Consider the following 72,089-nt stretch of genomic DNA (forward strand, 5'->3'; position numbering starts at 1 on the left):
ATTGGATCCGGGGGGCCTGCAGGGAGGAGGACTCTCGGAGGGACACAGCCCATCGCGTCACTCCGGGGGTCTCAGGGAAGCATGCGGGGAGCCCCTTCCCTGTGCCCCCGATACACTGCGATCATGTGTGATCGCAGTGTGTCAGGGGTTAATGTGCCAGGGGCGGTCCATGACTGCCCCTGACACATAGTGCCGGGTGTTAGCTGTGATAATCAGCTGACACCCGGCCGCGATCAGCCACTGATTGCATTGGACGTACTGTTCCGTCCTTGGGACTTAGGTCCCAGGTCACATGGATGGAATAGTACCTCCAATGTAGGAAAGAGGTTAAACAGACAACCTAAGATAGAATCAGAATGAACACATATTCTGCTGTAACTACTGTAAGTAAAAAGCAATAGAGCATATAAATATCATAGGGAACTTAGCAAACACTGCTTTTGTTTTTTAAAAAAAGCATAAAAGGCATTCCACCTGTAGCAAGGTGTACACAATGGTCCTAACATTGCATGCATACCAACACATATTCCAGTTAATTTCTATCTGTTTTGCTATAGAGTTTTGCTCTCATTGCACATAAGGGTGTGACCTTCCTTCTTTCAGCTGGGCATTATGTTTTTATAGCTTCCCATGGCTGGGTGTCCATAGTCAGGCCCCAGTTTTGCTCGACTTTTATTCATATTATGGTAATTTTTGAAATGTGGTATGGTTTTAGTACTATAGGTTATTTCCATATCAATTGGATACACCTTGTCACTGGTGGGATGGCTTATATGATTTTTGATCAAAAACAGTGTTTAGTAAGGAACGTATATTATTTATATGCACTATTGCTTTTTATTTATATGCACTTTATATGCACTATTGCTTTTTTACTTACAGCAGGGTATATGTTCATTTTGACTCAAGAGCAGAAGGACCATCCAGCACTAGTGCATATGTCATGGAAGGCTTATACATTCTGAAAGGCACAATCAATGCTGAGTGTTATATAGAGGACTTATAACATCATACTGTATGCTCCCATCCAGATAACGTCTATTTCAGGGAAGTCCTTGCATATTACAAAAAGACCATGCAAAACCACATACTGCATCCATCACAACAGCATGGTCTCACAGACAAAGAAGTCGGGTGATGAACTTGTCCCCCTGCAGTCCAGACCTTTCACCAATAGACAACATTTGGCACCTTATGAAACGAAAAATCCGGCAATGAGGACCCAGAACTGTTGAGCAGCTATAATTCTACAAAAGACAAGAATTAGGCCGGGGTCACACTTGCGAGTGTGATGCGAGAATCTCGCATCAATACCCGGCACTGCCACCGGCACTTGGACCGGAGCCGTAAACTCCGGTCCCGAGTGCTGGCGGCAGTGCCGGGTATTGATAAGACAGACTTGCATGATTTTCTCGCATTATACTCACAAGTCTGACCCTGGCCTTAGACAATGTCCCTCTCCTAGAACTCCAGCAACTGGTCTCCTCATTTCTACATTTACAAACTGTTGTAATGCACAATGGTAGACTTGGTTCTTAATTTTTTAAGATGTGCTACGGCCATTAAATTCTAAATGAGTTATTTTATTGAAGTGAAATGGAAAAAATGTCTAATGTTCATATTCTGAGCTGTGTTTTATGTTCTGGAAGCGATTTCCAAATCTTTGTATTCTTGTATTCTAAACATTTTTTTAATGTCGAAACTTTTTGGAATTGTTGTTGTACATTAATCTTCATTTACCTTATTTAAGTACAAATGTTATCAACATATTTATAATACGATAACTATTTCATTTGCTATGTGTACAAATATAAGATCATTTAGACTTATATATCATTATTGTAGCTACATTTCAGGTATTGCTGCCTGTTTATCTAATATACAAAGCTGAAGTGTGTGTATGTATGTGTGTATGTCCGGGATTGGCATCCGCACCGTCGCAGCTACAGCCACAAAATTTGGCACAGTCGCACGTCTGGACCCCGAGAGCGTCCTAGGCTATGTTGTGAGGCGAAATTTTAACCCCGCGCGTTCCAATTCACCAAACAATTTTGCCCCTATCTACAAAATGGGGAAAAAGTGTGTGTGTGCATCAAGCCCTGCCCCTCATTATGATGTCATAATGGTTGCCATGGCGATGCTGATGTCATTATACATTGCAAGCCCCGCTGCTCATTATGATGTCATAATGGTTGACTATGGGATGGAGGATGTGTGATGGGTATATGGGCATTGGACTATGGGATGGAGGATGTGTGATGGGTATATGGGCACTCGACTATGGGATGGCGAATATGTATGATGGGTATATGGGCATGGGACTATGGGATGCAGGATGTGTGATGGGTATATGGGAATGGGACTATGGGATGGAGGATGTGTGATGGGTATATGGGCACTCGACTATGGGATGGAGGATATGTATGATGGGTATATAGGCATGTATTGACGGTGAGACAAGATGAAAACATGAACACAGGTAGGAAAATAGGCTGAGCAAATGATGGGGCCCACACTAACTAGAAAGGACAGGAAAGGAAAGATACTGTCTGCAATCACGCCAAAATACCCTGCAAAAATGTCCAACACTTCTGATAGCAAAAAAAACCCTGAGGTCACTAGACTTCATCCACTATATCAGCACTCTGGCATATTCTGAGAACAGAGCAAAAAGAGGCCAATCTCATAAGGGACAAAAAGCAAACTGGCACATACAGTGACATAAGAGTGGAAATTCAGCACAGCCCCAGCCGGGGCTGGCTGACCACACAAAAAACTGAATAGACCAAACCAAATCAAATGTGAACATTAGCAAAGACAACTTAGCTTGAGAAGGCAGGAACTGAGCTGGAAACTAAGACCTCAGGAGGCAGGAAAAAATCACCATCATGGGAATAGGGAGTCGGCTGTCTTAAATCCAGTCTGTGACTCCAGATGTCCAATCCTCTTCCTCATTATCAGGTGGCAGGTCTGTTAATTAGATCAGCTTCATTACCTCCTGCCACAACCAGAGGGAGCCCAGAAAGAGAACTCACAACTCCTCTGACAGCACAACCAGCTCCCTCTCCAGAAACCAGAGGCAGACCAGAAAATGAGTTCACAACAGTACCCCCCCTTGAGGATGGGTCACCGAACCCTCATCCACGCCACCAGGCCGATCAGGATGGGCCCGGTGAAAAGCACGAACCAATCTATTGGCATGAATGTCAGAGGCAGAGACCCAAGAATTATCCTCCTGGCTATAACCCTTCCATTTGACCAAATACTGGAGTCTCCGTCTAGCCAAACGAGAATCCAATATTTTCTCCACCTCATATTCCACATTGCCTTCAACCAATACAGGGTCAGGAGGCGCCGCCACAGGAACTACTGGCTCAACAAACCTCTTCAACAGAGATTTGTGAAATACGTTATGGATCTTGAACGTAACTGAGTCAATCGAAAAGAAACAGGATTAAGAATCTCCAAAATCTTATAAGGTCCAATAAATCTTGGCTTGTAATTTGGAGATGCAACCTTCATAGAGATATTCTTTGACGACAACCAAACCATATCACCCACTTTAAGCCAGAGACCAATGGTCCTATGCCGGTTGGAAAACCGCTGGGCATTTTCCTGAGAGAGTGACAACTTATCCACCACTTGGTCTCAAATCTGCTGCATTCTCTCAACCACAGTGTCCACACGTGGGCAGGCTGAAGATTCCACTTGCCCTGAAGAAAATCGAGGATGAAACCCAAAGTTACAGAAAAAGGGTGACATCAAAGTGGCAGAACTAGCTCTATTGTTTAGTGCGAATTCGTCCAAGGGTTTAAAATGAGACCCAGTCATCCTGATCAGCAGATATAAAACATCTCAAATAGGACTCCAAAGTCTGGTTGGTTCTCTCAGTCTGCCCATTGGTCTGAGGATGAAACGCAGAGGAGAAAGATACCTGAATTCCCAGATTGGAACAAAAGGCTATCCAGAATCTGGAAAAAAACTGGACTCCTCTGTCTGACACAATGTTCTCAGGAATCCCATGCAACCAAACCACCTGTTGTAAAAACAAGGGCACCAACTCTGTGGAAGATGGCAACTTTGGGAGTGGTACAAGATGGACCATCTTAGAAAATCTATCACAAATCACCCAGATAACAGTCATTCTCTGAGAGACAGGAAGATCAGAAATAAAATCCATTGAGATATGGGTCCATGGCCTCTTGGGCACCGGCAGGGGCATCAACAACCCACTAGAAAGAGAACAGGGTTTAGACCGAGAACAAGTACCACAGGACTGTACAAAATTCCTGACATCACGAGATAAGGCAGGCCACCAAAAAGACCGACTCACCAAATCTCTGGTACCAAAAATACCTGGATGACCAGCCAATGCGGAGCAATGAACTTCAGACATCACTCTCTTCCTCCACTGGTCAGGAACATACAATTTTCCCATAGGACAAGGCTCAGGTTTATCCTCTTGAAATTCCTCCAGGGCGCATCTCAAATCGGGCAAAATGGCAGAAAGAACTACCCCCTCACCGAGGATGGTAGTAGGCTCGGTCACAATAAGAGAATCAGCAAAGAAACTCCTAGAAAGGGCGTCTGCCTTAACATTCTTATTGCCCGGAAGAAAAGAGACCACAAAATTAAAACGCATGAAAAACAAGGCCCACCTAGCCTGCCTAGGATTCAAGCGTTTGGCCGACTCCAGATAAATCAAATTCTTGTGGTCGGTGAGGACCACAACTTGATGTCTAGCTCCTTCCAACCAATGTCTCCACTCTTCAAATGCCCATTTCATGGCCAACAATTCCCGATTCCCCACGTCATAGTTGCGTTCAGATGGGGTGAACTTTCGAGAAAAGAAGGCACAGGGATTCATTTTAGAAGTCACAGGATCTTTTTGGGACAAAACAGCTCCTGCACCAATCTCAGAAGTATCTTCCCCCACCTGAAATGGGAGTGAAACATCAGGTTGCCGTAAAACCGGAGCAGAAGTGAATCTCCGTTTAAACTCCTGAAATGCCGAGACAGCCTCTGGAGACCAATTCAGCACATCTGCACCCTTCTTGGTCAGATCAGTCAATGGTTTGACAATACCAGAAAAATTACCTATAAATTTACGATAGAAATTAGCAAAACCCAAAAAACTTCTGGAGAGCCTTCAAAGAAGTAGGCTGAACCAAATCATGGCCTGTACCATAGCCGGGTCCATTTCAATAGTCGACGGAGACAAAATAAATCCCAAAAATGAAATCCTCTGTACATCAAAGAGGCATTTTGATCCCTTAACAAACAGGGAATTCTCCCTCAAAATCCAGAACACAGTCCAGACATGTTCCACATGAGAATCCCAATCACTGGAAAAGATCAAAATATCATCCAGATAGATGATCAAAAACGTATCCACAAAGTCCCGGAAAATATAATTCAGAAAGGATTGGAAGACAGAAGGGGCATTAGTGAGCCGAAAAGGCATCACCAGGTACTCAAAATGTCCCTCCGAAGTATTAAACGCCATCTTCCATTCATCCCCGTGCTTGATGCGAATAAGATTATACACCCCCTGAGGTCAAGCTTAGTAAACCAGCAGGCACTTTTAACTCTGGAGAATAAATCAGACATCAGGGGCAACGGGTACTGATATTTAACCGTCTTCTTGTTAAGGGAACGATAGTCAATACAAGGTCTTAATGAACCATCTTTCTTGGCCACAAAAAAAACAGCACCTAAGGGTGAAGAGGATGGTCTAATATGACCCTTCTCCAACGAATCCTTAATATAGGATCACATAGCATCATGTTCGGGTACTGATAACTTGAAAAGCAGACCCTTGGGAAATTTACACCCAGGCATCAACTCAATAGCACAGTCATAACTCCTATGAGGAGGCAAAGATGCAGACTTACTCTCACTAAATACATCAGAAAAATCAGCCAAATAATCAGGAATATCATGAGACTGAGGAGAGGTGGAGAAAACAGGAGTGTCCCTAAGAACACACTGACAACCCCAACTCACCACAGACACAGATTTCCAATCCAAAACTGGATTATGAGTTTGCAACCAGGGAAAACCCAGAACAATAGTATCATGCAAATTGTGCAGCACCAAAAATTTACAATTTTCTTGGTGGTCTGGGGCAATTCGCATTATCACCTGGGTCCAAAACTGAGGTTTATTCTCCGCCAAAGGAGTAGCATAAATACCCCTCAAAGGAATAGGCATCCGTAGAGGTATCATAGGAAAACCACAACGTTTAGCAAAGTCCAAATCCATCAGATTCAAAGCTGCTCCTGAATCTACAAAAGCCTTAGTGGAAAATGTGGATAAGAAGCAGATCTGAGTAATTGCCAAAATAAACTTAGGTTGTACACTGCCCACAGCAAATGTGTGTGCAAATCGTTTCTCTCGTTTAGGGCAGACAGAAATAGTATGAGAGGCGTCTACACAGAAAAAACACAGCTTATTACGCGTTCTAAACTCCTGACGTTGCGCCCTAGACAAAACCCTATCACATTGCATAGGTTCAGACTTTAGTTCAAAAGGTGGCAACGCCTCGTGTAGTTTTACGTTCACGTAAACGCCGATCAACTTGAATGGCTAATGACATAGAATCATCAAGACCAGAGGGAACAGGAATTCCCACCATAACATCTTTTACGGTTTCTAAAAAACCCTTCCGAAAGAGAGCTGCCAATGCACCATCATTCCATGTAGTAAGGACCGCCCACTTTCGGAATTTTTGACAGTATAACTCTGCAGAAACCTGACCCTGGTTCAGTGCCAAAAGGGTTTTCTCAGCTTGATCAATAGCATTAGGTTCATCATACAACAACCCCAAGGCTTGAAAAAATGCGTCCACATTAGTCAGAATAGGATTATCAGGTGTCAGAGAAAAAGCCCAATCCTGAGGATCGCCTCGCAGCAAGGAGATGACAATTTTAACCTGCTGCACAGAGCTCCCCGATGAGTTAGGCTTCAAGGCAAGAAATAATTTACAATTATTCTTAAAATTCAAAAATTTACACCGATCCCAAGAAAACACATCAGGAGTAGGGATCTTTGGTTCAACAGCATGTGACTGAGCGAGATAGGCGGAAATTCCCCGCACTTCAGCAGCGAGCTGCTCCACACGATCAGACAATTGCTTAATCTCCATTAGAGATAAAATCCTCCTACGGCCCCAGAGAAAAAGAGGAAAAAATACATATAAAAAAAAATTCTGACACTTTTTTTTTCTTTTTTAACAATTCTTTCCTGCTTTTGAGTACCCTAGAATCTGCGGTATGGATGGTGATTCTGTTATGAATGGGTCACCGAGGAGGAAAACAAAACCAAGCTAAGTTGGTAACTACGCGGATTGCAGACCCCTGATCCTAACCACACAACTAACAGCAGCCTTGGAGCATACCTACGATGATTCTAGATGCCTCGTCACAGCCGGGGGACTAAATAAGCCTAAAGCAAGAAAAGGGGAAATCTAAAACTGCCCCAGAGCAGACCCCAAAGGAATAGGCAGCCCCCACACATGTATTGACGGTGAGACAAGATGAAAACACGAACACAGGTAGGAAAATAGGCTGAGCAAACGATGGGGCCCACACTAACTAGAAAGGACAGGAAAGGAAAGATACTGTCTGCAATTACGCAGACAGTATCATCCACTTCAAATTTATGTTAAGAACCTATAACGCTGCCCTTCACCTTGCCAAACAGACCTACTTCACCACCCTGATCTCCTCACTAGTCAACAACCCCAAGAAACTTTTTGACACTTTTCACTCCCTCCTCAGGCCAAAAGCACAAGCCCCTATCACAGACATTTGTGCTGATGACCTGGCCTCCCACTTTACAGAAAAAATAGATAATATCCATCAAGAAATCTGCTCCCAACCACCAAGTGCTGTGACTCCCATCCCTTCCTACATCTCCCCTGGCTCACTCTCCACATTTGATCCCATAACAGAAGAAGTCTCCAGACTCCTCTCTTCTTCTCATCCGACTACATGCACTACCGACCCCATTCCCTCACATCTCCTCCAGTCTCTCTCTCCAGTCGTCACAACCCACCTAACTACAATCTTTAATCTCTCCCTCTCCTCGGGCATTTTCCCATCCTCCTTCAAACACGCCATCGTTACTCCACTACTAAAGAAACCTGCTCTCGACCCATCCTGCACAAACAACTACAGACCAGTCTCCAATCTCCCCTTCATCTCTAAACTTTTGGAACGCCTAGTTTACTCTCGCCTTACCCGTTACCTCTCCATTCACTCCCTTCTAGACCCTTCACAGTCTGGCTTCCGCCCCCTACATTCGACTGAAACTGCACTCATCAAAGTGACCAATGACCTTCTGACAGCAAAACGTAACGGTGACCACTCTCTGCTCATTCTTCTTGACCTATCTGCAGCTTTCGATACTGTTGACCACCATCTCCTACTCTCTAGGCTCCAGTCACTAGGCATTAAGGACACTGCACTCTCCTGGTTCTCTTCCTATCTCTCTGACCGCTCCTTCAGTGTTTTGCTCTCTGGCTCCACGTCATCTCCTCTTCCTCTTGCTGTCGGGGTACCTCAGGGCTCAGTCCTTGGCCCCCTTCTTTTCTCTCTCTACACGGCCCCAATTGGACAGACCATCAGCAGATTTGGCTTTCAGTACCATCTTTATGCTGATGACACACAACTATACACGTCTTCCCCCGACCTTACCCCCGCTGTACTACAGAACGCCAGTGACTGTCTGTCCGCAGTCTCCAATATCATGTCCGCTCTCTATCTGAAACTCAACTTCTCCAAAACTGAACTTCTTCTGCTCCCGCCGTCTACTAACCTCCCTAAATCTGACATTTCCCTCTCCGTGGGTGGTACCACAATAACACCCCGGCAGCAGGTGCGCTGTCTGGGTGTTATGTTTGACACCAATCTCTCCTTTACATCCCATATACAATCCCTTGCCCGCTCTTGCCGCTTACACCTAAAGAACATCTCCAGAATCCGCCCTTTTCTCACTATGGAAACAACAAAAACCCTCACTGTTGCATTGATCCACTCTCGCCTGGATTACTGCAACGCTCTATTAATTGGCCTCCCCGTCACTCGACTATCCCCTCTCCAGTCCATACTCAATGCAGCAGCCAGGATCGTCCATCTGGGTAATCGGTACTCGGACGCGTCCGCTCTTCGCCAGTCCTTACATTGGCTGCCCATTCATTATAGGATCCAATTCAAAGTACTTGTTCTCACCCACAAAGCTCTCCACAGTGCGGCACCCCCTTACATCTCTTCTCTCATGTCTGTCTATCGGCCTAGCCGATCGCTGCGCTATGCAAACGACTTTCGACTAACCTCTGCACTAATCCGTACCTCCCACTCCCGACTCCAAGACTTCTCCCGTGCTGCTCCTATCCTCTGGAATGCTCTACCCCAAGAAATCAGGACTATCCACAATTTGCATAGTTTTAGGCGCTCCCTCAAAACACACCTGTTCAGAGCGGCTTATCACATTCACTAATCAAAGTCATTCTCTGTGTAAGTGTGCGTGTGTAGCCCATTCACTATCTCCATCCATCCTTCACTCCCGCAAGATGGCTGGACCTTCATTGTAAATACACCATTGTAAATACACACCTGTACTCTGTATCTCCCTCACCTCATTGTAGATTGTACGCTCTCACGAGCAGGGTCGTCTTATTTCGTCTTATTTTGCTTTAATTATTGTATTGTTAGCGTTGTTACTTATGACTTGTGTTTTGAAACTGTTAAACTGTAAAGCGCTGCGGAATATGTTGGCGCTATATAAATAAAGATTATTATTATTATTATTATTATTATTATTATGCCAAAATACCCTGCAAAAATGTCCAACACTTCTGATAGCAAAAAAAACCCTGAAGTCACTAGACTTCACCCACTATATCAGCACTCTGGCATATTCTGAGAACAGAGCAAAAAGAGGCCAATCTCATAAGGGACAAAAAGCAAACTGGCACATACAGTGACATAAGAGTGGAAATTCAGCACAACCCCAGCCGGGGCTGGCTGACCACACAAAAAACTGAATAGACCAAACCAAATCAAATGTGAACATTAGCAAAGACAACTTAGCTTGAGAAGGCAGAAACTGAGCTGGAAACTAAGACCTCAGGAGGCAGGAAAAAATCACCATCATGGGAATAGGGAGTCGGCTGTCTTAAATCCAGTCTGTGACTCCAGATGTCCAATCCTCTTCCTCATTATCAGGTGGCAGGTCTCTGTTAATTAGATCAGCTTCATTACCTCCTGCCACCACCAGAGGGAGCCCGGAAAGAGAACTCACAACTCCTCTGTGAGCACAACCAGCTCCCTCACCAGAAACCAGAGGCAGACCAGAAAATGAGTTCACAACACAAAATAACAAGTTCTTCCACTCCCTTATGAAAATGCCAGCTTGTAATTTTTTAGTCACGTTAAATGGGTGATCAAGCAATTCCTTCAATTCAGCCACCTGTGTCCACTGACCTTCATTTAGGGTTACCTGAGGGTTCACCATATCTATAAGAAATGGTTTTAGTTCAAGCAATCGCTCAATAATTAAATAAGTGCTGCCCCACCGAGTGGCTTGATCGACAATTGCCCTTTTCTCAGCACGTCTCTTCAAGATGGAATCAATTTTAGGGGTTCTGGTGGCAATAACCAATTTCCTCACTTTTCCAATCAGATTTTCGGCATGTCCCTCTTGCAGACTTTCTCTTATTGCCAGCTGCAGCGTGTGCACAACTTTCTCACTTTCTCCAGCTCGGGGCCCAGGAATTGGATCCTGTGCAGGGCAGGCACCCTTCCCCCTCCTCTCTCTGTTGAAGACGGCACAAGACAGGACAGAGGAGGGGAGATTACCCCCTGCAGTCTGGAGCCAGTGCAGGACGGGAGCATTGCAGCATACAAGTGAGTTTTGATAGGTGTGTGCCCCTGCTTCTAGCGGCGGCAGCTGCTCCCCCTGCCCCTCGCTGGCTACCGCCATGATTCACACACAGCTTTTTTGCGGATCGTTTTTTTGCAGTAAAATGCAGTGACTCTTGGCATCCCAGCAAAGTCAATGGGTTTCAAGATATGACATTCAGACACATTGTTTTGTGAGGATCCGTTTTTGGGCTGAATGAGCATGTCAGTTTGTGTGGCGTTTTTCTAATCTGCTTTTGCTATTAAAAACATTATCTATTAGCTCAAAAACCTTTCAGGTGATGCGGTTTTTTAAAAAGCTGATCTGCTTTTGCAGCTGAAAAATGTATCCTCAAAAAAAGCAGCAAAAACACTGTTAGGAATGGCAGAACGCACTAAATAAAAATAATAATAAAGCGCGTTCGCCGCTCGGGGTCCACCGTGCAGTAGATGATATGACTGCTGCTAAGTGGTGGCAGGCAAGCAATAAGGCGGAAATGCGCACGTGGGTGAAACGTCACCCTGGAGCGCAGAGCAATCTCTGTTAAGTCACAGAGGTGCCAACAAAGACAAATACAATAAGGCTGAGCCTGTTGGAGTCACAGTACTTAGAGTAAATGCACACACGGTATCTGGTCACAGGAGCAGAGTCAAAGACAGCGGAACTGCGTCAATCTAGACCTACCGTGCATGCGACGTCGCAGCTGCAGACGCCAAGGAGGGCTGCGACTGCAGCGTGGCGTAGGACACTGCCACTAGACGACAAAGCTAGTACACAAGCGCAATGTCGGACGCTAGCAACTGTGGATGATGTAGTAGTGGCGCACTGGCGCTGATTCTAAGCTTAGTCCCTGTCCACATACATAATATCAGAGGGAAGGGGTTTCAAATGAGTCATTCACCAGAATCATACATCCATCATCATTCACACAGTAGCAACTAGAGACTATACTAGCACATGGCGGAACGGCCATGCACGCTTTTTATAGCAGCCGAGACCTTCTGGAAGCTTCCAGATCTCCGAGATGGGCAAAGGAGATCTGGAGCAGGACCTGAACACATGACTCCCGATCTCCAATGGGAAATCATCTCATGAGCATACTCAGTGGGAGGACAGAGGGACTTGCTGCAAGGCAATCTCCTCTGCAGTAGATAAACAGCAAGAGACCGCAGAATGTAAGGGTCTGGATTCCTGAAGAAACCTGACGCCTAACAAACGCTGTGTGTGAATGTAGCCTTAGATCAGGAATAGAACAGCAATTTATAGGACATTTCATAACTTTCCCAAATTCCTATGAAAAAATATTCAGCACATTCTGCATTGAACTACTGTACCCAATTTATTATATATTCTAGGAGTCGGAGTCGGTCCATTTTATACCGACGCCACCAAAATGAGCACCGACTCCGACTCCACAGCCCTGCTAAGCATAGAAGACGGAATTTTATGAAAATTTCACAAAGTGAGTATTCAGCAGCCACTGAGCGAATCTCTTCACTTCAGGTATCAGATTAATCAGCATCACAGCGCCATTATGGCCATGTCTTTAGTACATAAGTCTAAATCTTGCTGACAAGTTGTTTTTTAGCATTAAATTATTAGGTTTGTAAATGTTTAACCCCTTAACGACCGCCGATACGCCTTTTAACGGCGGTATTTAAGGGTACTAAAACCACAGCGCCGTTAATTCACGGCGCTGTGATTTAAGTGAATAGCGCCCCCCAGTGTTGGATTTTCTCCGGGGTCTCGGCTGCCAGGGGTAGCCGAGACCCCAGAGAACATGAATCGGTCGGTTTTTACCGACCCCCGCTTTTGCGATCGCCGTTATTAACCCTATAACGGCGACCGCAAAAAAAAAGCCGCGATTTTACATTTAATTTCTCTCTCCTCTGATGTGACATCAGAGGAGAGAGAAATAGGGTCCCCGATCCCCCCCGGTACCTCTCCGTGGCCCTCCGTCCCCTCCCGGTGGTCCCACGTCCCGCCGGCATCCTCCGATGGGCGCCGCCATCTTGAAAATGGCGGGTGCATGCGCAGTGCGCCCGCCGGGAATCTGCCGGCTCCGGCTGGCAGATTCCATTCATTATTTTGATCACTATGATAAACGATCATAGTGATCAAAATAAAAAAAATAGTACATAACCCCCCCGTTTATCACTCCCTTATATAGGCCAATATAATGAAATAAAGAAAATATTTTTTTTTTCAGTTTTCCATTAGGGTTAGGGTTAGGGTAGGGTTAGGGCTAGGGGTAGGGTTAGGGCTAGGGTTAGGGTTAGGGCTAGGGTTAGGGTTGGGCTAGGGTTAGGGTTGGGCTAGGGTTAGGGTTGGGCTAGGGTTGGGCTAGGGTTAGGGCTAGGGTTGTGCTAGGGCTAGGGCTGGGCTAGGGTTAGGGCTCGGGTCACGACTAGGGTTAGAATTAGGGTTAGGGCGAACTAGAATTAGGGTTAGAATTAAGATTAGGGATGGGATTAGGGTTAGGGTTGGGATTAGGGTTAGGGGTGTGTTGGGGTTAGGGTTGGAGCAAGAATTGAGGGGTTTCCTCTATTTGCCAACTTTGGAGGTCTAAAAATTGGGGTCTAAAAAATCACTTTTGTGGAAATAAAAAAGACTTTTTATTTTCACGGCTCTGCGTTTATAAACTTTTGTGAAGCGCTTGGGGGTTCAAAGTGCTCACCACACATCTAGATAAGTTCCTTAGGGGGTCTAATTTCCAAAATGGGGTCACTTGTGGGGGGTTTCCACTGTTTAGGCCCATCAGGGGCTCTGCAAGCGCAACATGATGCCCGCAGACCATTCCATCAAAGTCTGCATTCCAAAATGGCACTCCTTCCCTTCCGAGCTCTCCCATGCGCCCAAACAGTGGTTCCCCCCCACATATGGGGTATCAGCGTACTCAGGACAAATCGCATAACAACTGTGCGGGTATGATTTCTCCTGTTACCCTTGTAAAAATAAAAATTTGGTTGCGAAAAGATCATTTTTGTGGAAAAAAAAAGGATTTTTTATTTTCACGGCTCTACGTTATAAACTTCTGTGAAGCACTTGAAGGTTCAAAGTGCTCACCACACATCTAGATAAGTTCCTTAATGGGTCTAGTTTCCAAAATGGGGTCACTTGTGGGGGGTTTCCACTGTTTAGGCCCCTCAGGGGCTCTGCAAGCGCAACATGATGCCCGCAGACCATTCCATCAAAGTCTGCATTCCAAAATGGCACTCCTTCCCTTCCGAGCTCTCCCATGCGCCCAAACAGTGGTTCACCCCACATATGGGGTATCAGCGTACTCAGGACAAATCGCATAACAACTGTGCAGGTATGATTTCTCCTGTTACTCTTGTAAAAATAAAAATTTGGGGGTCGAAAAGATCATTTTTGTGGAAAAAAATGGATTTTTTATTTTCACGGCTTTACGTTATAAACTTCTGTGAAGCACTTGAAGGTTCAAAGTGCTCACCACACATCTAGATAAGTTCCTTAATGGGTCTAGTTTCCAAAATGGGGTCACTTGTGGGGGGTTTCCACTGTTTAGGCCCCTCAGGGGCTCTGCAAGCGCAACATGATGCCCGCAGACCATTCCATCAAAGTCTGCATTCCAAAATGGCACTCCTTCCCTTCCGAGCTCTCCCATGCGCCCAAACAGTGGTTCCCCCCCACATATGGGGTATCGGCGTACTCAGGACAAATCGCATAACAACTGTACGGGTATGATTTCTCCTGTTACCCTTGTAAAAAATAAAAATTTGGGGGCGAAAAGATCATTTTTGTGGAAAAAAATAGATTTCTTATTTTCACAGCTCTACGTTATAAACTTCTGTGAAGCCCTTGGGGGTTCAAAGTGCTCACCACACATCTAGATAAGTTCCTTAATGGGTCTAGTTTCCAAAATGGGGTCACTTGTTGGAGGTTTCAACTGTTTAGGCACATTAAGGGCTCTCCGAACGCAACATGGCATCCGATCTCAATTCCAGCCAATTCTGCGTTGAAAAAGTCAAACGGCGCTCCATCCCTTGCGAGCTCTGCCGTGTGCTGAAAAAGTGGTTTACCCCCACATATAGGGTATCAGAGTATTCAGGAGAAATTGTACAACAAATTTTGTGGTTGATTTTCTCTTTTAACACTTGTGGAAATAAAAAAAATTGGTTCTGAAGTAAATTTTTTGCAAAAAAAAGTTAAATGTTAATTTTTTCCTTCCACATTGCTTTAGTTCCTGTGAAGCACTTAAAGGGTTAATAAACTTCTTGAATGTGGTTTTGAGCACCTTGAGGGGTCTAGTGTTTAGAATGGTGCCACTTTTGGGTATTTTCTGTCATGTACACCCCTCAAAATGACTTTAAATATGATGTGGTCCCTAAAAAAAATGGTTTTGTAAATTTTGTTGTAAAAATGATAAATCGCTGGTCAACTTTTAACCCTTATAACTTCCTAACAAAAAAAAATTTTGCTTCCAAAATTGTGCTGATGTAAAGTAGACATGTGGGAAATGTTATTTATTAAGAAATTTGTGTGACACATCTCTCCGATTTGAGGGCATAAAAATTTAAATTTTTAAAATTGCAAAATTTTCAAAATTTTCGCCATATTTCCGTTTTTCTCATAAATAAACACAAGACTTATCGAAGAAATTTTACCACTAACATGAAGTACAATATGTCACGAAAAAACAATCTTAGAATCAGCGGGATCCATTAAAGCGTTCCAGAGTTATAACCTCATAAAGGGACAGTGGTCAGAATTGTAAAAATTGGCCTGGTCATTAAGCTGCAAACTGGCTCTGTCGCTAAGGGGTTAAAGAGAAACTGCATGCACAAAGGATAACACTATGTCTGACAAATATGTGGCATTGTATTCTGCATTTTTACCAGTTTTCCCTCTGCAAGCTTTATCTTTTAATTTTCACTTGATTCTGAACTGGTGGAAGGAGACTAGCTGTTATGTTATTCCCATACACAACACATAAGATTGAATTCTTGCTCTTCATTCCTTAGTTACCACACAGACAGCATACTGGAGTTCATTATACAGTAGTACTCCGCTGTGTGGATGTGAATCAAGATTTGATGAGGTAAAAGACTTGCTAGAAGACTCGGCAGGGTCTTTCTATGTGTGTCTATCATTGTTTTCTCATGCTGATCTTCACTCCTCCCACCCCTCACATCCCCATAGGTTATAATGGGCAGCGTGACATGACACTACTGTATAGTGAGATTGGAGTCTGCCATGTTTTAGCAAGCGTTGCTCTGCTTTTTCAGAGTGGCTGATAAGCTCAGGAGTCAGGAAGTAGAGGCAGAAGTGGCTGATAATTGTAGCAGGAAGCAAATTTTTCTGAAAAGATATGTTGCAATGTTTCTTATATTCACCTGCATTATTGACTTATGCAAAGTGTGTTGAATGTAAAGTTACCATTTGAATGTACAATTAGACAAATAATTATCTGATTTGAATTCTGTTTTATGTGTAGAAATACTTAAAATACAGTTGTACAATGACATATCGCCTGTTAGACTCAGCTGGTTGAGTCTAACAGGCCATCGTAGCTGGCAGATCTGGAGGTCATCACGTGACCTTCGGCTGCCATGACAATGCTCTGCTCCCCCGTGATGTGATCACATCTCATCACGGGGGTCATCGGAGAGGAGAGTTAAGCAGCACTCTCGCTCTGCTATCTTCTAGATGCTGCAATCGCAAAACCCCCACATCTCTCTAATGTAATAAAACTTGAAATCACATATAATCTCTATCTATTGTCTCAACACGTGTCATTGCTCTCTGTTTAGTGATTCATCAGGAGACACAAGAAATATTCTCATTAGCAAAGACACTATAGCCCACAAAAACAATTCATGCACAAGAAGCCTTATAGGTGTAACCCACACATCTGCAAGAGACATTAGCCATTCACCGGGATAGGCATACCATAAACTAAGTTGTATGTGGTTGATATTTAAATGCATATAAATAAGTGATATCTTCAAATTTCGCATATCACAAGTAACTGGTTGGCAATGGAGTTAATACTAAGGAGAGACATGTAGCCTGAATCAATCAAAGATTCCCTCTAGTATGCTACATTAATCTGTGTGTTCAGGTTAATAGCGTTACTGATAAAATGAGTGTTGTAGCCTTTCAATATTCAGTTTCATATTGCAGCCAATATCAATCAAAAATCTATGCTCCACTCCTACAAATATTGCACCATTGCCCATGTCACACAGCCCTAAGGTCATGCTTAGCATTACCTAATCATCTTAAATAGATCTGTGTTTCATTCTACCTACGATCAAAGGAAATGATTCTACTAGTTCTGAAATAGGCATGACACTATGTGCATTAGACTGTGCTCTCCACTCAGGTCTTTAGGAAAAAGACAGCTACCAAGAGTCTCCTGAAATGGCAGAGCCACCACCCTGTTCCATCAAAATCTGGTATTCCAAAGGGGCAGTTTCTCTGCCTCAGGAGGAACTGCTAATTGCTTCATTACTTCAGTGAACAAGCCAGGGAGTTGATGGGTAGATTTCAGAAACGGGGTTATCCTAAACGGGTCGTCAGTAGCGCTTTCAAACATGCACTAGCAACACCCAGACACTAACTTTTGGTTAACTGGAAAAGTAAAGAAGAAGTCCAACATATTCAAATGATTGGGACCTATGAAAATAAATGGAAGGAAATAAAAAATATACTTAATACCTATTGGCCAATTCTGAGGATTGATGAGGACATTGGAAAGATGATTACAGAAAGTCCCTCAGTTACGTATTGACGTGAGAGAAATCTTCAAGATTGTCTAGTTCATAGTCACCTTACACCGGAGGCACCTAAGACAACATGGCTGAATCGGTGTTGTGTAAAAGGAACATTTAGACGTGGCACATGCAAGGCCTCTGAATACTTATGTCGAGGACCTGAGTTTGCAAGTGCTGCCGCTGGTCGAAAATACTTATGCTATGATTTTATTAATTGCAAATCCCAAGGACTAGTTTACTAGTTTATATAATAACATGTTCTTGCCTATTTAATTATGAGGGCAAAACTGTTCAGCAATTTCAGAGACGGATTCTTGAACTTGTGGGTGATGTCAACAGGAAGGAGAATAAAACTGTTGCCAAGTATGTGTGGCTACACCACTGGGGTGATGCTAGGTGACTTCGCTTTCAAGGTATTGAAACCATTCTGCCATCACCCAGAAAAGGTAACTTCGATAACAGGGTTCCACATAAAGAGGCCCAATGGATCTTTTGACTCAAAAGTGTCAAACCACAGGGTCTCAATGATGCGATATCCTCTGTCCCATTTAGATAATTTTATATTATATTAGAAGACTTCATAGATGTTATTTCTGTATCCAATTGGCTATTCTTCCTATTCCCCCCCTTTGGTTTTGTCATATACTGTATATGTATATGGAACGTTGTGCTTTTGCTGTATAGTTTGGCTGTTGTCACAGATTCCCTGCTGGGTACTATGTCCCTCTTTGTCGTATTCACTATTATACGACTGGCAATATGATTCAGGCTGCATGACACCATAGTGTCAAGCTCCATTGCCAACTAGTTACATGTGATATGTGAAGATATCACTTCTAACAAACCAATTATATGTACAAAGGAATATAACATAGTTTAGTGAACATGTATTCCCATAAAAAAATTTAATTTTAATAATACAATTAAAAAACAACTATTCCCGTGAACAATTAATACAAAAAATAAAAAATTGAAGACAAAAAAGCCCTATAAAAGGCTACAATAAGCTATCTATACCCTTCCTTACCGTGGAGGTTGGCACCCTAATGGATACGATTGTTTGGCGCCCCCACACAGCGTCGACTGACCCTGTCTCCCCTATCTCACCCTAATTACAAAGGTGGGAAAACAATGTTCAATAGATAAGAAATGAAGGAAGGGAAAAAAGAGAAAAAACCTTTAGGGATGAGCAAAATATTTGATCACAATAATAGGATAGCCAGGGCAATATGCCCACACCTCAATTATAATATAAGCTACCCAATTGAGGCCGCTAATAATATTAAATTGTCTCATAACACACAAATAGATGAAAACATATAAATCGGACACCACCTAGTGGTTTACTTATCATTTAAAGTCGCCCCGACGCGTTTTCCAGACTACATTGCGGGGGTTATTTAAGTTCATTCCTTGAGACCGCCGCTATGCCTTTTTATATCTTGTTATCTGGGGCATCATGGAGTATATCCAGGATCAGTGGTACTAAAGTCTGTGGCCTCCTGATGAACCTTTACACCAGGGAAACGCGTCGGGTCGACTTTAAATGATAAGTAGTGTTGAGCGATACCGTTCGATACCCAAAAATATCGTATCGGATGGTATCGCCCGGTACGAAAAAAATATCGGGTATCGCCGATTCCGATACCGGAAGTCCCATTCAAGTCAATGGGACTTCCGGTATCGGAATTAAAAAAAGCCCTTTATTTCCTTGTTGGCTAATTCTACATAATTGAAAACAAATAAGAATCATGTAGAATGTATTGTGGGAGGTGGAGGAGACATTAAAAGCATAGTGGTTTATTCAAATCACATGGCATAGCATTAATTCCAATTTTTTTTTTCAGTACGTTCGGAGTTAAAAAGATATTGACTATGTTAACCTTTTTTATATTTTGTCAGATATGTATGTTTCACAACTTCCATGCTCTTCACGTTCTTTTGTACTTCTCCCACACTTTCTCCTTCATGATCCGCAGCAGTAGCATTTTTTTCATCAACTTTTTCTTCACCTTACTCATCTTCTTCTTCTTCATCTTCTTCCCATTAATTTTTTTTTCCATTCTTCATATTCTTCTTATTCAGCTATTATCAATTTTAATATGCTATTTCTTCATCTTCTTCCTATTCTTCTTTGTCTTCATTTTCTTATGGTGACAGGCATTCCTGTAGTACTTATCTATAAAAGTTATAAGATTACACCTTACGTTCTGCCTGTAACTAAAGATTTACAACAGGATTTGTCCGCGTTCAGTTTGGCCTGCAGCAGCAGGCATTTTCCAGGGGCACCACGAGGAGGAACGGACTCACCCCCATTTACTGCTTAGTCTTCTTCTGCTTATAATTTTGATTTCTTCTATGCTGATTTTTAGTCTTATGCTTAATGTTCTTCTGCTTTCTGTTCTTCTGCTTTTGCTTCTTCTGCTTCTTGTTCTTCTGTCTTTTGCTCTGTATCTTGGTGGTTGACTTCATGTTCTTTGTCCTCTTGGTCTTATTATTTAGGGTCATATTTCTGGTCTTCTTTGGTGTGGTCTTCAGGGTCGTCGTCATCAGGGTCGTCGTCATGGAGATCAATAAGGATTACCAAAGACAATTTCAAAAAGCTTGATCTTGGAAATGTAGCAGAAGGTACAAGAAGGCTGAGAAACTGGCGAGAACCAGCAGACAGTGCTGGCACCCGGATGGGTAGCAGAAGGAACAAGAGCCAATGGCATTACCGAGGACCAACTGACGGTGCTGGACCACGGTTACTAAGCAGAAGGTACCTGTGCTAAAAAGCACTACCAAGGACCAGCTGACGGTGCTGGACTTTGGATACCGAGATGGAGGCACCTAGGCCAAAGGCTCTGGCGAGAACCAGCAGACAGTGCTGGAACCCGGGTGGGTAGCAGAAGGTACCCATTGAAAGCAAAGTAGCCAGGCCGCAAGCCGGCCGCAGTTACCGAAACCCACAGTCCTACAGGGGGTCCATGTCCCATTGGCACTACGGATCCAGCCTTCAGTGCCAGTTCCCGCAGCCCACATAGGAGTCACCTAAACTGCAGGCACCGTAGAGTCGGCTAACCTGGCCGCAAGACGACAGGACAACGGATTGGTGGCATAGTGACCTTGACACTACCCGGAAACAGCAGGCGTGCTGGAACCAGGCTGGGCAACAGGGAGTCCCCGTGCCAAAGACACTGCCGAGAACCAGCTGACGGTGCTGGAACCCAGATGGGTAGCAAAAGCTACAAGAGCCAATGGCACTACCGAGGAACAGCTGACGGTGCTGGACCACGGTTACTAGGCAGGAGGTACCTGTGCTAGAAAGCACTACCAAGGACCAGCTGACGGTGCTGGACCTCGGATACCGAGATGGAGGCACCTAGGCCAAAGGCTCTGGCGAGAACCAGCAGACAGTGCTGGAACCCGGGTGGGTAGCAGAAGGTACCCATTGAAAGCAAAGTAGCCAGGCCGCAAGCCGGCCGCAGTTACCGAAACACACAGTCCTACAGGGGGTCCATGTCCCATTGGCACTACGGATCCAGCCTTCAGTGCCAGTTCCCGCAGCCCACATAGGAGTCACCTAAACTGCAGGCACCGTAGAGTCGGCTAACCCGGCCGCAAGACGACAGGACAATGGATTGGTGGCATAGTGACCTTGACACTACCCGGAAACAGCAGGCGTGCTGGAACCAGGCTGGGCAACAGGGAGTCCCCGTGCCAAAGACACTGCCGAGAACCAGCTGACGGTGCTGGAACCCAAATGGGTAGCAAAAGCTACAAGAGCCAATGGCACTACCGAGGAACAGCTGACGGTGCTGGACCACGGTTACTAGGCAGGAGGTACCTGTGCTAGAAAGCACTACCAAGGACCAGCTGACGGTGCTGGACCTCGGATACCGAGATGGAGGCACCTAGGCCAAAGGCTCTGGCGAGAACCAGCAGACAGTGCTGGAACCCGGGTGGGTAGCAGAAGGTACCCATTGAAAGCAAAGTAGCCAGGCCGCAGTTACCGAAACCCACAGTCCTACAGGGGGTCCATGTCCCATTGGCACTACGGATCCAGCCTTCAGTGCCAGTTCCCGCAGCCCACATAGGAGTCACCTAAACTGCAGGCACCGTAGAGTCGGCTAACCCGGCCGCAAGACGACAGGACAACGGATTGGTGGCATAGTGACCTTGACACTACCCGGAAACAGCAGGCGTGCTGGAACCAGGCTGGGCAACAGGGAGTCCCCGTGCCAAAGACACTGCTGAGAACCAGCTGACGGTGCTGGAACCCAGATGGGTAGCAAAAGCTACAAGAGCCAATGGCACTACCGAGGAACAGCTGACGGTGCTGGACCACGGTTACTAGGCAGGAGGTACCTGTGCTAGAAAGCACTACCAAGGACCAGCTGACGGTGCTGGACCTCGGATACCGAGATGGAGGCACCTAGGCCAAAGGCTCTGGCGAGAACCAGCAGACAGTGCTGGAACCCGGGTGGGTAGCAGAAGGTACCCATTGAAAGCAAAGTAGCCAGGCCGCAAGCCGGCCGCAGTTACCGAAACCCACAGTCCTACAGGGGGTCCATGTCCCATTGGCACTACGGATCCAGCCTTCAGTGCCAGTTCCCGCAGCCCACATAGGAGTTACCTAAACTGCAGGCACCGTAGAGTCGGCTAACCCGGCCGCAAGACGACAGGACAACGGATTGGTGGCATAGTGACCTTGACACTACCCAGAAACAGCAGGCGTGCTGAAACCAGGCTGGACAACAGGGTGTCCCCGTGCCAAAGACACTGCCGAGAACCAGCTGACGGTGCTGGAACCCAGATGGGTAGCAAAAGCTACAAGAGCCAATGGCACTACCGAGGAACAGCTGACGGTGCTGGACCACGGTTACTAGGCAGGAGGTACCTGTGCTAGAAAGCACTACCAAGGACCAGCTGACGGTGCTGGACCTCGGATACCAAGATGGAGGCACCTAGGCCAAAGGCTCTGGCGAGAACCAGCAGACAGTGCTGGAACCCGGGTGGGTAGCAGAAGGTACCCATTGAAAGCAAAGTAGCCAGGCCGCAAGCCGGCCGCAGTTACCGAAACACACAGTCCTACAGGGGGTCCATGTCCCATTGGCACTACGGATCCAGCCTTCAGTGCCAGTTCCCGCAGCCCACATAGGAGTCACCTAAACTGCAGGCAGCGTAGAGTCGGCTAACCCGGCCGCAAGACGACAGGACAACGGATTGGTGGCATAGTGACCTTGACACTACCCGGAAACAGCAGGTGTGCTGGAACCAGGCTGGGCAACAGGGAGTCCCCGTGCCAAAGACACTGCCGAGAACCAGCTGACGGTGCTGGAACCCAGATGGGTAGCAAAAGCTACAAGAGCCAATGGCACTACCGAGGAACAGCTGACGGTGCTGGACCACGGTTACTAGGCAGGAGGTACCTGTGCTAGAAAGCACTACCAAGGACCAGCTGACGGTGCTGGACCTCGGATACCGAGATGGAGGCACCTAGGCCAAAGGCTCTGGCGAGAACCAGCAGACAGTGCTGGAACCCGGGTGGGTAGCAGAAGGTACCCATTGAAAGCAAAGTAGCCAGGCCGCAAGCCGCCCGCAGTTACCGAAACCCACAGTCCTACAGGGGGTCCATGTCCCATTGGCACTACGGATCCAGCCTTCAGTGCCAGTTCCCGCAGCCCACATAGGAGTCACCTAAACTGCAGGCAGCGTAGAGTCGGCTAACCCGGCCGCAAGACGACAGGACAACGGATTGGTGGCATAGTGACCTTGACACTACCCGGAAACAGCAGGCGTGCTGGAACCAGGCTGGGCAACAGGGAGTCCCCGTGCCAAAGACACTGCCGAGCACCAACTGGCGTTGTTGGAGCCCAGGGACAATCATGGTGTAGGCCGAGGCCTACTTGGTGGTAGTTTTAGATTTTTTTGTTGGCTACAACAGACTGTCAACGTGCTCCAATTAGGCATCTGTCTCCACTCTGTTTCCTGGATTTCACGTGACCACCAACACCGCCAGTTTATGCGTACAGCAGCCGTCTGCCCAATCCACACGTGTTGCTGTGTTACTGGGATTCTGTAATGTCAGCAGATCCCCTGATGTGTGTCTGCCACTGTCTCTTGCTCTGTCCACATTCCCACCGCTTGCAGTGGGAAGGTGGACAGCGCAGGAGACAGTGGCGGACACATATTGGGGGATCTGCTGACGTTACAGAACCCCAGTAACACAGGGACACGTGTGGAATGCATGGACGGCAACTGTGAGCAGGAACTGGCGGTGTTGGAGGTCAGGGGAAATACTAGAGACAGAGTGGAGACAGAGGCCAAATCAGAGAATGTTTAAATCTCAAGTAGTTACAATTTGGAGGCAGCAGCAGTTTGCCCTCCACACAGCAGGGGATCAGCTGACGTTACCGACACCCACTTTCACATGAACGAGTGTGTTTTTCTGTGTGGACAGCACTTCCGAGCACCAACTAGCGTTGTTGGAGCCCAGGGAGAACCAGGGTGCAGGCCGAGGCCTACTTGGTGGCAGTTTTAGATTGTTTGTAGGCTACAACAGACTGTCAACATGCTCCAATTAGGCATCTGTCTCCACTCTGTTTCCAGGATTTCACGTGACTACCAACACTGCCAGTTTATGCGTACAGTAGCCGTCTGCCCAATCCACACGTGTTCCTGTGTTACTGGTGTTCTGTAATGTCAGCAGATCCCCTGATGTTTGTCTGCCAATGTCTCCTGCTCTGTCCACATTCCCACCACTTGCAGTGGGAAGGTGGACAGCGCAGGAGACAGTGCCGGACTCACATTGGGGGATCAGCTCACGTTACAGAACACCAGGAACACAGGAACAAGTGTGGAATGCGTGGACGGCAACTGTGAGCAGGAACTGGCGGTGTTGGAGGTCAGGGGAAATACTAGAGACAGAGTGGAGACAGAGGCCAAATCAGAGAATGTTTAAATCTGAAGTAGTTACAATTTGGAGGCAGCAGCAGTTTGCCCTCCACACAGCAGGGGATCAGCTGACGTTACCGAACCCCACTTTCACATGAACGAGTGTGTTTTTCTGTGTGGACAGCACTTCCGAGCACCAACTAGCGTTGTTGGAGCCCAGGGAGAACCAGGGTGCAGGCCGAGGCCTACTTGGTGGCAGTTTTAGATTGTTTGTAGGCTACAACAGACTGTAAACGTGCTCCAATTAGGCATCTGTCTCCACTCTGTTTCCAGGATTTCACGTGACTACCAACACCGCCAGTTTATGCGTACAGTAGCCGTCTGCCCAATCCACACGTGTTCCTGTGTTACTGGTGTTCTGTAACAGCAGCTTCTCCCTAGAGGTGAGACAGGCCATGTCTCTTGCTCTGTCCACATTTCCACTACAAGTAGTGGGAATGTAGACAAAGCAGGAGACATTGCCGTGCTCAACTCTGGAGATGAGCAGATGTTACAGGACCCAGGTACCACAGGAACAAGTGTGGATTGTGCAGACGGCACTTGAGAGCAGAAACAGGCGGTGTTGTAGGCCGGAGGAAATACTCAAAACAGAGTGGAGACAGAGGGGAAATCAGAGAACATATTAAATCAGAGGTAGTCAGAAGTTGTAGGCAGCAGGAGAGTTTGCCGTACACACAGCAGGGGATCAGCTGACGTTACCGAACCCCACTTACACATGAGCGAGTGTTTTGTCTGTGCGGACAACACTTCTGAGCACCAACTGGCGGTGTCGGAGCCCAGGGAAAATCAGGTAGTAGGCCGAGGCCTACTTGGTGGCAGTTTGCGATTGTTTCTAGACTACTACTAACTGTCAACGTACTCCAATTAGGCCTCTGTCTTCACTCTGTTTCGAGTATTTCCTCTGGCTTCCAACCACGTCAGTTGCTGCTCTGAAATGCCGTCTGCACAACCCACACTTGTTCCTGTGTTACTGGGGTTCTGTAACAGCAGCTTCTCCCTAGAGGTGAGTCAGGCAATGTCTCCTGCTCTGTCCACATTTCCACTACAAGTAGTGGGAATGTAGACAAAGCAGGAGACATTGCCGTGCTCAACTCTGGAGATGAGCAGATGTTACAGGACCCAGGTACCACAGGAACAAGTGTGGATTGTGCAGACGGCACTTGAGAGCAGAAACAGACGGTGTTGTAGGCCGGAGGAAATACTCAAAACAGAGTGGAGACAGAGGGCAAATCAGAGAACATATTTAATCAGAGGTAGTCAGAAATTGTAGGCAGCAGGAGAGTTTGCCGTACACACAGCAGGGGATCAGCTGACGTTACCGAACCCCACTTACACATGAGCGAGTGTTTTGTCTGTGTGGACAGCACTTCTGAGCAACAACGGGCGTTGCTGTAGCCCAGGAAATAAAGTTCAGGTCATAGAAACATGAACACAACAGGAGACCTGGATCCTGTTGCCAGCCAATTATTTAATCTGGAAGAGGACTGGCAAATTCTGGTGAGATCCAGGCCTTGTTCATTTTCACAAAAGTAAGCCGATCAACATTATCGGCGGATAGTCGCGTGCGACGGTCTGTTACCACACCACCTGCAGCACTAAAGACACGTTCCGATAATACACTGGCAGCAGGGCAAGCCAGCACCACCAATGCATACTGGCTAAGCTCTGGCCATGTATGCAGCTTAGAGACCCAATACTTGAACGGGGAAGAGCCGTCTGGGAGAACACTAACAGGGCACGACAAGTAGTCTGTCACCATCTGACGGAAACGTTGCCTCCTGCTGAGTGGAGCCGTCTGTGATGGTGTAGCCGTTTGTGGCGGTCCCACAAAACTTTTCCACATTTGGGCCATACTGGCCTTGTCTTGTCCTGCGGCACTGCCTCTGCTACCTCTTTGTGCAGAGCTTCCTCCACTGCCTCTACCCACATGGCTGCTTTGAAAAGCACTACCAGCAACACTTGTGGGGGGAATGGAGAACATGATGGACTGCACAAGTGTTTCTTGCTACTCCCGCCTTTTTTCGCTCCCGGTTCAACTGTGGTATGAGGCTTTGTAAGTTGTCCCGGTAGCGAGGATCTAGGAGGGTGTACACCCAATAATCAGCCGTGTGGAGAATGTTGGCGATGCGGCGGTCATTTAACAAGCACTGCAGCATGAAATCAACCATGTGCTGCAGACTGCCAACTGGACCGGAAACGCTGTCCCCAGCTTGAGGCAGCATCTCTGCCTGCTCAGCATCACCCCACCCTCGCTGTACACACTGACTACTAGAGCCTTGTGTACCTCCCTCCTCTGGAGAGATGTGTTCCTCCTCCTCCATTGACTCCTCGTCATCCTCCTCACTAAGTGTCCCCTGCCTGGGCCTTTGTGTGGAAGCACGTTGCGCAGACTTGCCAGAAGCAGATGGCATTTCTGACTGCTCATCCTTGACCTCTTCAAAAACCTCCTCACTTAGTGCTTGTAAGGTTTTTTGAAGCAGACAGATGAGGGGGACAGTCATGCTGATTAGTGCATCATCTGCACTGGCCATCCGTGTGGAGTCATCGAAGGCACGCAAAACTTGGCAGATGTCCCTCATAGTGGCCCACTCAGTGGTGGTGAAGTGTGTCCGGCGCACAGTGCGACTTGTTTGCGCCTGATGCAGCTGGTACTCCATTACTGCTGCCTGCTGCTCACACAACCGCTCCAACATATGTAACGTTGAATTCCACCTGGTGGGGAGGTCACATATGATGCGATGTTCTGGCAGGCGGAATCGGCGTTGCAGAGATGCAATGCGCGATCTTGCCATGCTGGAACGCCGCAAGTGAGCACACTCTAGGCGAACCTTGTGCAGCAGTGCATCAAGATCCGGATAGTCCCTCAGAAAGCTCTGCACGACCAAATTGAGCACGTGTGCCAGACATGGTGTGTGAGTGAGGTTGCCTAGGCCCAGAGCTGCCACTAGATTTCGGCCATTGTCACTCACTACCAAACCTGGCTGGAGATTCGCTGGCACAAACCACACATCGCTCTCCTGCTTGATGGCATTCCAGAGCTCCTGTGCAGTGTGGCTCCGATTCCCCAAAGAAATTAATTTAAGGACGGCCTGTTGACGTTTGGCCACACCTGTGCTCATATCTGGCCTAACAGGCTCACGCAGTGCTGATTCCGAGGAACTAGAGTAGGAGGAGGACTCAATATGTACAGACTGCATTCCTGCAATCCTTGGAGTTGGCAGAATACGTACAGAGCCACTCTCCAGATCTGTACCTGGCTCCACAACATTGACCCAATGGGCAGTGAGGGAAAGGTATCGTCCCTGTCCATGGCTACTGGTCCACGCATCGGTGGTCAGGTGGACCTTGCTACTGATGGCATTTAGTAGCGCATTTTTAATTTTTCCCTCCACATGCTTTTGCAGGGCAGGGACAGCTTGCCTGCTGAAATAAAAGCGGCTAGGCACATTGTATTGTGGAACTGCAATGACATAAAGTTCCGGAAGGTGTCAGTCTCCACCAGCCTGAATGACAGCATCTCAAGGGCCAGTAGTTTGGCAATGCCGGCATTCAGAGCCAGTGCTCGGGGATGGTTTGCCGAGTATGGCCGCTTTTTCTCCCATGCCTGTGCTACCAATTGCTGGTGAGTGGCCTGGGAGTGTGCTGATGACTGCGAACGTGGTTCAGTGGGTGGAATTTCACTGGGTCTCTGGACAACAGTGGCAGTGGTTCTTCCATGGCGTTCCAGTGAGGAAGCCGAACCAGCTGTGTGTGAGCTGGAGGAAGAGACCCCAACACGAGCTGAAGAGGTGGTAGGTGCTGCTGAAGGTTGGCCTACATCTTCAGTGTGCCTGTGTAACTCCACCTCGTGCTTGGTACGCACATGTTTCCACATATTTGTGGTATTGAGGTTGGTCACATTTTTCCCTCATTTCACTTTCTGATGACACAGCTTGCATTTGACAAAGCAAATGTCATCTGCAACTGTGTCAAAAAAAGACCACGCACTGCAAGTCCTGGGAGCGCCCGTTTTGTGTTTTGGAAGAGGATTGCTCCTCACGGGTGCCAAAGTGGAGGCTACAGGCAATCAAGTCTGCCCCCGCCCTCTCCCTCCTCTTTTGGCCGTTCGGGGAATCTCTTCCTCAGAGCTGCTCCCACCACCTTCCTGTGGCTGACGCCATGATGGGTCAAGGACCTCATCATCTCCACTCCCCTCTTCAAGCACCGGCTGGTCCTGGGTTGTCTCGCCAGCACCGTACGCACCAGAAATTGGCAACTGAGTCTCATCATCATCTGATGCATACTGAGGTGTGCTGACCATAGGCACTGGCCCACCCGCCTCTTCAGATTCAGAGGGACAAAGCAGTTGCGCATCACTGCATACTCCCTCTTCTTCACGCTCTAGAATGCTGCTTGGCTGGCCACCTCTTTCCAAGCCAACAGATTCTGAGAACAGAAGTAAAGATTGAGATGGCTCCTGTCCAGGGCTCTCAGACTGCCTGGGCAATTTGGCAGGTGGTGAAGAGACAGATGGTTGCTCTTCAGTGCTCTGGCCTTGGGAGGATGCGGAAGTCATTGAAGTGGATGCATTAGCTGCCATCCATCCGACAACGGCTTCAATTTGTTCGTCATGCAGCAGTGGGGTACGGCGAGGTCCTACAAAGCTGCGCATGAAGGACTGTTGCCTTGTAAAAGTGGGGGATGCCGGGTCACTGGTGGCCGCAGCAGACACCGAATCCCCACGTCCTCTCCCTGCTGAATCCCCCCCGTCCTCTCCCTGCTGAAACTCCACGGCCACGACCACGTGCCTTACTCCCTGCCTTCTTCATCTTGGTAGACTGATAAAGATAGGCAGAAAAGTAAAAAAGGGGTGGCTTAGTGTTCTTATTCCTGAACACCTGCTAACCAGTATAAGAAACACTAATTTGGCTAAGAGTGTGTGTACTACACTTTAATATGATCTAATGTGGCCTAGACAACTGTAAAGTGGAGTGTTTGGTGAACTTTATTTCCTTTTTTTTGGGTGGGGGGAAAGGAAAGGATGTGACCAAAGTTTGAAAGCTATAGTATCACAAACTTTTTGGAGCGATTACAATGCAGGAAGCTAACCTACAATGCAATTGATGAGGCTCCAAAAAATAGGGTGATACTAGCCTGGCTGGCCCTGAAGGGCACAAGCCAGCAAAAAGGCTCCTCTATCTAATCCTATATAGTGTTTGCAACCAACCAATGACAATGGATGCGGTTGGAAGCACACTAATATAGGAGCAAAAATCTGGCTAAATTAGCTGCAAAAAAAGGACTATGTATGAGGCAGTGATGCACGCTGAGCGGACTACAGCTAGCGGTGGCTGTAGAACACACTGCAACGTGAGCTGCACTCACACACAGAGAGACCTATCAGACAGCCAAAAACAGTGCAAAGAAATGGGCTATAGCACTGAAAGGCTGCTGAAAGGCTCCGCTGTCCACTCCTTTAGTGTTTGCAACCAACGTATATGGATACGTATGGAAGCACACTATACAGGAGAAAAAAAAAGCAGCAATAAAAGAAAAATGTGTATGAGGCAGAGACACACGCTGGCCGGCCTACAAGCAGACGTGCCTGCAGGACACACTACACAGCGTGGGTCTGCACTCACACAGCCCTTGCAGACAGCTGTGAAAACAGCGCTGCAAGGGAAAAGCAAGCTACAGTGGTGGTTTATGTAGCCTGGGTTAAGCACTATATGTTTTGTGGAATCGCTATTTCTAACTGTCCCTCACAGTCTTCAACAGCAGCCTGTCCCTAACTGAATTCACAGCAGAGTGACCAGAAATGGCGGCTGCAGCACTTTTTATAGTGCATCATGACATCATTTCAGCAGCCAATCACATCCATGCCAGTAGTTAACATGCCTACATGCCTAACAGGATATGCCCACACTTCTGAGGATCCCCATTGGCTGAATCAAATCGAGCGGGCTCCTAGCATTATGGGAACTTCCGATTCCGGTATTCGATATGAAAAAAGTATCGGAACTAAGTATCGGAATTCCGATACAGCTAATATCGGCCGATACCCTCTCCCATTCTGGCCTCAGTGACTGCCCACTCTCCCCAGTCCCACAAGCTCGCTGCCTCGGAGTAATCCTTGATGCTGATCTCTCCTTCAAACCACATATCCAAACCCTTTCCACTTCCTGCCGACTTCAACTCAAAAATATTTCACGCATCCGTTCATTCCTCACCCAAGAATCTGCAAAAACCCTAGTCCATGCCCTCATCATCTCTCGCCTTGACTACTGCAACCTCATGCTCTGCGGCCTCCCCTCAAACACTCTCGCACCCCTCCAATCTATTCTAAACTCTGCTGCCCGACTAATCCACCTGTCCCCCCGCTATTCCCCAGCTTCTCCCCTCTGTCAATCCCTTCACTGGCTCCCAATTGCCCAGAGACTCCATTACAAAACCCTAACCATGACATACAAAGCCATCCACAACTTGTCTCCTCCATACATCTGTGACCTCGTCTCCCGGTACTTTCCTGCACGCAACCTCCGATCCTCACAAGATCTCCTTCTCTACTCCCCTCTTATCTCCTCTTCCCACAATCGCATACAAGATTTCTCTCGCGCATCTCCCCTACTCTGGAACTCTCTACCACAACATATCAGACTCTCACCTACCATCGAAACCTTCAAAAAGAGCCTGAAGACCCACCTCTTCCGACAAGCCTATAACCTGCAGTAACCACCGATCGACCAAACCGCTGCACGACCAGCTCTACCCTCGCCTACTGTATTATCACCCATCCCTTGAAGATTGTGAGCCCTCGCGGGCAGGGTCCTCTCTCCTCCTGTACCAGTTATGACTTGTATTGTTTAAGACTATTGTACTTGTTTTTATGTATACCCCCCTCACATGTAAAGCGCCATGGAATAAATGGCGCTATAACAATAAATAATAATAATAATAATACCCGATACTTGTGGTATCGGAATGCTCAACACTAATGATAAGTAAACCACTAGGTGGTGTCTGATTTATATGTTTTCATCTATTTGTCTGTTATGAGACAATTTAATATTACTACCATTTAGGTTTATTTATGGCACCACATGTGGTCACTTGAATTATCAGAGGCGACTATCTGTGCCAATTTTCCTCCATATGATATATACTGCTAAATTTTATTTGTTGGATTTTTTATGTCCTTATAATATTTACATTTTGCTTATAGCAGCGTGTGGTGGTTCTGGCCCATTGTTCTTTTAATAGGCAAAAAATTGTTTTTGACAATGTTTGACAATGTTTATTGAGGTATATTGATAGCGGCCTCAATTGGGTAGCTTATATTATAATTGAGGTGTGGGCATATTGCCCTGGCTATCCTCTTATTGTGATCAAATATTTTGCCCATCCCTAAAGGTTTTTTCTCTTTTTTCCCTTCCTTCATTTCTTATCTATTGAACATTGTTTTCCCACCGTTGTAATTAGGGTGAGATAGGGGAGATAGGGTCAGTCGACGTTGAGTGGGGGCGCCAAACAATCGTATCTATTAGGGTGCCAACCTCCACGGTAAGGAAGGGTATAGAGAGTTTATTGCAGCCTTTTATAGGGCTTTTTTGTCTTCAATTGTTTGTTTTTTTGTATTAATTGTTCACGGGAATAATTGTTTTTTAATTGTATCATTAAAATTAAAAATTTTTATGGGAATACATGTTCACTAAGGTATCACTTCTATGTATGCGCTTTAAATATCAACTATATACAGCTTAGTTTAAGGTATGGCTATCACACTAATTGGTGAATGTCCCTTATAAATGTGTGGGTTACACCTATAAGGCTTCTTGTGCATAAATTGCTTTTATGGGCCACAATTTCTTTGCTAATGCGAATATTTCATACAGTAGTTCTCCTGATAAGTCGCTAAACAGAGAGCAATAAAACGCGCTGAGACAATAGACAGAGATTCTATGTGATTTGAAGATTTATTACATTTGAGAGATGTGGGTTTTTTGTTTTTGTGTTAATAGTCCAGTCATTTCCTGAAGCATCAGGATCTGAATGACTTAAGTGCACTTTTGTAGTATGTCTTATGGGTTATTTAATGTACAGGGTGGGTCATTTATATGGATACACATAAATAAAATGGGAATGGTTGGTGAGAGCAACTTCCTGCTTGTGTCACATTAGTATATGGGAGGGGGAAATTTTTCAAGATGGGTGGTGACCATGGCGGCCAATTTGAAGTTGGCCATTTTGGATCCAACTTTATTTTTTCCAATGGGAAGAGGGTCATGTGACACATGAAACTTATGGAGAATTTCACAAGAAAAACAATGGTGTGCTTGGTTTTAACATAACTTTATTTCAAGAGTTATTTACAAGTTTCTCTTTGTTTACACACATTGACATGTCGCAGAGGTTAACACGTGAGGAGCGGATAGAAATTGTGTTGATGTCTGGTGAACGCAGTACCCGGGTCATTGCAGCAGATTTCAATGCAAGACACCCTACGCAAGAAAACTGTAACCATTCCCATTTTATTTAGGTGTATCCATATAAATGACCCACTCAAAAAAGTTTGCCTCATCACTGAACATAATGTTCTGTGTAAACTGAGGGTCCCGTTCCAATTTTTGTTTTGCCCATTCTGCAAATTCAGCGTGCCGATCTGGGTCACCAACCATTCCCATTTGATTTAGATGTATCCATATAAATGGCCCACCCTGTATTAATAAAAGTTACGTTTTAGGATGCCTTCTCAGTGTGAGAATTCTATTTTGAGTAATGTCTTCATATATACAGTGATATTCTTGATATATATTTGGTAATGCCACATCTGGAACAACCCAATCTCTAAAACTGTTATGCTATTTAACTCTTCCAGTGAAAGCCGTAAAAAAACATGGTAAAAACTATGTTTTTGCATCCTACAGTCAATCAAAAGGTTGTATGTAAATAGAATGGTATCCATGAAAACATAATTTTGTGCCATAAAAAACTAAACCCCTACTCAGCCCCATCAGCAGAAAAATAAACCTAAAGAAATGAAATCTTAACCAGAAAATTATAATTACTGTATTCTGTGGGGCTATGGTGGTTCACGTCCATGAGTCCATTGCCAGGAGGTTGTCCAGTAGTAGACACCTCCTTTAATAAATCTCCTGTGACCACCCTATAGTTTTATTACATGATCACCATTTTAGTATAATTGGAAATAAATAACATCCGAATGTGAAAAACAGGCTTTATCATTTTTCACCTTCATCGAGATATCACTGAATTTGCAAAAAATATCCTCATTAAAGAAAGATTTTACTCACTGCTGAGCAATTTCTATAGTCACAAAATGACTTTCTTCACACCGAGCAGTGATAATAATCAGTCCTATGTTGGAAGCAATAATGTAGTGTGGGAATGATACATTCTCATACATTTCATTATTCTGCGCTTCGGGATCAGGGCGTGCTGTGTTTTCTATTGTTATTAATATACTGACAGGTACTGATAGGATTTCACTGCAATTCTTTCCCAATTTACCACAAGTTTATTTCTCATTCACATGGGATGAGTTTTCTGTTGGAACTTTAGGATTAATATGCAGTAAGTGTCAGACTCAAGCATTTCTAATAATGCTAGCTCCTTGATTTGTTACCACATAGAGCCAAACTATAAATCTTTTCATTTCCTCTTAAGTTCCACCAGGGGTGGACACTGACAGCTTGGGGCCCCTGTGCAAGAAATGTTTCTGGGCCCCCTACCTTTTTATGGCGACAAAGCTATATATATATATATATATATATATATATATATATACAGTGGGGAAAAAAAGTATTTAGTCAGTCAGCAATAGTGCAAGTTCCACCACTTAAAAAGATGAGAGGCGTCTGTAATTTACATCATAGGTAGACCTCAACTATGGGAGACAAACTGAGAAAAAAAAATCCAGAATATCACATTGTCTGGTTTTTTTTTCATTTTATTTGCATATTATGGTGGAAAATAAGTATTTGGTCAGAAACAAAATTTCATCTCAATACTTTGTGATATATCCTTTGTTGGCAATGACAGAGGTCAAACGTTTTCTGCAAGTCTTCACAAGGTTGCCACACACTGTTGTTGGTATGTTGGCCCATTCCTCCATGCAGATCTCCTCTAGAGCAGTGATGTTTTTGGCTTTTCGCTTGGCAACATGGACTTTCAACTCCCTCCAAAGGTTTTCTATAGGGTTGAGATCTGGAGACTGGCTAGGCCACTCCAGGACCTTGAAATGCTTCTTACGAAGCCACTCCTTCGTTGCCCTGGTGGTGTGCTTTGGATCATTGTCATGTTGAAAGACCCAGCCACGTTTCATCTTCAATGCCCTTGCTGATGGAAGGAGGTTTGCACTCAAAATCTCACGATACATGGCCCCATTCATTCTTTCATGTACCCGGATCAGTAGTCCTGGCCCCTTTGCAGAGAAACAGCCCCAAAGCATGATGTTTCCACCACCATGCTTTATAGTAGGTATGGTGTTTGATGGATGCAACTCAGTATTCTTTTTCCTCCAAACACGACAAGTTGTGTTTCTACCAAACAGTTCCAGTTTGGTTTCATCAGACCATAGGACATTCTCCCAAAACTCCTCTGGATCATCCAAATGCTCTCTAGCAAACTTCAGACGGGCCCGGACATGTACAGGCTTAAGCAGTGGGACACGTCTGGCACTGCAGGATCTGAGTCCATGGTGGCGTAGTGTGTTACTTATGGTAGGCCTTGTTACATTGGTCCCAGCTCTCTGCAGTTCATTCACTAGGTCCCCCCGTGTGGTTCTGGGATTTTTGCTCACCGTTCTTGTGATCATTCTGACCCCACGGGGTGGGATTTTGCGTGGAGCACCAGATCGAGGGAGATTATCAGTGGTCTTGTATGTCTTCCATTTTCTAATTATTGCTCCCACAGTTGATTTCTTCACTCCAAGCTGGTTGGCTATTGCAGATTCAGTCTTCCCAGCCTGGTGCAGGGCTACAATTTTGTTTCTAGTGTCCTTTGACAGCTCTTTGGTCTTCACCATAGTGGAGTTTGTAGTCAGACTGTTTGAAGGTGTGCACAGGTGTCTTTTTATACTGATAACAAGTTTAAACAGGTGCCATTACTACAGGTAATGAGTGGAGGAAAGAGGAGACTCTTAAAGAAGAAGTTACAGGTCTGTGAGAGCCAGAAATCTTGATTGCTTGTTTCTGACCGAATACTTATTTTCCACCATAATATGCAAATAAAATGAAAAAAAAACAGACAATGTGATTTTCTGGATTTTTTTTCCTCAGTTTGTCTCCCATAGTTGAGGTCTACCTATGATGTAAATTACAGACGCCTCTCATCTTTTTAAGTGGTGGAACTTGCACTATTGCTGACTGACTAAATACTTTTTTTCCCCACTGTATGTATATATATATATATATATATATATATATACATATATATATATATTGCACCACACCCATACATGTATATATTACATAGTCTCCTTTATTATGTATATTTTGGTCCCTTATTATGCAGTGCCCTCTCTTGCTATGTACAGCACCGTTCCCTACATATTGGATTATATAGAGCCCTGTTTTTTATTACATACCGTCCTGTCTTGATAGCTGTATAATGCAATGATGGGTAGGAAAGCTTCCTTTCTAATGGAGGAGATGATGGACTGGACGTCTGGTCACCGGCTCCTCCATCAGCAGTCATTTTATATCTAAAAAGAGAGGGAACTTTGTAATAAAAGAGGGCACTGTTAACCACACACTTAAAAAGAATACACTATGTAAGAGACAGCATTATACATAACAGCAGCGGAAGCTATATAATAAGGGAGGGCACCATATACAACTAGAGAGGATGGTAGGTAATAAGGGACGGTGTTATACATAATAAAAGAGGAAACTATGTAACTAAGGATGGTGTTATACAGAATTAGTGAGTATACTATATACTAAGGGACTGTGTTATACATAATAAGTACGTACACTATATGCTAAGGGACTGTGTTAGACATAATAAGTGAGTACACTATATACTAAGGGACTGTGTTAGACAAAATAAGTGATAATAATGTCTTCCTCCACCTCCCCCTGTTCCTAAGTCCATTATAAGTCCCCCTTCCTCCCATCCCAATCCCTTACACCCCTCCTTGTCCTCCTCTCCCCGCATCCCATTATTGTCCTCTCCCCCACCCCATCATTGCCCTCTTTCCCAACTATATCATTGCCTTCTCCCCCACCACTATCATTGCTGTCTCCCCTGCCAACCCATCATTGCCCTTTCCACCACCTCCATCATTGCCTTCTCCTCCACCACCCCCATCATTGTCTCCTTCCCCATCACTCCCATCATTGTCTTTTCCACTACCACCATCATTGCCTTCTCCCCCACCCCATCATTGCCCTTTCTACCACTTCCACCATTTCCTCTTCCCCCACCATCCCCATCATGGCCTTCTGTCCATCACCCCCATCATGGCCTTCTCCCCATCACCCCCATCATGGCCTTCTCACCATCACCTCCATCATGGCCTTCTCTCCATCACCTCCATGATGGCCTTCTCCCCATCACCTCCATCATGGTCTTCTCCTCATCACCTCCATCCTGGCCTTCTCCCCATCACATCCATCATGGCCTTCTCCCCATCACATCCATCATGGCCTTCTCCCCATCACCTTCATCATGGCCTTTTCCCCATCACCTCCATCAAGGCCTTCTCCCCATCACCTCCATCATGGCCTTTTCCCCATCACCTCCATCATGGCCTTCTCCCCATCACCTCCATCATGATCTTCTCCCCATCACTTTATCATGGCCTTTTCCCCATCACCTCCATCATGGCCTTTTCCCCATCACCTCCATCATGACCTTCTCCCCATCACCTCCATCAAGGCCTTTTCCCCATCACCTCCATCATGGATTTTCCCCATCACCTCCATCATGGCCTTCTTCCCATCACGGCCTTTTCCCCATCACCTCCATCATGGCCTTCTCCCCATCACCTCCATCAAGGCCTTCTCCGCATCACCTCCATCATGGCCTTTTCTCCATCACCTCCATCATGGCCTTCTCCCCATCACCCTATCATGGCCTTTTCCCCATCACCCTATCATGGCCTTTTCCCCATCACCTCCATCATGGGCTTCTCCCCATCACCTCCATCAAGGCCTTGTCCCCATCACCTCCATCATGGCCTTCTCCCCATCACCCTATCATGGCCTTCACCCCATCATGGCCTTCTCCCAATCACCCCATCATGGCCTCCCCATCACCCCATCATGGCTTTCTCCCAATCACCCCATCATGGCCTCCCCATCACCTCATTATGGCCTTCTCCCAATCACCCCATCATGGCCTTCTCCCCATCACCTCATTATGGCCTTCTCCCAATCACCCCATCATGGCCTCGCCATCACCCCATCATGGCCTTCTCCCAATCACCCCATCATGGCTTCCCCATCACCCCATCATGGCCTTCTCCCCATCACCCCATCATGGCATTCTCCACCTACACACACACACACATACACATCGATTCACACACACACACACACACACACGACATATACATACACACACACATCCACTCCTCACACATACTACATACTAAATCACTGCCTTCCCCCATCACTCCCCATCACACTACATACATACACACATATACACAGTCAGTCACACACACGCACACACACACACACAGCAGCAGTGACAGGCAGCACAGTACCTCACATGATGTCCGCTCCGCAGCATCACCGCCTCCTCCCTCCGGCTGCTTCCTGTGTCTCTGGCATAGCAGCCGTGCCGCTGAATGATGACGTCATTCAGCGGCGCTGCTCTCTTTGTCAGAGAGACACAGGAAGCGCTGGCGCCGGGCAGGAAGGATCCTTGCAGCTCCGCTCCTGCTGTTTTCTCTTGCAGGCAGCGGAGCTGTTGGGATTTCTCCCTGCCCGCCACTACACATGATGCCCTCATTAGCCTCGGGCCCGGAGAAACTGGCCAGATTGCCCTCATCATTAGCCGCCCTGCAGAGACCCCTTGGAGCCTCTGGGCCCCCGGTGCAATGTACCGGTTGAACCGGCGGTATGTCCGCCCATGAGTTCCACAAAGGCTGATACAAGTGCGCTCAGTTTGTGTGATATGTGGTCATTACAAGGTATTATACTTGAATTACAATATTCTCTAACAATGCTTTATTTCTCAGATGAGGAGGATTAAACCACAGTTGGAAAGTTTTTATAGCTGAAACTTTTCTCGGTTAAAATATAGAGGGACCATTCTTTTTTTTCACTTGTCCAATGGGCAGATATCATGGTACATACGCATCTTAATTACTGAAACCACCGCTGTGACTCCTGGTGAATACAAGGACTTGATACAAGAAAAACCATGGGTACACAAAGCAAGCTAAGCAACTGACCGTTAATGAGGACCAATCACTTGCCATAAATGTGTTTGTAGTTTTTTTTACCTAGTGTAAATGTCGCTGCTCTCATGAATCTGTTTTTGTTGTTCCTGCTTCTCTCCATTCTTGAGAAATGTAATCTTTCTAGTCAAGTGGGCTTGGACCTCAACTTTTTTTCTGTGGGTGTCTTTTTGTGGATCTTGCCCAGTTAGCTACAAAGACTACATGGAAGATGGGGCCATATCTCAAGAATAGAGAGGCGTTGGAACAAAATCATCATGATCCAAAACAGCACAGTGACTACTTTTCACCATTGACATAGGCTGACTGACTGATTACAAGTTTGTAGATGCCTATGATGCTAATTACAGGACACACCTTAGTTTCACATATCCTTATAGTTATTTTCTTTTTTTTTTAAGGGGACCATAATATTTGTTCAGGCCATTTTCATAAACTTGCTTTTTTAAAATGTCTCATTTTCATTAGTTGATACATAGTAAATTGAAATTGAAAATCGTGGTTGTCAATTTCAAGTCATTGCAGGGACCATTGTGGGTTTTTCTTACCCTAATAGAAGGGCACCGACAATTTTGACCACGTCTGTACCCACGGGTTACCTCTATATCTGCAGGTAAATAGCATTTCTGGACATGTCAGGTTTTCCATAACGGCGTCATTATATCTCCCCAGAACAAATAATTGATTTTTATTTACAGATATTTTTTTGAAAAATTTTATTGTAAGATGATATTTTCCTCTAAGCAAATTTAAATGGTTGGGATGTGCAGCCGCTGTTAATGGTACTATATATTGTATACCCATGGATGTATTCTTTTATAAATGAACAATAGACTTTTATTTCCATATAGGCTCAACTACATATTCCACTTGTCCTTCTCTGCCCTTACAAATCCCTGATTTTAGTTATATATTACATATTTTATGAAACACGACAGACCCTTCACTGAAGTGTCCCGTGATCGAACAGTTTTTCGCTGACATGTCTTTATTGACTCGGAGGTTCCTATGCTGAGTAACATTAATAACTCTCCGAAGAGCAGTCTGGTCGGATGTAATCTGAAATTTTGCTTATCCTGTAGTCTCAGATGAGGGAGCATATCACCGCAAGGAAACACCTGTTGAGCACGCTTGTCTTACTTCAGCATTAGTTTCTCTTTCTTCCCTTCCTATTGTTTTTTCCCACATGTAAGATTACGCTTGTTCCCATGGTATTTGTTAATCCTACATGTTTGTAAATCGTCATATTTTATAGTTTCCTGTTACATTAAGGAGACTGAGGATACTTCACAGCATAGAGCCTTATGACATTTATGGAGCACACAGAATAGGCTCCCGCTGTGTGACAAACTGTGGCCAAGGCCGATGAGTGAGAGGCAGTAAATATGCCCTGCAATGACACACTACGTGCGGTGCGCTGTACATGATGCCGTCCAATTTCTGCTAAAGCATACAAAGAAGCTTTGGTTGGGATTTAATATGGAACACATGAGCCAAGACTGAAATCTTCCAGTTGGTCACTGCATATTTAATATATCTATGTATCACTTTCATTGGGAATGTTCTACTTTCTATAAAACAAAATCAATGCCAATGTGTTACATGGTGATTTCATCTTTGCCATTCTGTAACTGGAAGTTTGCGGGAAAGAGAAACGTAATCACCCTTTAAAGATCAGAAAGTTAATTATCTTCTATGTATTATTCTTACTGATATTCATAACGTTTGCAAGAATTGAAGCTAAGATCTGGGGTATGGCTCAATTTGCAACCCACCCAGAATTCACCAGATGGCTGGGGGTCTTCTCTGAATATAATATTAGGTTAATATTGAAATAGTGATGCCCTATCCATAGAGCCTTACTCTGATTTTTCTACCAGGCCCACGGACAATGAATGTAATGGAGTCAGAGCATATGCATTTTAGACAGCTCTGCAGAGCTTGGTTTCTGGGTTCCAGAGCCTTTTTGGGAATACCTGGAGGTCCTGGCAGTTGAACAGCCAATGATCAGTACGTTTTCTCATTTACTAAAGATAAGTAAAGATAGATAACTTACAATTTTTAGAATAACCCTTTAATGTGTGACAAACTTGGCGAATTTGTTGCAGTAATTTCTGCACATGAAAATCAATTTTTGCAACAAATGTGAATATATGCATTGAAGAGGATGGCTGCACAGCACAGATTACATCCACTGTATAGATCATAAAATAGTTGCTATTTAGATGTGTTAAAAATGTTCCAGTGAAGAATTATGACATTGTCTTACTTAGGAATGCTGACGTGCATAGCAAGGTGAAGATCCGTACACCTCAGAGGTTGGCAGCTAAGTCTCCTTCAGCTTCCCTCCACACATAATGGATTCCACAGACCCTCCACCACAGAATATTTCACTTCACAGCCCCCCCAACAGACAGTATTATGCCCCCACAGTCACCACACACAGTATGATGCACCCTCACACAGACCACATACAGTATGATGGACCCCACACAGTACGGTGGACCCTTCGGTCCTTCCACACAGTATGATAGCCCACACAGCCGCTCCAATCAATATGATGCCCTTCCTCAACACAGTATAATAGCCTCCACAGCTTCACTGCACACAGGATGATAGACCATGCAGCTCATCACACAGTATTATTCACCCCCTTATCACTACATAGTATGATGATCCCTACAATGCCCCTCCACATTGTATGATGTTCCCCAACTGCTGACTATTAAAAATAAAATAAAAAAAAATAAAACTACTCAATTACCTGCACACCGTCCGATGCTGCTCCGATCTGTGCACTATGTGGACTGAAGCAACAAACAGCAGGCGTGATTTAGGGATGTCATTACTCCTACTAAACTGAGTCTCAAATGAACAGTCTGAATGGTGAATGAAGGAGCCTCCCTTCTCCACTATTATATTTACTGGTATCTGCATACAGAGGATGAAGAAATGAATTAAATTTGAGACCAAGAGGGAGTAGCGACTTCATGGTGTGGCACACGGGCCATTGTTTCAAGTCATTTGGCTGTTCCAGTCCATGGGCTGAACAAGAATAGCCAAAGGGCTGGATGTGACTAAGGGCATCAATTTGCCCAGATCTGATTTAGTGAGCTGAACCCTGTCCTCTGTCTACTGCAGAGCCACCAATACAAATAACTTTCTAAAAAGCAGCAGAGAGCAACTCTAGAGAAAAAACTGTGGGGAAAATGAACTGAGCAGATATAACCAGCACTCAGCTCATTAGATGAACACGCACATCGCTATAAATTTTGGTTAACAGGTGGAACCATACTATGTAAGAATGTAACTATTTACTGAATCACTATTCAATTTTTATGTTCCATACAGTGAATGTGAGGCGTAATGCTCGGCCTACTCCTTTAAGTGTAAGGATTTAGGCTAACTTTCCGATGGCACTAAACAACCGTTGATAAGTAAATAGTTATTGGCGAACATTTTTAAAGTCTATTCTCTACTATACAGGTAGACCATGCCAAATGATGTGCACTGATCAATCTGTAATAGATAGTTAAGCATGTCTTGGCTGCAGTAGCGTAGCTACTGGGGGGGCAGAGGGGGCGATGGCCCTGGGCCCCGCACTCTGAGGGGGCCCACCCGGCCCGCGCCGATACATTTACATTCTGCGTCAGAGCAGGGAGAATCGATCTCCCTTCTCTGCCGCCGGCCGATATGGGCCCCTGAGCAGACAGGGGGGCCCCTGTGCCAGCAGTGGGCCCCCACCTCACAGCCAGCAATAACATCGCTGGGCTCGCTGCTCTAATCTGTGTACACACAGGACCTGTGATGAGGTCACAGGACGGGAGGAGTCAGGGGTCACATGATCAGCGGCCTCAGTGATTGCAGGACTCTGCTGTGCTGGTTGTCAAGGTGCTGGATGAGGTGAAGTTTATGCGTGGGGTCAGGAGGGGTTTACAGGGTGGATGTAGCAGAGCTGTGTGTGTACGAGGTGTACAGAGCAGAGATGTGTGTACGAGGTGTATGGAGCAGAGCCGCGTGTGTACGAGGTGTACAGAGCAGAGATGTGTGTATGAGGTGTATGGAGCGGAGCCGTGTGTGTACGAGGTGTACGGAGGGGAACCGAGTGTGTATAAGGTGTATGGTGCAGAGATGTGTGTACGAGGTGTACGGAGCGGAGCCGCGTGTGTATGGGTTGTGAGGAGCGGAGTCCTGTGTGTAAAAGGTGTATGGAGCGGAGCTGCATGTGTACGGGGTGTGCGGAGCGGAGCCGTGGGTGTACGGGGTGTGCCGGGGCAGATCCGTGTGTGTACAGGGTGTGCAGAGTGGAGCCGTGTGTGTATGGAGTGTGCGGATCAGAGCAGTGTGTGTACAAGGTGTACGGAGCGGAGCCGTGTGTGTATAGGGGGTGCAGAGAGGAGCCGTGTGCGTACGGGGTGTACGAAGCGGAACCATGTGTGTACGAAGTGTTACTGAGCTGAGCCGTGTGTGTACGGAGCGGAGCAGAGCCGTGTGTGTACGAGGTTTACAGAGTGGAACCATATGTGTACTGAGAGGAGCCGTGTGTGTGTGCAAGGTGTACAGAGCGGAGCCGTGTGTGTACGAAGCATACAAAGCGGAACCGTGTGTATGAGGTGTACGGAGCTGTGCGTGTACAAGGTGTATGGTGGGGTGCATTCATACCTCCCAACCGTCCTGGATCCAGTGGGACAGTCCCGATTTTGAGAGTCTGCCACGCTGTGTCGGCCGGGAGCTTACTTTTCCCGCGGACACAGGAGTACACGGTGGAGCCCCGAGGAGCACTTTAAAACTTGACGTTCCTCCAGAAGTGATGTGCTGGAAGTGGAAATGAGGTAATTTTGGGAGGACATTGTGACAGAACCATGGAGACAATTCGGGAAATGCTTCAGATCCACCACCATGTCCTCTGACAGCGCGGACAGCAGGATCGCCTTGGAATCAGGGATGCCAGCCATGTGAGCGGATCATGATGTGTCCTGCATCGGGAGGCTCAGGTGGGCATTACAATGGGAGCTGGGCTGCTATAGTATCTTTATAGAATCTTTCTTTCTCTCTCTGTTTCTTTCTTTCTCTGTTCTTTCTCTCTCTCTATTTCTATAGGGGATGGGGGGTGCTGCCTTATACTACAGTGTGCCAATAGGGGATAGGGGTGCTGCCTTATACTACAGTCTGCCTATAGGGGATGGGGAGCTGCCTTATACTACAGTCTTCCTATGGGGGAGTGATGCCTTATATTACAGTCTGCCTATAAGGGGATGCTGCTTTACATTACAGTCTGCTTATGGGGGGCTGCAATATACTATTGAGTCTGCCTATGGGGGGCTGCATTATACTGTAGAGTCTGCCTGTGGGGGCTGCATTATACTATATTGAGGACTATCTGGTGTATTATACTATATGGAGGCTATCTAGGGGACCATCATACAATGTGGAGATTACAGTGAGTGGGCCATCCTAATGTGTTGGAGCCATCATTGGGGAATATTAAGGGGTCAGTATGTATACAGTGAGGGGGCATTATACTGTGAATAGGGGAGCTTTACAGGGGGGAGACTCAGGACATTATTAAATGTAAAGTGGCCACTTATTGTTATAGGGGAACTCGATATTACTTTCTAGGGGACAAAATGTGGGCACTGTTTTCTAGGGCACTTTCACCCGGCATTACTATATTATAGAGGGATGCTTTAGAATTTAGAGGTCACACAGAACCACACAATAGGTGAAGTAATAGGGACACACGGCAGCAGCGGCTCAGTATTGGGGGACCAGGTGCAGTAATAGGGACACATACGGCAGCAGCGGCTCAGCATTGGGGTATCAGGTGCAATAATAGGGACACATATTGCAGCAGTGGCTCAGCATTGGGGTATGAGGTGCAGTAATAGGGACACATAAAGCAGCAGAGGCTCAGTATTGGGGTATTAGGTGCAGTAATAGGGATACATAAGGCAGCAGCGGCTCAGCATTTGGGTATGAGGTGCAGTAATAAGGATATTTTTTTCATATATTTTTTCCTCTTTATTTTTTCTGGGGCTGTAGGAGGATATTTTTGTGTCTAAATGGAGACTAAGCATTTGTCTGATCGTGTTGAGCAGCTAGCTGCTGAAGTGCGGAGAATTTTTGCCTATCTCGCTCAATCATCTGCTGCTGAACCAAAAATCCCTACTCCTGATGTGTTTTCTGGGGATCGGTCTAAATTTTTGAATTTTAAGGATAATTGTAAATTATTTTTTGCTTTGAAACCTAACTCATTGGGGAGCTCTGTGCAGTAGGTGAAAATTGTCATCTCCCTGCTACGCGGCGATTCCCAGGATTGGGCCTTTTCTTTGACACCCGGTGATCCTATTCTGGCTAATGTGGACGCATTTTTTCAAGCCTTGGGGTTGTTGTATGATGAACCTAATGCTATTGATCAAGCTGAGAAAATTTTATTGGCATTGAACCAGGGTCAGGATTCTGCAGAGTTATATTGTCAAAAATTCTGAAAGTGGGCGGTCCTTACTAAATGGAATGACGATGCCCTAGCAGCTCTCTTTCAGAAGGGTTTGTCAGAAACCGTAAAAGATGTTATGGTGGGATTTCCTGCTCCCTCTGGTCTTGACGACTCTATGTCATTGGCCATTCAAATTGATTGACGTTTACGTGAACGTAAAACTACTCAAGAGGTGTTGCCACCTTTCGAATGAACTTCTGAATCCATGCAATGTGATAGGGTTTTGTCTAGGGCGCAGCGTCAGGAGTTTAGAAGTCGTAATAAGTTGTGTTTTTTCTGCGGTGATGCCTCTCAAACTATTGCTGTCTGCCCTAAATGAGAAAAGCGTTTTGCTCACACATTTGCGGTGGCAGTGTACAGCCTAAGTTCATTTTGGCGATTACCCTGATCTGCTCCTTGTCTACATTTTCCGCCAAGGCTTTTGTTGATTAAGGAGCAGCTTTGAATCTGATGGATTTGGACTTTGCTAAACATTGTGGTTTTCCCATGATACACCTGCAGACTCCTATCCCTTTGAGAGGTATTGATGCTACTCCCTTGGTGGAGAATAAACCCCAGTTTTGGACCCAGGTGATAATGCGGGTCGCCCCGGACCACCAAGAAAATTGTAAATTTTTGGTGTTGCACAATTTGCATGATACTGTTGTTCTGTGTTTCCCTTGGTTGCAAACTCATAATCCTGTTTTAGATTGGAAATCTGTGTCTGTGGTGAGTTGGGGTTGTCAATGTGTTCTTAGTGACACCCCTGTTTTCTCCACCTCTCCCCAGTCTCATGATATTCCTGACTATTTGGCTGATTTTTCTGATGTATTCAGTGAGTAAGTCTGCATCTTTGCCTCCTCATAGGAGTTATGACTGTGCAATTGAATTAATGCCCGGGTGTAAATTTCCCAAGGGTCGACTTTTCAACTTATCGGTACCCGAACATGATGCTATGCGATCTTATATCAAGGAGTCATTGGAGAAGGGTCATATTAACCCATCCTCTTCACCTTTAGGTGCTGGGTTTTTTTTGTGGCCAAGAAAGATGGTTCATTAAGGCCATGTATTGACTATCGTTCCCTTAACAAAATAACTGTTAAATATCAGTACCCGTTACCCCTGATTTCTTATTTATTTTGCAGAGTTAAAAGTGCCTCTTGGTTTACCAAACTTGACCTCAGGGGGGCGAATAATCTTATTCGCATCAAGCAAGGGGATGAATGTAAGACAGCGTTTAATACTCCGGAGGGACATTTTAAGTACCTGGTGATGCCTTTTGGGCTCACTAATGCCCCTTCTGTCTTCCGGTCTTTTATGAAAGATATTTTCCGGGACTTTGTGGATACATTTTTGATCATTTATCTGGATGATATTTTGATCTTTTCCAGTGATTGGGATTCTCATGTGGAACATGTCTGGACTGTGTTACGGATTTTGAGGGAAAATTCTCTGTATGTTAAGGGATCGAAGTGCCTCTTTGGTGTACAGAGGATTTAATTTTTGGGATTCATTTTGTCCCCGTTGGCTATTGAAATGGACCCGGACAAGATTCAGGCCATTTATGATTGGGTGCAGCCCACTTCTTTGAAGGCTCTCCAGAAGTTTTTGGGTTTTGCTAATTTCTACCGTAAATTTATAAGTAATTTTTCTGGCATTGTTAAACCACTGACTGATTTGACCAAAAAGGACGCTGATGTGGTGAATTGGTCTCCAGAGGCAGTTTCGCCATTTCAGGTGCTTAAGCGGAGATTCACTTCTGCTCCGGTTCTACAGCAACCTGATGCCTCACTCCCATTTCAGTTGAAGGTAGATGCTTCTGAGATTCGTGCAGGAGCCGTTTTGTCCCAAAGAGATCCGGAGACTTCTAAGATGAATCCCTGTGCCTTCTTTTCTCGAAAATTCTCCCCATCGGGAATTGTTGGCCATGAAATGGGCATTTTAAGAGTGGAGACATTGGTTGGAGGGAGCTAGACATCAAGTTGTGGTCCTCACCGACCACAAGAATTTGATTTATCTTGAATCAGCCAAACACTTGAATCCTAGACAGGGTAGGTGGGCCTTGTTTTTCACGCGTTTCAATTTTGTGGTCTCTTTTCTTATGGGCACTAAGAATGTTAAGGCGGATGCTCTTTCTAGGAGTTTCTTTTTGGATTCTCTTGATGTGACCGAGCCTACTACCATTCTAAATGAGGGTGTAGTTCTATCCACCATCTCACCCGATTTGAGACATGCCCTGGAGGAATTTCAGGAGGACAAACCTGAACGTTATCCTATGGGAAAATGTTATGTCCCTGACCAGTGAAGGAAAAGAGTAATGTCTGAAATTCATTGCTCCGCGTTGGCTGGTCATCCAGGTATTTTTGGAACCAAAGATTTGGTGAGTCAGTCTTTTTGGTGGCCTACCTTATCTCATGATGTCAGGAATTTTGTGCAGTCCTGTGGGACTTGTTCTTGGTCCAAGCCCCGTTCTCGTTCTAGTGGGCTGTTGATGCCCCTGCCGGTGCCCAGGAGGCCATGGACCCATATCTCAATGGATTTTATTTCAGATCTTCCTGTCTCTCAGAGAATGACTGTTATCTGGGTGATTTGTGATAGATTTTCGAAGATGGCCCTTGTTTTTTCAACAGGTGGTTCGGTTGCACGGTATTCCTGAGAACATTGTGTCGGACAGAGGAGTCCAGTTTGTTTCCAGATTTTGGAGAGCTTTTTGTTCCAAACTGGGAATTCAGTTATCTTTCTCCTCTGCATTTCATCCTCAAACCAATTTTGCAGACTGAGAGAACAAACCAGACTTTGAAATCCTATTTGAGATGTTTCATATCTGCTGATCAGGATAACTGGGTCTCATTTTTGCCCTTGGCAAAATTTGCGCTAAACAATAGGACTAGTTCTGCCAGCTTGATGTCTCCCTTTTTCTGTAACTTTGGGTTTCATCTTCGATTTTCTTCGGGGCAGGTGAAATCTTCAGCTTGCCCAAGTGTGGATTCTATGGTAGAGAGAATGCAGCAGATTTGGGACCAAGTGGTGGATAAGTTGTCCCACTCTCAGGAAAAAGTCCAATGGTTTTCCAACCGGCATAGGACCATTGGTCCCCGGTTTAAAGTGGGTGATATGGTTTGGTTGTCTTCAAAGAATATTCCTATGAAGGTTGCTTCTCCAAAATTCAAGCCAAGATTCATTGGACCTTATAAGATTTTGGAAATCCTTAATCCTGTTTCTTTCCGTTTGGCTCTTCCAGTTACTTTTAAGATTTATAACGTGTTCCATAAATCCTTGTTGAAGAGGTTTGTAGAGCCAGTAGTTCCCGTGGCGGCGCCTCCTGACCCTGTATTGGTTAAAGGTAATTTGGAGTATGAGGTAGAGAAAATATTGGATTCTCGTTTGGCTAGACGGAGACTCCAGTACCTGGTCAAATGGAAGGGTTATGGCCAGGAGGATAATTCTTGGGTCTCTGCTTCTGACATTCATGCTGAAAGATTAGTTCGTGCTTTTCACCAGGCCCATCTGACTGGCCTGGTGGCGTGGATGAGGGTTCGGTGACCCCTCCTCAAGTGGGGGTACTGTTGTGAATTCTCTCTCTGGCTTTCCTCTGGTGATTACTGAAGATAGAGGAGCTGGTCATATTGAGAGTTCTCTTTCTGGGCTCCCTCTGGTGGTTGCTGGAGGTGGTGGAGCTGATCTGATTGACAGAGGCTTGCCACCTGATAATGAGGAAGACGATTGGAGATCTGGGGTTTCTGATTGGGATTTAAGACAGCTGAATCCCTCTATCCCTGCTGGTGATTTTCTTCTTGTGCCTCCTGAGGTCTGATGTATCCTGCTCTTTCCCTGCATGTTTAGCTAAGTGGTTCATTTGCTATTCTGTTTGCATTTGATCTGGTTTTGTTTATCTCTGCTTTGTGCGCGTCAGCTAGCTCCAGCTGGGGCTGTACTGAATCACCGCCCATATGTTACTGCATGTGCCAGTTTGTTTTGCCCCCTTTTATATTGGTCTCTTTTTGCTTTGCTTTCAGAATATACCAGAGTGCTGTTTAGTGGGGGCGAAGTCGTGCAACTCCAGTGTTTTTGTGCATCAGATGTATTGGAATTTTTTGCAGGTTTTTTTGCGTGATTGCAGACAGTGTCTTTCCTTTCCTGTCCTGTCTAATCAGTGTGGGCCCCATCGTTTGCTCAGTCTATTTTTCTGCCTGTGTTTGTGTTTTCATCTTGTCTCACCGACAATATATGTTTTGGGCTATCTATTCCTTTGGGGTCTGCTCCGGGGCAGTTTATATTTCCCCTTTCTTGCTTTAGGCTTAGTTAGCTCTCTGACTGTGCTGAGGCATCTAGGATCATTGTAGGTATGGTTCACGGCTACTGCTAGTTGTGTGGACAGGATCAGGGGTCTGCATCCGCTTAGTTAGCAACCTCTCTGGTTTTCTGTGGCTTAGCCTGGGCCAGCTATCCTCCTCGGTGACCCATTCATAACAGCAGCGGCTCAGCATTGTGGTATGAGGTGCAGTAATAGGGACACATATGGCAGCAGCGGCTCAGTATTGGGGTATCAGGTGCAGTAATAGGGACACATACAGCAGCAGAGGCTCAGTATTGGGGTATCAGGTGCAGTAATAGGGACACATACGGCAGCAGCGGCTCAGCATTGGGGTATCAGGTGCAGTAATAGGGACACATACGGCAGCAGCGGCTCAGCATTGGTGTCTCAGGTGCAGTAATAGGGACACATATACGGCAGCAGTGGCTCAGCATTGGGGTATCAGGTGCAGTAATAGGGACACATACGGCAGCAGCGGCTCAGCATTGGGGTATCAGGTGCAGTAATAGGGACACATACGGCAGCAGAGGCTCAGCATTGGGGTATCAGGTGCAGTAATAGGAACACATACGGCAGCAGCGGCTCAGCATTGGTGTATCAGGTGCAGTAATAGGGACACATACGGCAGCAGCGGCTCAGCATTGGGGTATCAGGTGCAGTAATAGGGACACATACGGCAGCAGCGGCTCAGCATTGGTGTATCAGGTGCAGTAATAGGGACACATACGGCAGCAGTGTCTCAGCATTGGGGTATCAATAGGATGAGGGGTTTTGCGCAGGTTGGGGATAGATGGTGATGGGACTGGAATATGAGAAGTGAAATGTGTCTTTGTTGTATTCTCTGTAGCCGAGTCCTGGCTGGAGGAGTTGTCATGTTGGTCTGGGCCAGATGAAAAAACGTGAAAAGTGAATGATTCCATCGGAAACAACATCAGCGGTAAGACACCAACTATAACTGTGCAGTAATGACTTATAAGTTCTGTAGGACTGGTATTTACCACTGACCATATGGTGGTAATATCCATGTTGGTCTTTAAATAGAGATTATTTTCAGTAACAGTGCAATCATCTCCTACATCCACTATTAGAGGGTGTCACCGAGTTGTAATCAAAGTTACCTGGTTAGGGGCCCACTCAGAAGTTTTGCCCCCACTGAACCAAAACCCTAGCTACGCCTCTGCTTGGCTGCCATTGTTCTCGGCAAGCAGAAGACAGTGCGCTGTCGTGATTGAAGATTTTGAAGCATGCTTAAAAATTATTTGCAGCCTGTGTACACTGGAAGATTATTGTGAAACAAAAAATCGTTCAGTATAAATGCACCAACAAATTTCTCTAAATGTCAGAGCACCTCTGCTATGGCTACGTCTACACTGCAGTAAAGACTCTTGCATAGTTACATTTGTTGTCATTTTTAATCGTGTTTTTAAGGTCAAAGGGATCTCAACCTATCTGGCTAGGTAAAAATGGATGATAACCAACAGCTCATTTAACAACACTGCAGTAACAAACTTTTTAGGTTACTTCATTTGTATAAATCTAGGTAGGTTTACATCACAAATGCAAGTACCTGCAGCAAACCTCTGTATTCAGGTGACGTGTACAGGTGTAATATTGGACTATTAAAAAACGCACACTTTATGAAGTAGACATTTGGGTTTACTTTTCTAGAATTAAAAGATTTTGCTTTTGTTATTAAAGAAATTACAAAAAAGACTAAATAAAAATGAAATGTTGTTTTTTTCCTTTGGTCCTGCAAGAGTTAATTTCAGTCTCTTGCGTGCATTTTTTTTAGGCTAGTCAGCTGATGTTGGTTTGTAACCATTCCACCTCCCTTTAAATAGTCACATGACCCATCAGCTGATCATCAGTTAGAGAATCTTCTTCTATGCAGACCAGCTAGGTGTGTGCAGCGCTCCTGTGACTATAATATTGCCACTGTTGGAGTTCTGTTATCCTGGTGCCGTTTTCTCTGCCGCTGTGCAGAATTGCAGCAGATTCTGAGCCAAGTAGTATCCTTTGTGTCTGTCCCTTCTTTGTCTCTTTCTCTGTGTAATATCATCTGCAGTAGCGATGCTAGTGTCCTTGTCGGCCGATGCACTAGCCAGGGTTAGCAGAGGTGACAGTCAGGGACTGTACTTATATGCTGTGTCATCTGCCGGGCATACCCGTGTCCGAACATGACAGGCTTGTCTATCTCACACACCAGGAAATGAACATTTTGTGACACATAAGCCTTGGTTTCGGGATTTTTAGATAGTAGAAATATTAGGACACAGGGATATTAAATTGCCCTCCATGTTTACAGTGTGTCGAAATGTCATAAATAAATAAAATTTGCTATTACGGAGCTATATTGCAGTATGTCACAAATCAATAAGTTCATAATCACACAGACTATGCAGGTCCAGCACTTGTCACTTGAATCTATAGATTATTGTTCACAGAATGAGACTACCACTCCATTTGTAATATTTCTCAGTGCTGCACTGGGATGCCACAATTATGGTCAAGCCTTTATAACTTTGTTTGTAAGAATAAGCTGCGTGTTCTGTCCTCTTAGCCCTACTCTGTAAAATCCTAAAATGGTGCAGCTTTCCCTGCATCATCATTTATAGTCCCTTTGATAGTCATCCTTGATTGGCTGCACTAAACTATGTAATGTGGTAGCTGCAAGGCAATATAGGGAACTCTAAAATCCATCAAATTAATATTAAGATTAGCACAAATCTAAGCCTGCTCATAGCTTGATTTTAATTTGCTTGCACATGAACAGCCTAAGAAGTTTTGAGGTGCATGCCTTAATAATAAATTAGGTGTGTTTTACTTCTATGTACTTAGGTTTCAATGGCACTTGTTTTGTTCTCTAATGTGTAACAAGGCACAAAAAGCCATAGAAATCGGTGACTGCATGCATCTTCATGCAAGCATAGGAAGATGGACGGGGCCGGTGGTACCTCTCTCACGTCGGTTCTGGAACTGTCGGGGCTGTCACCATTGATGCCAGGGGGAGAGCTTTCTGACAGGGACAGACCTTTGCACTTGACAGTAGGGGCATGTCAGGAATAAAAGAGATGATGTGCTGGAAAGCGGGTCACTTGGCGGGAAGGCAGAGTGCACAACAGGAGAAGGTTGGTTCACTCTCCTTGGTGCGACGCAATAGCTCAGGCCCTCACTGCAGTTCCCCGGCCCATGTTTTCACTGACTGTGAGGAGCAAGTAACTGCGTGCCCGCTCACCCAGGTCACCGAGAATTCATCCCGCAATGCTCCACTGACTGCCGTGGGCCAGACCTGGTGCTTCATACAGAGCCGGGAAGTTTCACCCTTGCCCCTGCCACTGAACTGAGACACGCTCCAGCGGTTCCACAGACTGTACCCCACCATGTACTTCACCCTGAAAACACAGGGCCTCACCTAGGAGAGCCCAGATATGCTGCCTTCGTCGGGAGATAGTTCCTCAACTTTTTACAGGACCACACCAGAGACTATACACGCCACTTGAGTGGGAGCTGCCGTGGGATTTTACACCAGGGGTAGCGAACCTTTTTTCTGCCAAGGGCCATTTGGACACTTACAACCTCATTTGTGGATCATACAAAATTATCTTTAAATATCTCATTATTATTATACTGCACAGCCTCAGCCACTGTATAGCCAAGCCAGCCAAATATGTCTTGGATGCCCATTGTGTTTCACAGTGCAAGACTGTACTGGTTTGGTGACAACAAGCCTTAAAGGCCCCGTCACACTAAGCGACTTACCAGCAATCCCGACACCGATATCAAGGTGTCAGGATCGCTAGTAAGTCGCTATGTGATCGCTGGTGAGCTGTCACACAGACAGCTTCACCAGCGATCAGCACAGCGATGCCGAGCGCTCGGCATCGCTGACCATCCCTGTAAAAAATAGAATCAAAATAAAAAATATATTATTCTCACCTTCCGACGTCCCGTTCAGCCATCCTGCCTCTCTCCACGCTCCGGTTCCAGTGATCCTATGCGAGAATGACCGCGAGATGTCACGGTCTCGAGGGATAACAAAGTCTCGCAGTCATTTGCGCAAAGGATCACTGGGACCAGAGCGTGGAGAGAGGCAGGATGGCTGAACGGGATGTCGGAAGGTGAGAATAACTATATTTTTTATTGTTTTTATTATTTTTTACACCTGATCGCTGGTCTCCCGCCTGTCACACACAGCGATGCGTGCTGGCCAGCGGGAGACCAGCGACCAAAGAAATGTCCAGAGGTTTCTTCCAGCGATCAGCGATACCGGCAGGGGGGCCGGTCGCTGATCGCTGTCACACACAGCGATCTCGCTGGTGAGATCGCTGTTACGTCACAAAAGTTGTGACTCAGCAGTGATCTCGCTACCGAGATTGCTTAGTGTGTTTCGGGGCCTTAACTTCTTCACTTTGAAAACAATACGACTATTTTATCACCCTAAAAAAGTGATAATCTTTAGAAAGCTTGATAAGAAGCTTTTGTAGTTGCTTAATCATTTTGTGATTACAAATCAGTTGTGGTCCTGAAAAAATGCATAATTTTTCAAACCTACAGCAAGAAACAATAGCTTCTTCAGGTTCGAAACAGTACACCTGCTTTGTACCCCAATTAAAGGGATAATTTTTGGACAGCTTGTGAAAAAGCTATCACTTCTTTGTTTAGCAAAGTGCTAAGCCCTTCATGCTTCTCAAAAGGTTGCTTGCATCCAACTGTGTGAAAATTCCAGGAGATTTTCTGTTTACTCCGCCTGTCTATAAAAACAGCAAGGCGTGCATCTGCCCTCAAATAGGGATAATTTTGGACCTTTTTATACAATATTAGTAGTCAACAAATTCTCAAACTGCTCAGTGTGGTTAATTAGGCTATTACTTACCACTGCTTATCATTCATTTTCCAAGAGACAGACAGGCTGAGGTCACTTGGACATTAAAAAGGCTGTGCTTGGATTACAGATCGCAAAACATGTTCAGTAGACTCCAAGGAGAATGCTGAGTGTTCAAATATTTTTCAGATAATTGAATACTTTTTAGTTATGCTATTCACCACAAATTGAAATTTTGGGGAAAATTTGGCAAAGCTGTTGAATTCAAATTCTAAAAGATCATCACCATTAATTAGTATTGAAGAATAACGGTGGATAATGGGCACATGAATATATGGTATACACAAGCGATATGAGCATGAAAACTCATAATAAGACCTGCAGTTCTGTTTTTATAGACGAGACGGCCCTCTGTGTACTGTGCTCCGTTCACTGCTGTATTGCAGAGATATGAGTATTTGAAATCAAACAGAAAGCAAATCACCTGTCTATATATAAAGATGAAGGCATGCAAAGCTAGAGATATGGACTGAGTCAATGGGCACCCCATATTTAATCCCAACCCAAAAGGCAGAGAGATGGAATGTGCTAGTGTGCATTTAACAACATACCAACAATAACGGAGTATTAGTATCATAGAAACGTTATTAGCTACGTTTTCTTGGGAGGGTCAGATTGCACAGGCATGGTACTAATATTACTATGTGCACAGTCATTTGAGAAATTATGGGAAGCTGCTGTTAAAATGTGATATTTGATGGCAGTGAAAAAAATAAAGTTTTGAGCACAATCGAGCAGAATTGGAGTTTGGGATCCGAATCTGTGTGCCCTTTGTTCAGGGCCTTCACGATCCCATTCTCTGAAACGGTTCCCAGTATAACATTAGATCTTTATTAAGGCTGGCAACTTTCCAGTGACATTTAATTCTTAAATAATAGTCAATTAGCTGGAGGCAGCGGACCTTAACATTGAGAGACTCGGTGCTTTTCTGTATCTCTAATACTTTCTCAAATCCTGTTGCATTGCCCAGCAAGAAATGGAAGGCAGACTTTATTATTTTGATATATTTTCTACTGATGTCTTCCAGGCTTTTTTTTACAGGTATATTGTGTTAGTTAAAGGGGTTAGCCTAGCTGGACAACCAATTTTTAAAAATTGATCAGGTTGTTGAAGCAGGTGTGACCTGCTGAAATTCCTGCTAATCAGATGAAATGGGAGCTGGGAGTGTAGAAAACTGTTGTGGGGCAAGTGTAGTATTACGTAAGCTCCATTCTATGAAGCTACTCTTTGTAGAGGCTCTTGACGTTGAATAATATCATTTGTCCATTTTTCAGTTGAGACAACCCCTTTAAATCTAAAACCTTGGTCCCGAGAAGCTAAAAGAAAAGTAAACCTTAGAAAACCTCCTTTACTGCATCTAGTAGAGATAGTGTGACATTGTGAAGAGAGATTTTTTCTTATGTAGATATCGTCGTTGACCAAGGGCTCATGCAGACAACCATATTTTCTGTCCAAGTGAGATCTGACAAAACATCAGATCGCATTCAGACCAATGTTTTTGCATCCAATATTCAGATCGCACTCTGCCATGAGAGACAATGAGTCAGACTGCAATTGGATGACATCTGAATACAGTCTGATGTTCAAGGACAGACAGAATGGAGAAGCTGGAGAATTTTTTTTTCCATCTTCTCCTCTTCTGAGAAAATTGGATCACACTTTGGTCAAACTCTGATCAAAGTGTTATCAGAGAGTGTGATTAGCATAAGGCTATGTTTACACGTAGCATTTTTGCTGTTTTTAATGCAAATTAAAGGCTGCTTTTCACAGTACCCTTATAGTACAATGCACTCTCCATAGTATAATGCATTCCCCATAGTCTTCAATAGAGTATAATGCAGCCCCCATATAGTACACATAGCATAATGCACTCCCCATAGTCAATAATAGTGTACAATGCAGCACTCATATAATACAATGGAGCCCCATATAGTACATATAGTATAATGTACCTGCACATAGTCCTTGATAGAGTATAATGCAGCCCCATATAGTATATAATACATCCCCCATATGGTATAATGAAGCCCCTCACATGGTATAATGCAGCCCCTATAGTCCTAAAGTATTATGGCAACCACATGGTATAATACAGCCCTTATATGATATAATGCCGCCCCCATAGTCTTCCTGTATTATGGCCACTACATGGTATAATGCAGCCCTCCATATGGTGTAATGCAGCCCCAATAGTCCTCCAGTATTATGGCCACCACATGGTATAATGCAGCCCCTCATATGTTATAATGCAGCCCCCATAGTCCTCCAGTATTATGGCCACCACATGGTATAATGCAGTCTCCCATATGGTATAATGCACAGCCCATAGTCCTCCAGTATTATGGCCACCACATGGTATAATGCAGTCTCCCATATGGTATAATGCACAGCCCATAGTCCTCCAGTATACACTCACTGACTTAAAAAACAATACATTATTCACCTCTCTCTCCCCATTCCCCCACTGCTCCGGTCTCTGCAGAGCATCTCAGCAGCTCTACTGATAGACACATCATGGTGCGATGAAATGACATCATCGCGCCTGTTGGTTGTGCCTTTAGAAACAGAGGGGGAATGATGGGAGGGGAAGCATCACTTGACGCTCTGTCCTCCTTCAATGCTTTCAGTTATATCAATATCTAAAATGTGCGATGCTGAGTGAGATGGGGGTTCATGAGCCGGCACTGGCATTGGGACCCCCTGACTCTCAGGCCCCATAGCCGCAACATGGTCTCCCGCTATTAGTAGCAAACCACTGGCTGGGGACACCTGGGGGAGTGGGGGCCCTAGGCAAATGCCTAGTTTGTCCTGCCCTAACTCCGGCCATAGGTAGAACAGAAGTCCACTCCCTCTTCCACTATTTAGTCTGTACGACTCAAACACAGTTAAACATGCATGATGACATCGCTATATCATGCCAGCTGCACAGTGCCTAAGTCTATGTACAGTACAGAGCAGAGCAACGCATCTTCTGGGGAACAGGGCAGGGTGAGGTGAGTTATTTTTGTTTTTTCTTTTTATAATCAATCACGTGTATGCAAAACCCTGTAGTGCAACATACTGTATGGGGGACATCATAATGTTTGCGGGATTATGACATCATCATACCATGTGTGGGAGCTATGGATGCCATCACACTGTATGAGGAGCTGTAGTACCATCACTGTAAGACTATATGGGAATATAGGTCATAGATGGCTGAATAAGATGATCCTTTGATACAATATCTGCAATCCGATGTCTCATTCCACAGAAATCCACATTTTTATTACATGTGAATGAACTGTTTAGGAGTATGTGTCAGACACTGACCTCCATGAGAATATGCCTCTAGGTATTATTTTTAATAAAAGGGGAGTTACCAGTATGAAATGTAACTAACACAGAAGAGTAGAACTGAGCTTTGTATAATTACAAACAAGTAAGCAGCTGCAGCTCTTATAGCTTTGCTGTATTGTAACAGTATTCAAATACTGTCTGTCGGTGAGATGGGAACTAAAGCACTGACAGCAACTTACATATTTGTCATGTATAATCACACACAGTTCTGCAGTAAGATCAGAAGAACAGAGAACGGCGATTACACAGCATAATGATAACAGCCCTTTTATTAAAAAATAATCTCTGGAGTCTGATGAATTAAAGAGCTACCCTGTCCCAACAAATAAAGTAGAAAGAGGAGTCATGTGTCAGTCAATAAGATTCTATTTCAGACAAACATAGAGCTAAGTACATCGCTTTACAATATTAGCATAGCACAATAACCATCATGATTGTGATTGCTAAATCTGTAAGAGCATATTTGTCTGACTCATGGTCATATTATAACTCCAGATTCTTAAATGCATTGTCTGAAATCTGGAAGTTATCCACTATCCCTGGGAAAGAAGATTATGTATTGATTGCTGGGGTAGCAATTGCAAGTGAAACCTGACATCTGACTGACATCTTATTGACGCAAACAGAGGCAGAGGGGTCCTAAGTTTTGCACAGTAGTTCCACCTGTCTGTTCCTAAAATAGAAAGGACATTATGATGTGTCTTTGGCCGTGCATTTGAAAAAAAATTCAAAAACACCAAAGCTTGGACTGGACCATAGGAGAACAGGAGAATTCTCCAGTGGGGCCCTCTGCAAGACTGTCTCCAGCGCCAAGGTGTACCCAATCGGGACAGTCCTAATCTCTAGTATTAAAATCTTACCATGTATCAAAAATGACCTCATTTTTGTAAGGATCAAGCAGGAGTCGGGCCCGACTATGGACACCCAGCTCCACAGCAGCATCTACAGACTTACCTTGGCAAAGGCTGTACATTGGCCGAAACGTTGGCTTAATGTCTGTAATTCAAGTCTTTATATAAATTTTCATTTACTGCAGCTTGGAGTGCCAAAGGTCTTTATATACAATTTATGGACACCCAGCTATTGGAACCTATATAAACGTAATGCCCAGCTTGAAAGAAAAGTGAGGTTCTTGCACTCAGTGAACACAAGGGCGTGGCCTCCCTTTCTTTGAGCTGGGCATTATGTTTATATAGCTTCCCATTGTTGGGTGTCTACAGTTGAGCCCTGGTACTTCTCAGCCCTTATTCACATTGAGGTCATTTTTTCCACATGGTAAGGTTTTAACCCCTTCCTGACATCAGACGTACTATCCCGTCCATGGGACCCGGGCCCCTATGCCCATGGACGGGATAGTACGTCTACCGCGATCAGCGGCGCCCACGTGGTGAGCGCCGCTGATCGCGGCCGGGTGTCAGCTGATTATCACAGCTGACACCCGGCACAATGTGTCAGGGGCGGTCACGGACCGCCCCCGACACGTTAACCCCTTGCACACCGCGATCAAACATGATCGCGGTGTACCGGGTGTTAAAGGGAAGCATCGGCAGGGAGGGGGCTCCCTCCATGCTTGCCTGAGCCCCCCACGGCAGCGCAATGTGCAGCGCTGCTGCGGGGGGCTCCTTTCCTGCAGGCCCCCGAATCCAAGATGGCGACGGGGGCCTTCGGGGGCCTGCAGGAAGCTGGCTTCCTCAGTGCCTGCAAAGCGATCGCTGATCTGTCACAGTGATCTGTGATGTGACAGATCAGCGATCTGTCACAACACAGTGATGTCCCACCTGAGACTATTTAATAAAGTTAAAAAAAAATAAAAAAAAGTGTTAAAATAAATTTAAAAAAATCACCAAATAAATTAGAAAAAAAAATATATATATTCCCCCAATAAATCCATTTTTTGGAAATAAAAAAACAAAAAACAATAAAAGTACACATATTAGGTATTGCCACGTCTGTAACGTCCCGCAAAAAATAAGACCTCACATGACTCGGTGGGTCAAAATACGGAAAAATTATAGCTCTCAATATGTGGTGATGCAAAAATATTTTTACAATAAAAAGTGTCTTTTAGCGTGCGACAGCTGCCAAATATAAAAACCACCATAAATAGTAAATCAAACCCCCCGTTATCACCCCCTTAGTAAGGGAAAAATAATAAAATAAAAAAAATGTATTTATTTCCATTTTTCCATTAGGGTTAGGGCTAGGGTTAGGGCTAGGGTAGGGTTAGGGCTAGGGCTAGGGTAGGGTTAGGGCTAGGGTTAGGGCTAGGGTTAGGGTTAGGGTTAGGGCTAGGGTTAGGGTTAGGGCTGAGATTAGGGTTAGGGGTGTGTTGGGGTTCGGGTTGGAGTTAGAATTGGGGGTTTCCACTGTTTGGGCACATCAGGGGCTCTCCAAATGCAACATGGCGTCTGATCTCAATTCCAGCCAATTCTGAGTTGAAAAAGTCAAATGGTGCTCCTTCCCTTCCAAGCTCTGCCATGCGCCCAAACAGTGTTTTACCCCCACATGTAAGGTATCAGCCTACTCAGAACAAATTGCAAAACAATTTTTGGGGTCCAATTTCTCCTGTTACCCTTAGGAAAATAAAAAATTGGGGGCAAAAATATCATTTTTGTGGAAAAAAATGATTTTTTTATTTTCACGTTCGAGCGTTATAAACTTCTGTGAAGCACTTGGGGGTTCAAAGTGCTCATCACACATCTAGATAAGTTCCGTGGGGGGTCTAGTGTCCAAAATGGGGTCACTTGTGGGGAGTTTCAATAGTTTAGGTACATCAGGGGCTCGCCAAACGCACATGACACCCGCAGACCATTCCATCAAAGTCTGCATTCCAAAACGTCACTACTTCCCTTCCGAGCCCCGACGTGTGTCCATACAGTAGTTTTCTCCCACATATGGGGTGTCAGCGTACTCATGACAAATTGGACAACAACTTTTGGGGTCCAATTTCTCCTGTTACCCTTGGGAAAATGAAAAAATTGGGGACTAATTGATCATGTTTGTGGAAAAAATACGATTTTTTTATTTTCATGCCCGGCATTATAAACTTCTGTGAAGCCCTTGGGGGTTCAAAGTGCTCACCACACATCTAGATAAGTTCCTTAGGGGGTCTCGTTTCCAAAATGGGGTCATTTGTGGGGGGTTTCCACTGTTTAGGTACATTAGGGGCTCTCCAAAGGCAACATGACACCCGCAGACCATTCCATCAAAGTCTGCATTCCAAAACGTCACTACTTCCCTTCCGAGCCCTGACGTGTGTCCATACAGTAGTTTTTTCCCACATATGGGGTGTCAGCGTACTCAGGACAAATTGGACAACAACTTTTGGGGTTCAATTCATGTTACCCTTGGGAAAATAAAAAAATTGGGGACTAATTGATCATGTTTGTGGAAAAAATACGATTTTTTTATTTTCATGCCCTGGCATTATAAACTTCTGTGAAGCCTTTGGGGGTTCAAAGTGCTCACCTCACATCTAGATAAATTCCTTAGGGGGTCTAGTTTTCAAAATGGGGTCATTTGTGGGGGGTTTCCACTGTTTAGGTACATTAGGGGCTCTCCAAAGGCAACATGACACCCGCAGACCATTCCATCAAGGTCTGCATTCCAAAACGTCACTACTTCCCTTCCGAGCCCTGACGTGTGCCCATACAGTAGTTTTCTCCCACGTATGAGGTATCAGCGTACTCAGGACAAATTGGACAACAACTTTTGGGGTCCAATTTCTCCTGGTACCCTTGGGAAAATAAAAAAATGGTGACTAAAAGATCATGTTTGTGGAAAAAATACGAATTTTTTATTTTCACGCCCGGGCGTTATAAACTTCTGTGAAGCACTGGGGGGTTCAAAGTGCTTACCACACATCTAGATAAGTTCCTTGGGAGGTCTAGTTTACAAAATGGTGTCATTTGTGGGGGGTTTCCACTGTTTAGGGACATCAGGGGTTTTCCAATCGCGACATGGTGTCCGATCTCAATTCCAGCCAAAAACGTCAAATGGCGCTGCTTCCCTTCCAAGCTCTGCCATGCGCCCAAATAGTGGTTTACCCCCACATGTGGGGTATCAGCGTACTCAGGACAAATTGCACAATAACTTTTAGGGTCCTGTTACCCTTGGAAAAATAAGAATTGAGGGTGAAAAGATCATTTTTATGGAAAAAATATGATTTTTTAATTGTACCGCTGTACGTTATAAGCTTCTGTAAAGCCCTTGTGGGTTCAAAGTTCTCACCACATATCTAGATAAGTTCCTTGGGGGGTCTAGTTTCCAAAATGGGGTCACTTGTAGGGGGTTTCCACTGTTTAGGTACATCAGGGACTCTCCAAACGTGACATGGCGTCCGATCTGAATTCCAGCCAATTTTGCATTGAAAAAGTCAAACGGCGCTCCTTCCATTCTGAGCTCTGCCATGCGCCGAAACAGTCGTTCCCCCCCCACATATCAGGTATCAGCGTACTCAGGACAAATTGCAGAATAACTTTTGCAGTCCAATTTCTCCTGTTACCCTTGGTAAAATAAAAAAAATTGAACCTGAAGTATTTTTTTTGTGAAAAAAAGTTAGATGTTCATTTTTTTTTAAATATTCAAAAAAATTCCTGGGACGCACCTAAAGGGTTAATAAACTTCATGAATGTGGTTTTGAGCACCTTAAGGGGTGCAGTTTTTAGAATGGTGTCACTTTTGGGTATTTTCTATCATATAGACCCCTCAAAGTGGCTTCAAATGTGATGTGGTCCTAAAAATAAAATGGTGTTGTAAAAATGAGAAATCGCTGGTCAACTTTTAACCCTTATAACTTCCTAACAAAAAAAAATTTTGGTTCCAAAATTGTGCTGATGTAAAGTAAACATGTGGGAAATGTTAGTTATCAAGTTTTTTGTGTGCCGTATCTTTGTGATTTAAGGGCATAAAAATTCAAAGTTGGAAAATTGCGAAATTTTCAAAATTTTCGCCAAATTTCCGTTTTTCTCACAAATAAACGCAAGTTATTTGAATGAAATTTTACCACTAACATGAAGTACAATATGTCACGAGAAAACATTGTCAGAATCACCGGGATCCATGGAAGCGTTCCAGAGTTATGACCTCATAAAGGTACAGTGGTCAGAATTGTAAAAATTGGCCCGGTCATGAACGTGCAAACCACCCTTGGGGGTGAAGGGGTTAATACTTGAGGTTAAGACTGTCCCGATTGGGTACACCTTGGCAGTGATCGTATGGCTTTTATACTTTTTTTTTTTAATCAAAACTAGTGTTTACTAAATACCCTGTGTTATTTATATGCACTATTGCTTTGTATTTACTTACAGCGGGGCACATGTCTATTTTGTTTCTACCTTAGGTTTTATCTATTTTTTTTACTAACCTAACCCTGCTTTACCAATCTCTATAACTGGTCTGCCTGGTGTGTTCCTTGGTTTTCATGACGTTGTTTGATCCCTAATGCTCTCAAACAAATCTCTGAGGCCTTGACAGAACAAGAATGTGACTTCTAGAGGCAATTAATCACTCAGGAACTTATTTTGGGGTCTCAGACTACAGGCAGCTGAATACTAATGCATGTCACAATTTTCAGAAATATTGTCACGGTTCCTCTCCTCAGTGTATCTGAGTTGCTGTTATTGAGAGCTCAGCCATCCAATCTGGTACAGGGGCGTGCTGAAGCTGTCTGTGCTTTGATTAACATCTCAGTTGTCCAGTCTGGTACAGAGGCATGCTGAGCTGTCAGTTTGTTGATTGACAGCTCGACTATCTAATCTGAGTATGGGAGGTGCTGCTGTTTTGTAAGGTATGCTGACGTCCTCTTAGTGATGGTTGATCTGTTTACATGGCATGTCATGTGACTGGTCATGTGACAGTCTCCATGCGGCGCCAGCGTCCTGGCTGATATGCATGGGCCATAGGTCTGGCTCATGCGGTGGTGATTGCGGCTAGTGCATGTGCGCCGTCGCGGGTGGATTGGGGGAGGCGGACTCTGGCTGATTGCGCCATACCTGGGATACCGCGCATGTGCGAGACCTATGGTGTGGTTACGTCGCGAGATTTCGTCTCGTCCTGTCTGCAGCGATGCGCACACACTATGCATCATCCAGTGGCCGGCGGCGTTCCTTGTCTCCACTATATGTGTGAGTAACTCTCACAGGCTGTCTTTTTGGCGCCATCATTTTGAAGCGTTGGTATTGGTGTTGAAGAGGCCAGAGGACAACGGGAATGTATATTGCGATGTGATTGGTGATTTATCGCCATAGTGACTGCTATGCCACAGGGCGATTGGGTGATCACATCTGAGAGTATTGTTTACCTAGATTGTTTACCATTGTCTTTGATAATTTTTGTACCTCTATGTTTGTGAAACATATGTTATATTATGCACTGATGTTTTTCGCTGCCTGATGTATATGGCTAAGTGCACACGTGGATTTTCCTCCTGCGGATTTTTCCGCGCAGATTTGAAGAAATCCGCAGGCCAAATGACCTGCATTTTTCCTGCGGATTTCTTCCTTTTTTCTTATGGTTTTTGTGTGGTTTTCCCCTGCGGATTTCCCCCTGCAGATCTGGAGAATGGAGCAGGTGGAAAACCGCACAAAAGAAGTGACATGCTGCATATTTTGAACCACAAGAAAACCGCGCAGAAAAATCCGCAGCGTCTGCACAGCGTTTTTTTTTTCTATTGATTAACATGCTACTGTACATCACAATGCGGATATGCAGCGTTTCTGCGCAGTAAAATCTGCTGCGGATCCACTGGAAATCTGCATCGTGTGCACATGGCCTTATATAAATTTTTCTATGTATATATTGACCAATGGGCGTTACCTTGGAGATGATCGGATTGCCCACACCATTTAAGGCCGCTCCATATGCTATTTGATGTACTTGAAAAAGACCATGTTATGGTCGAAACATTGTACGGATGGCTGAATAAAGGAATTGATTTTTTCACCTGGATTGGATGCTGTCCCCCTTTGTTTTTTCCTTTCCTGGGAGGCGCTGGCTGTCTCCAAGTGTTCATTATCACAGGTGATTGCCATGCTACTTAAATGAGCTGTTTCTGCGGACCTCTGAAAGACATATATTCTGCTAAGTGAAGTTTGTTCTCTCTGTGCCTTGAGTTCTGTATGCTTGATCTTTTGTTGCCTGATCTTGGACCTCTTTCTGACCATCCATATAAGTGATGTCTTCCTGGAGAGAAACAATATTGTATCTTACAGATATTAGGTTATTTAGAAGGACGTAGATCTGGGGATTTATTCTGATGGAATATAGGCTGAACAGGATGGACAAATGACTTTCTTTCAGCCCTGCTAACTATGTTACTATCTGTTTCAACGCTTTTGCTCTGATCCGTTATACTCCTTGTATTCTGACCTCGGAACATTACCTGACTACACTTTTGTCTCTTCCTTCTGTTTATGACTAGTGTAAGGCAGCGGTAGCGCCGTACGTAGTGAAGAGGCAGTGAACCACAAAGTTCAAACATAAAAGTCTCCTTAATGTGTTATCTTCAAACAGAAAAGGTTACAATTCACACAAATGCATATAACTTCAGTGCATAGTATCAGTGTTCAATTCACACAAGTTCATAGCACTACATAGTACATGGTATCCTTTAGATTGCAGTCACTACACACACTAGTCCTCCTCTTACTAGTTCCCATGGGTATCCTGCACCCCTGTATCACAGTCTCTACTCACAGCCGTACACAGTCCTCGATATCCTCCGGGTCGCAGCCGGGCACCATATCCATCTGTTTGCAGCCGTTAAACACACTAGTCCTTAATTTGGTCACAGGATATCCACCTCTGGTTCACCTACAGGCATAGGACATCCACCTCCGAGACCAGTCACTGTGGACAGCAGCACCACTGTGTATGCTGTGGGTGCCAGGCCTATTGGCTCCACTCTGTCCTGTGCTCTGCACACCAACTGCTCTGCACAGCAACAAGCACCAACTCACTCTGGCCCTGACACACCTGAGACTCTCTCAAAACTCCTCAGATCTACTCCTGTAGGGCTTTTATCACAGAAATCTGTGGCTTTTAGCCTCATGGAAACCCTGGGTCCGGAATGGGACAGACTGCACAAACTACTATCATACTACAATCTGTTTCATACACAACATCCAGAGCAGGTTTTCCCTACCTCTGTCTTGGACACTAACATGTCCAAGACTAACTACGCCCATGACCGCCATGCACACCTATGGCCTTAATACACCTCTACACAGTGTCCCCTACCTGTGACATTGGTCACTGCTTCACCATTGCAATCCCAGCTATGCCTGTGACCGTAATGCATTCCCATAGCCTCAATACGCCTCAGTGCGTATTCTGGAGAGAACATACAGTGCCCCCTAGCTGTAACAGGGGTCACTGCCTCACACTAGAGATGAGTGAATTTGTTTGGATTCGGTTCTGAATACGATCAGTATCGAATATTGTTTTTGCAATATTTGTCAAACACAGCCGAATGTCATTAGAATCAACGGGAGCAGAAATTACTGAATATGTTCGGAACCGATCATAAGACATACATTCGGCACGATTATTGTTCAAATATGGCTCGAATATGTCAAAATCAGATTCGGGGACAAAATCCAAACAAATTAATTCATCTCAATTTATGACGTACCCTTGTGGCTTCTGACCTTGAACTCCTTGACTATTCTGATTCACAGCTTGGTAGTGAAAAGTGACTAGCATCACATATGTATTTTGAAAATATTTACGAAATCATAAATCATTTCATTTATACTTCACAAATACTTGCTACTTTGTGTTGGTATATCACATAACATCCCAATCAAATATATTTAAGATTGTGGGTGTAATGTGGAAAAATGTAGAAAGTTCATGAGGTGTGAATACTTATTCAAGGAACTGTAATCTGCAGCTTTGTCGCTATAAAATGAGAGGAGCCCAGATACACTTCTTGCACAGGAGACCCAAGCTGTTAATATATGCCTCTGGTAAAGATCATTGCCCATCCATTAGAGTGCCTTTCAATGATATGCAATGTTAATTAAAACTCAATGTTTCCAAAAGCCAGCAAGTAGTTCTTCTGCAGTATCTTCTGACCATCTAATGAGTAACAGCAGACAGCAGCTGAAGCCTCTCTCGGTCACCAGCTTAAATATTACAATTTTTTTTCTACAAAAATTCCTAAATAACAAATAATATATTCCAGTCTGCCTGACTCCCCAGATATTACTCAGCGCACATTATAGAGTCTTGTTGTGTATCTTATAAACCCATTCTATTTCCCACCATCTGTTTTCTTTCCTGTCACGTCATATAGAGAGATGGCCCAAATGTTGCATCCTCAGTGTTCCCTGTCCAGTGGCTCATGCTGTTAAATACAGGGATCTTAATGCAGATTTAACAGAACAAGTGCCCGGAACTGTAATAATCCAGGTATTGGAGGAGAACAAACCACCATAGTGTCTTGCATTGTGCTTGAAGACACTTTAGTACAATCCACTGTACGATACATCATACAGCCATTAAATCTGACATGTAACATGAGTTTACGTTTAGTGAAATAACATGTCTTCTGGAGCTGCCTGATTAGTCCTGAATCACATCCTGTATGTCTGCTTCCTCTCCATAATCCACAGACTAAACAGCTGAAGTTTACTCAGTTCAGTTCCTTGCTAACTGTAGGCCAAAAATGTCCCCCATGAGAAACAAACAAGGAACATGCAATACAGGAAGGTGAAGAGGTTCAAGCAACATAAAGGGAAATAGCACAAGCCAGCAAGCTCATAAGATTCAAATACCCAGGGGACAAGTGTGTATATACTATATCTATATGTACATATATAAATATATATATATATATACACAGTTGTGCTCAAATGTTTACATACCCCTGCAGAATTTTTGCTTTCTTGGCCTTTTTTCAGGGAATATTAATGATAACACCAAAACTTTTTCTCCACTCTTTATTTTCTCAGATGGTAAAGCTGCCCACTCTTCTTGGCAAAAAGCCTCCAGTTCCTGTAATTTCCTGGGCTATCTAGCATGAACTGTGAGTTTGAGATCTCCCCAGAGTGGCTCAATGATATTGAGGTCAGGAGACTGAGATGGCAGCTCCAGAACCTTCACTTTGTTAATTACCTGTTTGTAAGACTGTTGTTAGGGACTGATGCTATGGAACTGTGCAGGAGAGGCAACTACTGCTGGTGATGATTACCCCACCCTAGGAGCGCTGTTTTGCAAGCTGCTTCTTCCAGGGATCACACCTGGCAGTGAGGGCAGAGGAGCGCAGGCCGAGCAGGGCCGTGCAGAGCAGCCATAAAGGTGCCGGCAGCTGCTCAGAGAGACATGTGCCACGAAGAATCTTGTGGAGAGCTTTACTCTTGTGCTGCGCAGCTTTTCCTGCTTTGATTGCGCGGGCTTATGGACTAGGAGCTCACCGGCAGAGACACTTTTGCGTACTATGAGGGGCCCTGTGCCAGTGCCGTCGCCCATGAGTATGCCCCCCCACCAGCTAAAGGAACCTGCACTTTCATCTGCACCTTCCTCTTTGTCACCGTGTAAGGTGGTATAGTATGCGGGAAGGGGAACCTGGGTTTCCTGTGGGTCAGATTCTGACTGTGTAGAGTGTGAGGGGAATGTAGTGATCTGGGTCAATGTACCAGCAGAATCATCTAGCAGTGGCTGGGCATCAGTGCACTTGTAGCGTCCCCAGGAGTACGGTCGCCACAGTGGCATTACCTTCCTCCTAGGGAGTGTGATGTCATGCTTGGGAGCAACGAAGGATCTCTCTAGCAGTTAAACCAACACACAACACATTTCCCACTCCATGCCAGCAGGGAGACCTCTGAAAATGACTGCTGAGGAGCTGCTCTCTGTGGTCGGGAGGAGGTAAGTTAGGCCATTCTGTGCAGGGAAGGGGAAGTGTGTGGACATGAGAAGGGGAGCTGGAGGATGAGCAGAGTTAAGGCTCACTCCTAGCTGGAGCGCATGGTCCGGATTCCGGTCTCCGAGTTTGTAGGGACACTGACGTTCCTGCAGCAGAATCCGGAGGAAGTAGCAGCTGTAAATGCTCTGTACCCAACTGAGGCTCGGAGGCCCCAGCATCGATGTGTGTGAGCCAGAAGGAAAAGGCTACGGCTGCCAGCCATACGAGAAAGTTCCAAAAGAGAGTCAACAGGAGGAACTTCATTGAACTTAGCACTGTGAGTACCTCAGATAAGCGCTAGAACGGAGGCCACACTACCTATCTGCAGAGAGAGAAATCCAAATTGGCTTCCAGGCTGACCAACTCCTTCTCCATCTGTACTCTGGGTCCTGGACAGCACCTACCAAGTACAGGTAAAGGAACTGCACGACTGTGTCTGTCATCTTTCTCCTGCGCCTGGCGCACGGCTCAGCTACATCCTGCACTGCACACCATCTCCCAACTCTTTCATCTGCCCTGCGACTACGGCCCTACCTGTGCAGGTCTTCTACATCTTAGCTGCACCACAACATCTGTCCCACAGAAGCGACACTGCAGAGCTGGTTAATATAATCAGAAGCCAGAAGTGACGTCACGTATCATCCACCTATAAATGTAATTCACCCCTTTGCATGGACGCCAAGGCCACGGAACAGGTCACCACCACCGTGACACATCCCTGTGAGACACCGGCCCGGTATCGATTAACCCCACTGCCCTGGCTGGCCACCCACACTCCATGTCAGATTCATTTTGGACTGGGGAATTCACGATTTGACTTGATAACCCAGGCATGGTATGATAGAAAGAGCTACATGGACTAATGTGAAGTGTGGCCTGCTTCCTCATTCAGTTTGGGTGGGTGTGCAGGACACAAGGAAAGGGGTTCTTCCTGACCAGGAGCCAGCACTTGACCACTCAGTGCTTGCATTTTTTGAAACTTCAGAAGAGGCGGGCATATTTGATGGAGTTTGTTTCGGCAATGTAAGCCAAAAGCAGTTCCTCATGCTCCGCCTTTAAAAGCGGTTAACCTACTCCCAGAAAAGGTATCATTCCAGGCGTTCTGGAGCCAGACCATGACGCAGGCTCAACACCTCCTGCCTTAGCTGCTATTGTGCTTTTGCCACTACCAGCAGATGCACCACCACCATCATCACCAGCCGGCCCCCCCACGTCCGCGGCCTCTTCCACCAAACTTCAAAATTTTGCACAAAATAGACACAAAATAACATCAGATATATGGCACTGTATCAGAAATGTACAGCTCTATTCAGTCAAAGGATAATTGTCAATCTCCATATATATTTCATCAGTCACACAGAGACACTCACAGGCTCAGTATTAGACAAGAATATAAAAAGTAGACAAAGTGTACAGTATCATCAGATAGCAGGTATATATAGCATAGTTTAAACATTAACAATGTATGTCTATATATCATGAGTAGTGTTGAGCCACCACGCTAGTGTTTTGGTTCGTCACACAGGAGGCAAATTCATCGAATGTTCGTCGAACCCCATTGAAAACAATGGCAGGCAAACACAAACACACACAAAAACATAGAAAACAATTACAAAACACCTTAAAAGGTGTCCGAAAGCAGAGAAAATGCTCAGAAGACAAAAATTACATATGAAAAAGGGCAACTACATTTAGAAAAGAGGTGGAGGAGTAAAAGGAGGAGGTGGAGGAGACACAGATATAGGCTTGTCGTTCCCTTATGAAGTCAAGAAAGGCTGGAATAAAAATGTAAAATACCAACCAAAAAAAAAAAAATCTGAAATCGAACACGATCATATACCGTCGGACTTCCCACCAATAAATTATGCCAACTGGCGATGGGGCGGCGTTATTCCCACGAACCTCCAAACAGCGTCCATGAAGGCAAAGTGTTTGCTTTCCGGGGGGCAGTATGATTGCAAAGCTGAACCTTAAAGGAATGTCCAAAAGGGCACCACCAGGAGTGGAACCTGCGGCTTAATTGGACTCCACCAGGGAAACCACAACCATGCCACCTCAAGAAAAGATGCACATATTGAAAGCTTTGTCGATTGTGCGCGTGGTGTGGTATGTCCGTTTGTAGCTGTGCTAGCAATTTGTCAGCTTTATTCCGTTAATGAACGAGACTCCAGCATGCCCCTGTGGTACGCGTCAAGCTTACTAGAGGGATACGTGAGGCTCTTGCACTATCATGGTCTATCATGGCGTTACATGTCCGGGGCTGCATGCGCGCTACACTGAAAGGACCAGCTTTTGTCACTTACAGGTGAAGATAGCCAGCAGAACATCGTTAGTGATGGGGATCTGTGATTCCAATTATTCCCCGCGAACGATGATTTCCCAGTAAGACCTCTTTCACACATCAGGTTTTCGCCGTCAGGCGCGATCCGGCGCTTTTGACAGAAACCGGATCCGGCGAAATGCAATGCCGGATCCGGTTTCCCCCCCATTGACTTGCATTTGCGCCGGATCGCGCCGGATGGCCATGCGTTTCATCCGGTTTTCGCCGGATCCGGCAATGTGTCGCGATCCGGCGTCTGGAAAAAACGGCTACTGTAACGTTTTTTGTCTCCGGCGAAAAAGCCGGACACGCCAGATCCGGCGCGTCCGTCTTTTTCACACAATGAAAGCCTATGAGCGCCGCAATGCGCGAGTGGCCGGATCCGTTTTTTTTGGTCTGAGCATGCTCAGTAGCTCTGCCCACAAGACATATATAAAAGCAAGACAGTGGGACCCACAGCCACACCCAACATGCCAACCAAGAAAGCAACCAAGCGCAGCAGGAGAAGGCAGCAGACCACTGCAGCACCATCAGCACCACCACCACCCCAAATGGAGCAGCAAATGGAACATGCTGAGGAGGGGAGGCCAGCAGCAGATGAGAGACGGTAATTATCAAATCCCCCATTCCTCCAAACTAGGGCTATTGAATATCAAGATATTCATTGGCCCTTTGTTTCTCTTTATTCAACAGCCGCCCAATAGATGCAGCAGCAGCAGCAATGGCAGCAGCTGGAACACCACCCACAGGCATGGAGTGTGGCCACCAGGAAGACAGCACATCATCTTCTGGGAGCCCTCCCTCGCATCGTCAGCGTTTGATGGTAAGTTTTTATTTCCAAAATCCATCATCTCTGTA

The sequence above is a fragment of the Dendrobates tinctorius genome, unplaced genomic scaffold, assembly GCF_039654945.1.
Source record: "Dendrobates tinctorius isolate UK_male_01 unplaced genomic scaffold, ASM3965494v1 ptg000083l, whole genome shotgun sequence".
NCBI lineage: Eukaryota > Metazoa > Chordata > Amphibia > Anura > Dendrobatidae > Dendrobates > Dendrobates tinctorius.